The sequence below is a fragment of the Lampetra fluviatilis genome, chromosome 6, assembly GCF_964198595.1.
Source record: "Lampetra fluviatilis chromosome 6, kcLamFluv1.1, whole genome shotgun sequence".
In the NCBI taxonomy this organism is placed as follows: Eukaryota; Metazoa; Chordata; class Hyperoartia; order Petromyzontiformes; family Petromyzontidae; genus Lampetra; species Lampetra fluviatilis.
The window spans coordinates 8,505,129-8,577,217 of NC_136280.1; the positions used below are offsets into that span (position 1 = coordinate 8,505,129).

Below are 72,089 nucleotides of genomic sequence, written 5' to 3' on the forward strand. Positions count from 1 at the left end.
GGCAACCTTCATTTATAATCCACATAATCAGACGCGTCGTGGATTTTTTTTAATTTTCAATCGAACAAGGACCCATGTCTTTTTTTTTTTAAAGAGAGAGTCCTTGCCGAAAAACATCGGGCAGTTCACTATATAGCAGTGATTGCATTGAAAATCCAATGGAGAGTTTTGCTTGTATTGAACCAATGCTGCCGAAATCATGCACTCCCAGAAGGCCTTGCGTGTGATTGACGGGAATTGTAAAACTGGCATAGATTTTTTTTGTTTGTTAATTTTTATTTTTGTTTTGAGACAAATATGTGGAGGAGATGAGTTACTGTCTGCTTATTGTACTTTATTTAGAACCAGGTAAGAGCCCATCCTGAAACACAAACTCTGCTGGTGAGATGCAGAAGATCGAAACCGGCCCTGATGTTGCTTGATTAAATACATTCTGCTTGACAAGATGGGTCTGGAGACTCAGTAGACCGATGGACTAACAAAGACAAAGATCCCCCGTATAGCTTTAACAAACTATTGGGGCAAGTGCTGTTAGCGAGCACCTATGAAGGCCGGCACGGCACACGAGAGGGTGGATGGCCAGCACCACGCCCGTCCGCCTTTGTCTCTCCCCAGTAGCGATGTTTACTACACAGCGCACCAGGTACTCATTTGAGGCTGAGTCGGCCTCGGGGATGCCCAGGACCGGTTCAGATAATCGTCACTGGGTGTTGGCCGTGAGCGGGAATCGAACTCGGGTCGCCGGGTTTGTAGCGCAGCGTAGCGCTAACCACTACACCACCGCTCCCACGCAAGCACACACACACACACAGACACACGCGCGTGTGTTATTCATGTACAGAGACGGAGTCCTGTTTGTATTTGCCATTACCCAATAAGACAAAAGGTTTCTGTTTGTCAAGGTAGACCCGGGATTAAAGAGGGACGGCAAGACAAGATAATGTGCACACAGGGCAAGGCGAGATCACCAGCTGTAGACCACGTGACAATGGTAAATGAACATTAGTGAACAGTCGCACCGCGTCTCCGATGCGCCACGGTGGCTAGGAGATGTTAACTACCTCGCTTGGTGTACAGGAGGTCGTGGGTTTTCATCCCGACCCTGACGCCTGCTGTATATTTGGAGTTTGCGTGTCTCTCGCTCTCATCATCACGGTGGCTAGGAGATGTTAACTACCTCGCCTGGTATACAGCAGGTCGTGAGTTCGATCCCGACCCTGACGCCTGCTGCTGTATATTTGGAGTCTGCGTGTCTCTCTATCATCATCATCACGGTGGCTATGAGATGTTAACTACCTCGCCTGGTACACAGCAGGTGTCGTGAGTTCGATCCCGACCCTGACGCCTGCTGCTGTATATTTGGCGTATGCGTGGTCTCTCTCTCTCTCATCGTGGTGGCGTTGATTTTTCTCCGGGTCATCCGGTTTTCCCCTCCACGTTTCGAATCAACATTCGTTTCGAGAGCATTTGGTGGCCATGCATTTATACGCGATAAGCCACTTCGTTGAACTATCATTTGTGGCCAAGTCGCTTCTGAAAAGGAGCTATATGAATTTTGACTTAAAGCTTTCGTGACTGCAGGAATTCATATTCTTCGGGTCTTTCGGTAAAGTCACGTAGATAGTAGGTTCAAAGAAAATAACAAAAAACGGCGACGTTTCCATCACAACACAGGCGGTGGTCCTGATGATGGAAAGCATGACGACCGCTTGTGTTGCCATCAAAACGTCGTAGTTTTTTGTTATTTTATTTGAACCTATCTACGAGACTTTACCGAAAGACCCAAATAATAGCAGCTACATAGCTCAATGCTCCTTACCTGGTTAAAGAAATCGTTTATAGTCTCCTCGAAGAAACAAAATAGTTGTGGGTTTTTTTTGTCGTCCATATCATCCCATGTATTAACAATCGTGATTTCTGTGTGGCGACAATGGAATGAAATGTAGATTTGCTCAATTTAAAGCTTTCGTGACTGCAGGGATTCATCTTCTTGGTTCTTTCGGTAAAGTCACGTAGAAGGGAAGTGATAAAATAATAAAAAAATAAAACATAATAAAATCAAATAATTCTCACGACGTTTCGGCTACAACGCAAGCAGCCGGCTGCTTGCGTTGTAGCCGAAACGTCGTGAGAATTATTTGATTTTATTATGTTTTATTTTTATTATTTTATCACTTCCCTTCTACGTGACTTTACCGAAAGAACCAAGAGGATAGATTTGCTCACTCGATACAGTACAGTACTGTACATGAATTACTCAGAGGGATGCAACCGCGCAATGAACCCAGTACACGCGTAACAAAGAGTACTGATTTAAATGACACCCGTATCTATGTATGTTGAACTTCTCTCGCACCGTACGTAGTCAACCGTGATAAAAGGAGGCCGGCGATAGGGAACATACCTCTCGACTATATTCTTGTTTTTTTCGGTAAAGTCACGTAGAAGGGAAATAATAAAATAATATTAATATAAACCAATTAAAAAATATTTGAATCCCTGCAGTCACGAAAGCTTTAAATCAAAATGTATACCTCTCGACTCTTCACGTCTTCACGGCGCATTTGTGGGTTTTTTGTTCGTTATCTTTCGGGCGGAAATTTATTGTTGTTCTTTTGGGAATCCATAAGAGGCCGTCGGTGTAGTTAACATGCTAACGACACGTGTGAGTAACATGCTAACGACACGAGGGGATTGCACGACGCCTTGGAGAGACGAGAGATCGCGTGAGCCCAGCAGCAACCGCGAACTTGAAACCGTTCAATGGCAACACCTGAACGGATAACGGGCCCAGTTAGTTATTCATTGCCGTGAAGAAGACGAAGAAGACGACGAAAGGCCGTTGCCTAAAACGTCGCCTATTATCGAGATCAAGGCTCCGTTCCTGGGGGTGATCTGGCATTTGTCAGTGCACCTCAAAGACTATGGAACGCGTTTCCGCTGATGGCAAGACAATCAGAATCCCTTTAGAGCTGTTGAAATCTTCCCTGAAAACTCACCGCCATAGTTTTGGTTGTTCACGCTGCTGGCTCTGTTTTATTTTCCTGCTTTCCCATACGCGGTGGCGCTTTGGGATCCTCACAAATTGAAATAATGATTTAGCTTTCCCCATTTTATGGCAGTGTTTTTTTGGGCGAATGTACTGTTGAGTGTTTTGTTATTTGTGCACCGCTGCCAGTCCAGTTGCAGTGTGTGATCTTCACACGATACAGATACCGAACAAAGAATCCCGACTCTTTGTCTGACTTTGCGCGCAGGCAAGCAAGTGCCAATACGGTGCATCAAAGTACATCGGGTGACTTTACCGAAAGAACCAAGAACCAAGAAGATGAATCCCTGCAGTCACGAAAGCTTTAAATCGAAATTTACATCGGATTGTTGGAGCGATGACGCGATGTGTTAACATCGCCTTTGGGGAGACAAAGGCGGCCGCGCAATTTGTTCTGCCCCCCCTCCCACCGTGTGCCGTGCCGGCCTTAGTAAGTGTCGCTACTCGCTAATAGCACTTGCCCCAAAAGTCTGTTCAGGCTATACGGGAGATCTTTGTCTCCGACTTGTTGATGATGTTGCCCAAGTGAAAGGAACGCGTTGAAACGGGTCGAGCGACGCAGGTAATTCACCTGCCGGTTTCATCGGGCGGGGCGACTTTAATCAACATGAACGTTATGCAGTCTCTATGAACGGTGTGTGGTAGGGATCGCGTCTTGTAGCCGAGACATGCAGTGTTCATGTGCGCGCCATCCGCACACAGCATGCATTGGTGTTTATTGCGTAAAAATCGAAATGGAATTCTCTACCCCGTGTCCGTCGTGGGAGTAGCGTTTGACCATACTTGACCACAGCGGGCAGTACCGGCTGGTGATGTGCGTGGCGGGCAGGCTCTGGTTTACAGCAGTCACTCGCCACAGGTGTTAGCCGTGGCTGGATGTGGAACTCAGGTTGCCGGGTTCCATAGAGCGTGGTGCTGCACACCGTTTTTATTTCGTGAGTGCGCGTCTTCAAAAAAACTAATTCGTGTTCATTATGATTACGTCTGCACGTGTACCCCCGCACCTCCACATAGCACGGTTGGCTACGTACGGTGCGAAAAAAGTTCAACGTACATACTTTAAACTATTCATTACTTGCAGTTTAAGAAGAACGCTAAAGTTGTGCTTAAACAAATTACGATCATTCGCAGTAATTGCTGTAGATCATACAGGCCATGCGTTTACAGATACCACGCTGATATGAGTGAGAAAATAACATCATAAATTCAGAGCTTCCCACACGCGGGCCAATATCTCATTCCATATATCACAAATCACATTGTCTTTCTTACGCTGTTTTTGTATGACGTGTTGCAGAATTCAGATGATATTCAACCACGTGTTGAGAAGACATTAGAAATCGGCGCGCATGGTTAAATATTAATTATCAGCACACGTCTATATATGGTACAAAGACAAAGATCCCCCGTATAACCTAATTATACATTTGGGGCAAGTTCTGTTAGGCAGTAGCAGCACCTATGAAGGTCGGCACGACATACGAGGGGGTAGATAGCCAGCACCGCGCTCGGCCGCCTTTATCTGCCTCGTGACGATGTTTACACGTCCAACCAGGTACTCATTTGAGGCTGTGTCGACCTAGGGGAGGCCCAGGACCGGTTCAGATCATTGGTATTGGCCGTGAGTAGGAATCGAACTCAGGTCGCCGGGCTCGTAGCGCAGCGCCATAACCGTTGCACTACCGCTCCCCGCACATCCACACGTGGTCATCAGGTAACCGAGGTTATTATAATTATAATAATAACTGAGGTTAAAAAGTAAGCCCACAATTAGGCGCATTATTTTAGTTATTACCTACTTTTTTGCACCCATATATACGCGTCCCGCATTAACCAGCGTGTTGAAGTATAACTTTAAAAAACCCCACCAACGATCAGCACGCGACGCTTGGGAAGGCACTCATCCAGCAGTGGATTGACACTCAAATTGCTGCACTGCACGTGGACACAAGTGGTGCATTGTGAGCCTTTACATGCAGGACCCCCTAATCCTGGGTACATCCAACAACCAAAGGTGAGAGTCACTTGGTCCCTAACGCACAACAGGGGCATATCCTCAAGCATCGCCCCAGGTAACCCTTGAAATCAGATCACTCATATCATGCAGGCTCGTTTTGTTGTTACTAGCAGAAAAGTGTTCGCGTGCAAGCGCGAAAACACAAGACGGCCAATTTGTAATCAATATTTGGATCGAAACTGAAGCAGATGAATCCATGTTCTTTGGTAAAGTCACGTAGCGACCGGTTGTGTTGCGATCGAAACGTAGTGATATTTTAATTCACTTTATTGTTTTTTTATCTGCGCGACTTTACCGAAAGAACCAAAGAATATGAATTCCTGCAGTCACGAAAGTTTTAAGTCAGACGAATCCATCATTGGTGTGGCCGAAAAAAGTGCGCCCGCTCGCCTCCGCTTCCCTCGTGGTGATGTTGACTACGCACAGCGCAAGAGGTAAAGCTGCGCTGATATCGGGGAGGTCCACAGACATTTCGCTGATGTCGCGACACGCCACCGATATTAACCCTGGCCGAGAATCGAACTCGTGTATCAACCTTGCCGCCGCCGCTCTCCACTTCGCACACACACACTCACCAGTCCGCTTACATGGGACGCAATACACACACACACATATATACACACACACGCGTCTAATACCAGCAGCCAATACACACAACCCACACATTGTTCTTCCCTCCGCAACCTCCGATTAGCACGCTTGCCTACGTACGATGTGAAATAAGTTCAACATACGCACACACGCGCACGCACATACCCTGCCATCCATCCCAGACTTTACTCGGGGGGCCAGCTCCCACAACACTCAAGAGACGGGTCTTCTTCGTACCCGGCTCAACGCACGCACGCCCCCCTGTCTGTACATCAAACACAGACAGACAAATACACACACGCGCACGCGCGCGTGCGCACAAAGATCCGAGACGCCACAGCTATTGGCCACCCCCAGATCAAGGTGTCTGCCGGGTTAATATAAAGGCCCCGAGTTGTCGCGCCGAGCCACGAGAGCCCCTCTCGCCCCATCTCATCTCGCATCCTTCTCTCTCTCTCTGCGTCTGCCTCTCCGCGCGTCAATTGCCAATGCGGGCGGGGCGGTTGTGGCGTTCAAAGTCCGCAGGTTTCCGAGGGGGGTCGGGTGTGTAGCGAATAAATAAAAGGGAAGAGGGAGAGAGGGGGGGGCGCTGCACTATCAGTGAGCCTGAGTTGGGGGTTGTGTGAAGGGGGGAGGAGAAGAGAGCGAACGAGAGAGCGAGAGAGAGAGGGAGGGCAAATTTACTCGTTTCAAATGTAAACAGGCGCTGGCAGGGGGCAGCGAGGTAGAACTCGCGCACACACACGCGGCGTGCAGTCGTCGGTGAAGCTGCCGTGCCGGGCTCGCAAGCACGGGAGGGGGGCAGCGACATGGCAGGGCTGAGCGGCGAGATTTGAGTGAACTCTTCGTTTCCCCGTCTATCTTCTTCTCGAGTCGGAGGGGGAGGAGGAGGGGGGAGTGTGTGTCAACCTGCGGCCGAGGTGGACATCGCGTCTCATCCACAACCATCATCGTTGCCGTCGTCTCGTTCGCTCGCTCCGCTGTTGCCCGCTGCCAGTGGGAGATCTCGACCCTTATGGACGAGGCGAAGTGAATTTTTACAGCGGCGGCGAGGTGCGTGGCCGTGCGACAAGCGCTTTGCTTAGAGGGATCGAGGAACCTGTGCTTAGACCGTAGCACGTACGAGAGACAGCAGCGCTACATCGAGGAGGAGGGGGCGGTGGTGGTGGTGGTCGTGGTGGTGAACGCGTACAGGTGGTCGCGCGCGCACCGCGCGCAAAGGGGAGGTCGGACGCACGAGAACGCGACAATGGTTTCCAAGTTGACGGACATCCAGAGGGGATTGCTCAACGATCTGCTGTGCTCCGGGGTGAGCAAGACGGCTCTGATGGAGGCGCTCACCGAACTCGAGCCAGCGCTGGGCGCCTACGACGACCTTCACGTCGGTGGCGGTGGGCACGGCCAGCAAGACCTCCCCCCGGCTCCAAACAACGCCACGAGGGTTCTGCAGCACGGCGACGGCGGTGGTGGTGGTGGTAGCAACCACGACCATCAAAGCCATCACCACCTCGCAATGGGCGGCGGCGACGGCCCGGCGGAGTACATTAACCTCAGCAACGGGCAGCACCACCAACAGCATCATCAGCAGCATCAGCATCATCATCAGCAGCAGCAGGTCGCGCGGCGGAATCACCTGTCGGGCGACGAAACATCGGAGGATGGAGACGACATGGAGCCGCCTCCAATCTTGAAGGAGCTGGAGAGCTTGAGTCCCGAAGAAGCGGCTGAGCAGCGAGGGGAAGTGGATCGACTCTTACGGTAAGACGCGGTGTGGACTCTGTGTGTAAGACGCTGTGTTGTGCTCTGTGTGTAAGACGCGGTGTGAGTTCTGTGTGTAAGACGCGGCGTGGCTCTGTGTGTAAGACACGGTGTGGGTTATGTGTGTAAGACGCGGTGTGTGCTCTGTGTGTAAGACGCGGTGTGGCTCTGTGTGTAAGACGCGGCGTGAGTTCTGTGTGTAAGACGCGGTGTGGGTCTGTGTGTAAGACGCGGCGTGAGTCATGTGTGTAAGACGCGGTGTGTGCTCTGTGTGTAAGACGCGGTGTGGCTCTGTGTGTAAGACGCGGCGTGAGTTCTGTGTGTAAGACGCGGTGTGTGCTCTGTGTGTAAGACGCGGCGTGGGTTCTGTGTGTAAATAATGTTGCATCTCAAGATTAATGTGTAGCCTATCGATGTAGGCAAAGCGGTAGTCTGTCTCCGTCCGCCCAAAACAGCGTTACATATGTATAGCTGCCCCCGTATGCAGAGGTTTGATTACGGTAGATTGTTCATAATATTACACTTTTGTTATTCGTTATGGACTGCATAATTGTGGATTCGTGAATAGACGGTATGTGTTGAATCTAGTGTCATTTCATTACGATTTTATAATTCCCTTTTGCGTGAATGTAGTGATATTTATAAATATTTAGACGTGTTGGGCATATGATATACGTTCTATATTTATAACCATATTTAAAACGTACGGGTAGGCGTGCGAGTAATTATTGTTCCAACAGTCTGTTAACGCGACACGGGTGATAGTTGTTTTTTTATTTGGAAATTAGTGCATTTAGATTTCCCTCGCTCTACGCGGTAGTAGATGCGTTCCTAAAAAAAGCGTGCAAAGCGAAACTGTACGAGATACAGCTTTTTGTTTAAATATCGCGCACACCACGCACACTATTGCTGTTCCACGCCCGACAACACGGCTCCGTCTGAGTGAATTTAAACCGCATGTCGCAAAGTATGTGCAGAAATAGGGTACCCGCGGTGTATACGCGAAATCGCGAAAACACCGAACACGCATAAAGCTCGGCAAACCTATGTATCGCTGCAATGCGCTTGCGATGTTACGCAGCACACGCACAACGTGTTGCACAAATAATTTACGAGAAGAGTGTGTTGCTTAGAGCTGTATATATGCGCGTTGCGATTGAGTAGTCTGTATATGTGCGTATTCCGAATTTGGAACTATGTTTCCGATCGCGTGTTTTTTTTACTTGAATACAAAACAAAAACACTTTAATTGTAATTTAAAAAACTGGGCTATATTTTGAATTTTAAATAAGGCTGTTAATAACGGTTATAGCAATGCTAAAGACCATCCGAGTTCGATTCGGCTAACATCGGTTCTGAGCGCGTGTATAAATCAGCCTAATAATAATTAACTTTATAAAAACAAATCTATAATTTGCAAAGGTAGAACATCTTAGGAAGTTGGTTAAACTTTACAATTGCCGCTTTGCCTATTTACCGGAATAGTGTAAAATTATTAAGAATGCTCAGTGACAGATGTACAAAGTCTGGCATGGACTGCTGGAACATTTGCTCGAGATATTCCTCGAACAAAAAACGTGTTAGCGCGACGCCTGAGCATTCAAACAGCTGCCTTTCTGCTTGTCCAGCATCAAGTCCGCATGAATATTTTATTTGTCCCTAAACTGCCCAAATCGTGTCTATATATTCGAACAATCTGCGTGTGTGTGTATATTTAACACGTAGGGTTTCGAGACCAGTATTATCCATAATAGAGATGTTTGGGTGAGATCGCGTAAACATGAAAGTGTCGTGAAACCCGCCACCACCTGACACAGCCAATTAGTAAGGTTCGTCAGGTCAACGTGCCCGTTTCGTGTCTAGTTCAGCACACCGGTGTGTTGGAGAGCAAACTCACAACATCTACAATTCCAGTACGACGTTTCGCCGGTAATTAGAACTAGCCTCATCAGGCATTACTAATTGGCTGTGGCGGGTTTAACGACACATTTATGTTTACGCGATCTTACCCAAAAGCTTCTATTATGGACATGTGTGTGTATATATTCTTGGTTCATTCGGTAAAGTCACGTAGAAGGGAAATAATAAAATAAAAAAAATAAAAATTTCCTTCTACGTGACTTTACCGAAAGAACCAAGAATATGAATCCCTGCAGTCACGAAAGCTGTAAATCATGTGTGTGTATACGTTTCATATTGTGTACACACACATATATATATACATAGCCACTCGTGCAACTTAATTTGCGAACAACTTTCCCCGGCAATGATTTGTACGACACGGTACTAGCCCCGTCTCTGGACGGCAGGGATGCACGTGCGCACTCCGTACACGTACAGAGCCCATAGCTCTCGTGCTTATTATATTTAGTCGGCGTCGGGGGGGTATAAGAGCGGCCAAACTCTTGGCTCTACACCTCGACACGCACGCGTGGTGTTTGACCAAAGGCGGCGGACGACGTGGGACCGCTCAAAGGGCCCGCGGCACGTACGTGGCTGAGCGAGAAGGGCACACAGTGGCAGTACCGGATTCCCATTATTGAAAGTGTCGCACGCTGCGCACACAAAACAAGTCGTCGCGCTTCGCTCGATGCCGAGTAAATTGATTGGTGGCGAGACGCCGATGTCGGCGCGCCGGGAGCCGCGATAATGACCGAAATTTGGCGTCTTTATTCACAATAATATCACTACTACGCCGCAGATTACCATCTCGACAATGTCATATCACTCCGGCTTTACGTTTGTTTAAATATGTATTTAAACAAAAATAGGCGACGTTTTAGGAAATGTCCTTCTTCACAGCGTGATATCTGGACTATCTATGTGCTGTGAATAAGGGTTATTGCCCGAAACGTCGCGTAATTAGCTTTTTTTTACGGCCACGGATTTGTTAACGAATGTGTGTTGTTTTTTTACCGAGTACAATTCCCAACATCCCCCCGCGCCCCTTCCTCTTAAATTAGACATGATGCCTGTTTAAACTTTTAACAATAGAACATATTTACACGCGAGTGAGCGAATATAAACAGCGCTTAAACTTGTAACAATATGTACACAAGCGAGTTAATTATAAATAGCGTAACAATAAGGTAGAGCTTAAGACGCGTTGAAATAAAAGGTGATACTACACGTGACGTAATGATGTGGAGCGGTGGCGCAGTGGTTAGCGATTCGGTGATCTCGCGAGTTCGATCGATCGCCGGTATGAACCGGTTCTACGCTGAACCAGAGTGGTGAAGTATGGTCAAACAACTGCCGTTGAACGACGCGCAGTACGTAGGCTTTCATCCAGCGGTGAATTCACACAGGGTTTGTCAGTCGTTACGTTGTTGTTATTATTATTATTATCATTGTAACGTAGTATTAAAAAAACCTTAGAATGCAACGCTTCAGTCCAATAATGAAGACACAATACCAAGCAAATTCCCAGCAGCAGCAGCAGCAGTGACTCTGGTTGATTCTCTCTCTCGCTGCGGCAATAGACTGCATTGCGTATTGGTTACTAATTATCCAAATAAAGGTTATTATTGCTCTCATCTGGGCAAAACATAAACCCGAGGCGAGCGATGGCAAGGGTTCTAGATCTCTGATGATTAACTTCTAAATGTTTATGCTTGAGCGGGGTGGGTGGGTGTCGTAGCGCTGAATACGGAGCAGGCAGAGAGGGCCGCGCGCCACGCACAGCGGGACCCGTTCGGAGCTTCTGCGCGTCAAGTTGGGGGAACACGCCGCGCGCTCGAGAGCCTGATTGTTGTGTACGCTCTGCCGATGAAGGTTTGAAAACGTGAATTGTATTGTGCGTGTGTGTCTCTCTCTCTCTGTCTCTGTCTCTCTCGGTGCTGTGCAGCGGCTCTCTGTGCGTTAACGTGCGGGTCACGATAACGCCGCCGCCTGGATAGGTCCAACACGGATGAAACGTGCGCGTGCGTGTGTGTGTGTGATCTGTATTGTGGGGAGCGGTAGTGTAGTGGTTAGCGCGCTGCGCTACGAACCTGGCAACCCGAGTTTGATTCCCGCTCACGGACAACACCAGTGACGATTATTTGAACCGGTACCGGGCCTCCCCTAGGTCAAGTCAGCCTCAAATGAGTACCTAGTGCGATGTGTAAACATCGCCAATAGGGACACAAAGGCGGCCGGGCGTGGTGTTGGCCACCCACCCCCTCGTGTTGTTGTGCCGGCCTTCATGGGTGCTCGCTAACAGCACTTACCCCTACAGTCTGTTGAGGCTATACGGGGGGATCTTTGTCTTATGGGGTGACAGATTCTGAGCTACGATGGGGGGAAAGCGTTGGACTTGTTAACGCTTTCCCAGCGTGAACGGGTGAATGTCCCGTCTGTCTCGTAAGGATGATTCGGCACGACCGACACTTCTGTATACGCGCAGTTGTGTGAATGTTATTTTTAAGAGGAGAGGATGAATGATACACTTTGCAGAAACAAAACAAAAAAAAACACGACTGCGTTATTTGCGGATATCCAGACGCGTTTTGCCCTCGGCATCTGTACGAGTTACAGACGTGCTAGTTGGGAGAGCGGCACGTAACCCATGCGTGTGTTTTTCTTCCTTGAAAAGTTCAGTCGTTGATTTGTTTTCGTTCTTAAGAAAGCCACCGCACAGTTCCATCCGTAGCGCAATTGGTTGGTTAGTGCGCACCGCTTTGAACCTGGCAACCCGAGTTCGATTCCCCCGGCGACGGTTAACGTTAGTGGCGAGTGATATATGAACCGGCCTTGCGGTTCCATCTATCATTCCTCCACCAACCCGCAATATCCAGCTTGGTGAAGTATGGTCAAACAACCCCTAAGACCGCCGCAGCATGTGTCGAGAGGCCTTCATCCAGCAGCAGATGAACAGAGAGCTGTAAACGATCATGTAAAGTAATAGACATGTACGATAGGTCGTGAAATCTCACCCACGCCCGTTGCCAATTTAATGCCGCCGTGCTGCGTACGGTCAGGTACGAAGTATGGTCGAACCGCACTGCGTGGGGAGGCCATCATCCGGCAGAGCTGTACGTGCTCACGTGCACACAGCCAGTAACAGCGCCCGCAGACTTCAACAAAATCGTCAACAACACGGTGACGTGAAAAGGAAACATGTGCGACGTTTCGGGCAATGACCCTTCCGCAGTGCTGAGGAAGTTTGCATGTGCTATGAGGGAGGGCTATTGGCCGAAACGTCGCCTATTGTATATGTTTCTTTTTAAGGCCGCAGTGTGTATTGACCAGAGTGTTTAGTTGGTGTCGATTGTGCTTGTGCACCATTTGCCAACGCGGCAGCAGCATCACTAATGTCAACTAGCAGTCTGCACGTCCTCTAGATGTGATCGACTGTCCGTTCCTTCCTCCCTTCTGGCGTGACGTCCTGCCTGCCTGCTTGTCGCGCCAGCCAGCAAAACTTATCTCTATAATGTAGTCCGTGCGAGTGTGATGAGGCTCTGGTGCTGATTGCGCACGATGTCGCAGGAGGAGATAGCGAGTTGCGACGGGTTTGAGTAGGGCGACACCCCCAATTACAATAATCAAAGTATTCGAAATTATTGTAGATTTGAAGCTTTCGTGACTGCAAGGATTCATATTCTTAGGTTTTTTCGGTAAAGTCACGTAGGTAAAAAATTAAAATTAATAAAAGTAAAATAAAATAAAAATCACGACGTTTCGGTGGCAACATAAGCTTCCGTCTTCAGGTGGAACCGTCACTTGATACAGCTATATACTTGATACAGCTATCGTGCTGTGACGGTTCCACCTGAAGACGGAGGCTTGTGTTGCCTCCGAAACGTCGTGATTTTTATTTTATTTTACTTTTATTAATTTTCATTTTGTACCTACGTGACTTTACCGAAAAAACCTAAGAATATATTCGAAATAACTCGGTTTATTCAAATAAACATTACGTGCTGAGAAGTTGACTCACTTACCCGCCGTGTTCTAGCACGCGACGAGGAGATTCGGCCAATGTTCTAATTCACCGCTGGATGAATCGGATAGCACATGGCGAAGTCGTCTGCCTCTCATGGTCCGTCTCACTCCTCCTCTGGCTGCCATTCCGTGACAGGTCTCGTTCGCCGGCCATCACACAGCTTCGGGCGAGTTGTCCGTCACAAGCCTGCTTATCTTTTCGTGATATGGTGATATCTGTTTTACTGCTTTAAAGTTATGAATATATAATACCCAATATTTACAATTCGGGCAATGGCCGTTCTTGGTGCTATGAAGAAGAGCTGTTGTCCGAAACGTCGCCTATTATATACATTTCCTTTTAAGGCCAGCGTTATTGACGAATGTGTTGAGTTATATATATACATTGTTTGTACTTGGGAACCACTTCCAACGCAGCAGCATCACCAAATAGTGTTCATGATATCTGTTTTGGGCATCACCGCCTTCTGAAAAGGCTGCATTCGTTGTAAAACACACGAGGATGTATAATTTTGCGTCCTGTTCGCGAGTATGATTGTTTGTGTATATCACGTTGTCGTTATTCGACACAATGTCCGACGTTTAGGGGGTGGGGACATAATTTCGAACAACACATGTCTGGGGTTTTTAGCGCTTCGGCACAACCACGAAAGCTAAGCAGTCGTACCATTACCATGGGATCATCCTGATCACATTACGTGCTTGGCCGTAGTGCATGCCGGGCAACGTTTTACGGTGTGATACTGCACTGGCGTTAGCCGACAGTATTATTGCTGAGCTGTGAACCCGGCGACCTGAGCACGATTCCAAGTCACGACGAGTGAACTGTTGAAGCGACGTTGAGCGCTCATTGGTAAAAAAAAAACATAAATAAAACAACCAAAACCTGTACTGTTTGGTTCTTTCGGTAAAGTCACGTAGGTAGAAAAATAATCGATCACGACGTTTCGATCGCAACACAAGGACTCGTCATCAGGTGGGAAAAGTCACGTAGGTAGAAAAATAATCGATCACGACGTTTCGATCGCAACACAAGCACTCGTCATCGGGTGGGACAACCACAGCCTGGTGAAGATGTTACCGTCGATCGGGGAAAGCGGCCAAGACCGACTCGGCATGGGCCAGCGCCTTCATTTAGCAATAGATTGACAGAGCGGCTGTTTAAAGTACCCTTCGCTCAACTCGGCACGCCGCTATGTTTGTCGTCCGCGGTGTACGTTGTGTAATGTGCTGTACGCGAAGCCTTAAACCCGCGTGGCTCGTTTACGAGTCGAATCATTGATTTCACGGCAATTTATGGGGTTTTTGTTTTACTGCGACCAAGCGATTTCGTGCGTTCGGAAAATGTGGAGGCCACGTGGCGCAAATGTACAGTTGGCATGGCACGAAAATTGTGAATTACCGTTCAGAATTCGCTCGCTCTTAGTCCGTTTCTGTCAATGTTTGTTTGTAAATGCACGTGTACAAGTGTGGGGGGGGTGTCCCCACGCCTTGCAGGTGGTGGGGGATTAATTGACCATACTTCACCACGCTGGTCAGTGCGCGTTTGTAGAAGGCGTAGTATGTGTGTACGTATGTTGAACTTTTTTCGCACCGCACGTGGTCAACCGTGGTGACCGGAGGTTCAGGGTGCAGCGTAGGCGAGGCGAGTGACACCTGAACAGGTTCTAAGCGCGTCAACGAATCAGTGCTGAGCAGCGTGGCGGCGAAGTACGGACAAATCACCCCACGACCGTGTAAAGGGAGGTTGCGAAGTTGGTCTATAAGCCATCCATGGGGTAGAGAACACACGTGGGTAGAGTTAACTAACGCGACTGGGGCTTGCTTGCTTACTCGGGCGCGTCTCTCTCTCTCTCTGCATCTTCTGCACGCGACAAAGGCGACGTGTGAGTAGACCCGTTTCGTAGACTTCATTTCACGCAAGCTCGAACCCATTGAGACCCCCGAGTCTCAATGTCAATATCGTAAAGCGAGGGTCCCTTGCCTGCAAGATGTCCAGTTCACCGCCGGCATTTCGTTTGATTCACGCGAGCCTGATTCTGTTGATGACGCACCCTCAGTACGTCAAACCGATCCAGAGTTGACTCGTCTTGAAACAACGCTGCCGACTGTCTACAATCCCCGAAGTTCGTGCGGCTGATGGGTTGTGGAGAGACGGACGAATGGATGAAGGAAATCAAACGGCAAGCCGACGTTCCTGACGTACAAGGGAAGGGGAGGGTGGGGGGGGTTTATTTTCTCTCTCCGACTTTCGTCAAAAAGCAAGCTAACGTGAACACAGAAACGAAAGCGACGGTACTTGTAGGCAATCGACCACGGCTCTCGTTCAATAATCATCGTTAGCAGCAGCAGAAGCAGCAGCGTCGTCGTCGTCGTCATTAGCGGCGGCGCCATCATCCACAGCAGCAGCACGTGCTCGCGCACGCGGCTGGCAAATGTTTATAAATACGCCGCCGTCGCCGCCACGAGGGTGAATTCTAAAACATTAATTCGGGTGGATGAATGATCAACCAGACGAGACACGCACACTGCAATTGTCGATAGCGCAGCGCAAATGGCGGGCAACTGTAACGGCAGCGGTGGCCGGGGGGCTGCCGTGTTGGGTTTATTCATTAGCGAGGCGAGTCATAAACGTGCGCACTTGGACTAACTTATCAAAGCCGGGGAGGGGGGGCATTTGTTTAGGTCAAGAAACGCATAGACGATGGATGAGGTGGGGGGGACAATGATAATTACAAAAAAATATTTAAATTAGTTGTTTGGTAAAGTCAAATATATAGAAAAAATAAATATAAAATAAAATAACATTTATTTTATTTTTCTACCTACGTGACTTTACCGAAAGAACCAAAGAGTATGGATTCCTGCAGTCACGAAAGCTTCAAATCAAGCTGAGTTGTTTGGTCCACCATTATACATCATTGTCATCGGAGATGTGCGGGGGCTGAACTCCGGAAAAGTCTGCAGATATGTTCACGATGCAAGTCAATGCGTGGACATATTTTGAAATATTTTCCCGAGATCAGCTGAAATTAAGACATGATCATCATTATCATCATAATCTTTCAGCAACTCTCGCGTTCCAGACGTTCAACCCACGTATAGTAGCGTCAGTCTATCCACCGTGCGCAGTTGGTAGGGCAAAGAAAGGGTTATTTTGTTCGCTTGTTCCACTCAGTTTATGCTCTGAACTTTGCTCGACATCTTCCCCGCTTTACTGCTGCTGCGCGGATCGTGTTTGCTCTGCCGCAGTCAATAAACGCAGACCTTGAACATTCGTTCGGGCAGAGAGTTTTATTTTAGCGAAGAGGGGAGGGGAAAAAAAAACCAAAGGGTGGGTGGTGGTGGAGAGAGAAAGAGAGAGAAAGAGAGGAGAGGTGGTGCCCATAAAAAAAAACAGAACAACAAGTCGCGGATTCTGTCCGCAAGGCCCCGCCGTGCGGACCGTGGTTTGTGACAAAGCCACGCAAGGAGCCACACGCCGTGCGTGGGACCCACGTGGAGTTGACGCCACATTGCAGACGCGACGCGACATCACAACGCATTGTGCGCTGTTATGAATTCGGCATTACTCTGACTCACGCTAATAGTTCAGCGTTACGATTAATACCATTAATAATTTACAGCGCTTTTGTCCATCCGCTGTTGAATTCATTACTTACTCCCCCGCGCCGTTGTAGGTCCATGATGACGGTTGTTTGACGACACTTCGCTACGTTGGTCAGTGCGGGTTGGTAACGTTGGGGAAAACCCCAGAACCTTTTGAGGTATCACTGAGGCCAGCGGGCTCGTGGTGTAGTGTGCCAAACGTTGCACCACCGCTCCACGCCTACGTACGTACCGATGAATTTTTACGATTTAAACTAAACTATTTTTATTTTACCAAGTAAGGCCCATTGAGCTATATAGCCCTTTTTCGGCAACGACCTGGCCACAAATGATAGCTCAACGAAGTGGCTTGTGTCGCAATTCATAGCTGCCAAATACTCTAAACACCGGAGGAAATCCACGCGACCACGGGGAGAGAGACGCAAACTCTAAAATATCCAGGCGTCAGGAGGGTCAGGATCGAACGCCAAACTCCTGTATACCAGGCGAGGTAGCTAACATCTAGCCACGGTGGCGCTCAATGTCACAATACAAGTTTCAACGCGAAGCCAAACGCTCGTGGGACTGGCCAAATATTACACATTTAGCAGGAACCTCCTAAAAAACAAGAATAAATAACCAATGTAGAGCGTGACGCAGTGGAGTTCGTGTACTGCGCCATGAATCAGCCCCCCCCCCCTCCCGCCCTGAGTTCGACACCGGACCGTGGCTAACATCAGCAGCGAGTGATATCTGAACTTGTCTAAACACCTAGGGGGTTATTCAGGGTAGAGGAGTGGGGGACCCTCACTGTTAAAAACAACAACTCGTATGACCGACACGACGTGTCGCGCGCCCCCTCCTCCACTCATCCAGCAGCGAATTCACAAACGGATGCAAATTGTGTTTTTTTTTATTTGCACATCCTGTTGCCTTAGGCCTCGTCTGTGTGTAACCCGTTTCGTTACGTGACTAAATAAAAGCTCTCGAGAGCGGCGACGACGCCGGTGTACATTGGTTTGCGAGTCTGAGGCTTCCAGACTTTGCAGACTCCCAAGACAATGACGCGTAATCGCGTGTGTACTCAGACGCGCGCGTAATGCCCGGCGTGCCTTTGTGAGCGGCGGGCAACTCGTTCATTGTCTGCTAATGGGAAACGTTGGACGTGGTAATGCCAAAGCCGCTAATTGGACAACTTTTGTTGTTTAGTCTGGGCCCCCCCAGTTAATTTTTTTTCCCAGCGTGCCGCGATGTAAAGTTAAAGCGCGGCGCGGGGGGGGGGGGGTCATCCGTCGTTCTCCGCCCTCTTCCGCGACGGTGAAAACGTCGGACAATTCGAGGAATCAAATTTCTGTCCCCCCCCCCCCCCCCATTGCACTGCAGCGTTAATGACGAACGTAGCTGTGCGCACGCAAGTCGCTTAGTGGCGCACAGGCACAATTGAGAAACTAAATCAGAACCGCGACACGTTCGTCGACATAAGACACGGCCCAATAATAAATATATAATAGGCGACGTTTCGGGCAACGGTCCTTTCTTCAGAACAGATACGGGCTTTGAAGAAGGGCAATTGCCCGAAACGTCACCTGTTGTGTATATTTTTTCTTTCACAGTGCAATTGCCGAATGTGTTGAGTTTTAGTTTTTTATTAATGTAGGTCTATATACCAACAGGATTACATATCACCACAGGACACACAACGGAGGTGAGATGAGGAAGCCCTCTCACCTCGCAGTAGGTTCACGAAAGGGTTGCACATGAACGAGACAACAACAACAACAACAACAAAAATCTCAGTCATCTTAGTCATGAACGAGACGCACACTCTCTCACACACACACATCTACACATATATATGCTCCTCGTATTGATTGAACTGCCTTTATTTATGACCAGGCAAGAGCCCATTGAGACCAGATGTCTCTATTCAAAGGAGACCTGAATCAAAATAAACACGGATCAACGCGCGGGCCACATTGGTGCCCTGAGCCAGGACCGTGGAATATTAACTGCTCATGGAAGCTATCCTGAGACACACCAAGCCTCGTATTTCATCAAGTTGTGACCTTTGGACCACGGGCAGCGAGATCACGGAATATTCTCCTGCGATTTGTCAATGCCGTACACCAGAGGTCGCAACCGGGTACCCGATACCCGTACCCTACCCGATACCCGGCTACCCGTACCCGGCCGGGTACGGGTACCCGGTTGCGACCCTGGTGCGGCCGGATACGGGTACGGGTAGGCCGTGAGTCACTGGTGAGTCACCGTTTGTCACTCATTTCGGGTAGGGTACGGGTTGGGAACGAGTACCCGTACCCAGCCGGGTACGGGTACGGGTACCCATTTGCGACCCTGGTGCGGCCAGGTACGGGTAAGGAATCAAAACCCGTTTGCGACCTATGCCGTACACTGCTGGACGAATGCCTCCGTAAACGAGGTGGCTTGACCATACTTCACCACACCGGCCAGTGATGGTTGGTGAAGGTAGAGGGAGTCACCACGTGCCGCTCACCATGGATCGGCAATACCTTGCGCTCTAGTGCTAGTGCCTTACGTGGATAATGCCGACTACAAGCAAGCCTAGCAGCGTTCCAGAAAATATCGAGTGAGATGTAAAGGCGTGCCTGCAAACGAGTGTTTATGCTATAGAAGCGTCACTGTGCGCACAGCGTGCACATACGCATTCACATCATCATCATCGTCGTCAGTATACTGGACACATCATCATCACTACATGCGTAATGGAACATCGTTCAACACAGCGCATGTTAAATGCGCTGTGCCATCGGTTATGCAAGCGAGATTGGCACCCTTCATCACAAACACGGTCCTATCACGAACGCTGGCGTATTGTAGGCCAGAGATTGACTGCTGCCTTGCGAACAGAGTGGGAAAGTTGACGATGATGCACGACCAGTAACTCCACATGAACAGATTGCGTAGCAAAGCGGCACTTATTAAGTGATGTATATTTTATATATATATGTGTGTGTGTACAACTTCATATGGCCAATCAGCGTGCAACATTTTAGTGTGTGTGCACCATTATGTCAAATGTGAGCTCCGACTGTCAGTCACTGCCCACTTTGTTTATGCTCTGAAGAAGAGCCATCGTTTGAATCGTCAGCCTATTCTATATGTTCTTGGTAATGTCCTCGTTCGATGCAGTACTTCAATACTGTACATAATATATTCGTGACATCGTTTAGATTGAACTCTATGCATCATGTACATTCTCGGCAAAACGTGTACACGCTGAACTTAACTATTGTCATTCACCTCGTTGCGTTCCGCAACATATCGTGCACTCTTAATTATGTACGACTTTGTAATTCGCTACACCGTTTGTATACTGCATCAACTCCGCACCCTTACTTATTTCAGCGCGGTAATGAATTAGGATGATTATTCGTATGGCCAATTTTAAAACTTTGTCATCATAAATCCGTTCAAAATCTAATTCTCATCAGCCTCAGTAGATACCGTGTCCAGTCTTCTCGAGTTTATTATTATCCACTCGATCTCTCTGCCCTCTCTCTTTATGTCCCGTACTATGAAGAAGGACCATTGTCTGAAACGTCGCCGATTTTCTTTCTTTTACGGACGCGGTGTTTTTTTTCTCACGAATGTGTTGAGCCTTTTGTTCTCTGTATATATTTTATACTACACTATACGCGCTTAAAACTCCACCATAAACTCATTCGTAGAAGCGTAGTAAGTACATATGCGTGCGATCCATGGTAGAGAATCCTTTTCTAGATCCCGCTCGCTAAAGCAGTCGGCATATCAACGCGTTGACTGGGGTATGGCGAACGGATTTATTTAATTTGATTTTTTTTCTGTGATGATCATTTTCTTGTTATGTGCATTCTTTCGTTATTCACGTATTCATCTTTTAGTTATTGATTTGCTAAGTAGTTGGGTTTGTTGTTTTGGTAACATCTGTGTTAAGGGACTGGCTAATTGATGTGCAGCGTGGTGGGATGCAATTACATGAATGACAACTCTATAAAGTGAAGCTATTATTATTTATGACGATGTAACTACACATTCCTTAATTCTTTGATGCATCGCGTATAATAATCCAAGACACAATTGACATACTGCATACACTGTGCACCCATACGTATTTAATGAAACGCAATCAATGACACCACATAAAAATGTATATGTATACACACACACACGCATAATTCGCAATACCTTTACACACTCGTCGATAACACCGCGGCCTTGAAAGGCAATGCATGTACTAGGCGACGTTTCGGGCAATGACCCTTCCTCATAGCACGTGGGCATGGCCAACGCCTATTATATATTCTCCCTTAAAAGACCACGGTGTTTCGATTTAAAGCTTTCGTGACTGCAGGGATTCATCTTCTTGGTTCTTTCGGTAAAGTCACGTAGAAGGGAAATAATAAAATAATATATATAAAACATAATAAAATAACTTAAAATAATAAAATAATACATCTTCAACATAATTAAATAATTTTAAAATAATTGTATTATGTTTAATTTTTATTATTTTATTATTTCCCTTCTACATGACTTTACCGAAAGAACCAAGAAGATGACCACGGTGTTATTGACGAACGCGTCATGTCTATTATTGTTATTAATACCCCTATTATTTGTGATTGTACAACACGTTGCGCTTGTGCTGGGCTGCCAACGCAGTAGCCGCAGTAGCCGCAGTAGCCACATGAGCTACCCCATCCTCGCTGTTCGACTTTCGTAAAGCTGCACGGCACCACGCACCGGCATCGCAGCGCAACACACCAACAACCAGCCGGTCGGATTTCATCGTCTCGAACACACGCAACCCCCCACCGCTACCCCAACTTCTCTGCGTGGCCTCCCCCCTCCCCCCCAAGTGTTTATGTTGATTGATTGAGCATCGCGGCCGCTGTAGTTTTTTTTGGGGGGGTGGGTGGTTGGGTGGGGTGTGCGGTTGATCGTTCCTATTCAAGGGCTCGTTTATTGAGCGGCGATGAAGCGTGCGGGCAACATGCAAGCGGGCCGAGCGGCGTAGTCCTCATCAATTACACGGGGCAGCAGCAGCAGCCGCAGCAGCCGCCACCAAAGCGACGTGTTAGATTTGCATCTCAACGCCGCTTTGGAAATGTTAACAAACACAACCGCTGCGTGTCGCGTGTGCGTTGTTGGCACTAGGCACACGAGCGTCGATGATGATGATAACAATAACAGCGACAACGACGAACTCAGACGTCATTCGTTAAGAATAATAATAATCATATAATAACAATGCCCTGATTTAAAAAAAAAAGATGTTTAATCTTGCTGCGTATGAAGAAGGAGGAGGGTCATTACCCGAAACGTCGCGAACTGCGTATCTTTTTTTGCTTTTACATTTAAGAGCGGCGTAGTCGACGAGCGCGTTAAGTTGTCGCGCAGAGATACAAATCGAAAAGTTTATCCGTTTTTAGTCTCCCGCAATGTACTCCACTCGAGTGCGTCGAGAAGAGCATCATGCCCAGGACATTCCCCGGGTGTCCATCGTTTCGAAGAGGGGTGCCTCTTGCCAACGGCGTCTTGTGAACAAGGCAGTCAGTCATTGATTCTAGATTTGAAGCTTTCGTGACTGCAAGGATTCATATTCTTAGGTTTTTTTCGGTAAAGTCACGTAGGTAAAAAAACTTAATTAAAATTAATAAAAGTAAAATAAAAATGAAATAAAAATCACAACGTTTCGGAGGCAACACAAGCGTCCACCTGAAGACGGAAGCTTGTGTTGCCTCCGAAACGTCGTGATTTTTATTTTATTTTTATTTTACTTTTATTAATTTTAATTTTTTACCTACGTGACTTTACCGAAAAAAAACCTAAGAATAAAGTCAGTCATTTGTTGAACAAGACCAGACGTGCCGATGAGACCCAGAAGGTTTCAGACGCGGTCCTCGGGTTTTGCTCGCTTGCCTTTGCTCTGCTTTGAAACAAATGCAGGCGCAAGGATGAAAGGCCGCCACCACCGCCACCACCGCCACACATCGACGCATCGACGCACATTGCATTCATCTAGCGGAGATCCACAAAGAAGCTGCGTCCGTCTCGTTCGCACGAGAACGGAAAGCGCGTTTCAGACAGCCGCGCGCTCATCACGAGTATATTGGCCTCAAGCTTAGTTCTGTTGGTCGTGTTACACCAGCTGTAACGGGAATTATTGTAAGTTAGCTCAGCGGTAAGTTACTGATGTTTATTGTCGAATTACGTGTTTCAGGAGTGACTCCCATACCGTACAATACTGCACCCCCCCCCCCCCCCCACCGTGCGATTAGATCGATTGTCGAGATTGGGGACCGTGATTCCATTCAATAATTGTTGTCTACATTTGTGTTTAAACATTGCGCTGAATTGTAGGCCCTGTATCGCGGCTCCTGGAGTCACCTTGGTCTCATGACATGGGGGACTTGCAACAACACTCGCTTAAAATAAACAAACATAATAGTCGACGTTTCGGGAAACGGCCCTTCTCCATAGCAACGGGCCCTTCATTTATGTACTCTATTAAAAATGTTCATTGTCCATTATATCTTCTTTCTTTTAAGAATATTGACGAATGTGTTGCATTGTTGTTGTTGTTGTTAATTGTGCTTTTGTACCACTGCCAACGTAGCAGCAGCACCACCACCAAATAATTTAATTCTAAGGAACGCACGCGAATCTAAAACAATCGATTATCGCAAGCACGTGTCGTGAGCGTGACATGGATTGCGCTCATGATTAAGAGTGGATTATTTTAGTTTTTTGGAGTTTTTTAATAACGCGGACTCGACAAAAGCCGCGCCAGACTTCGGCTGCCTCGCTCTTGACGAATATCATCACGACATCCTTTAAGCAGGGAGCGGTGGCGTAGTGGTTAGCGCATTTGTGCTTTGAACTTGGCCACCTTAATTCGATTCCCTGCTGCACTGCGTACAAAGGGGGTAGTGTGGTCAGAACCACCCACGCCCGCCTTTATCTCCCCAATTGCCGATGGTTACACACTACACCACGAAGGCACTATTTTAAGGCTGAGTCTACCTACGGGAGGCATCACTTTCCTCTAATGTTAGTCAATTCGGGAAATCAGAATTTGAATTTATACCGGCGGAATCCGATGAGCTACAAAGCTCTTTTTCACAGATGTCCAATCGGGGCGGGTCAGAACAACAAACAGTACGAACACACGGAGAGGTAAACAAATCACTAAAAAATATACAAATAGAACTAAGCAATGTTTTATTTTACCATTTAATCCCACTCAGCTTTTAGCTTACGTTTTGGGAGCAGAGTGGGCTCAACAAAGTGGCTTATCATGTGGAAATGTATAGCAGCAAAGTAATCTAAATCATCTCAATCAAACTCGGGTGACCAACTTTACACTGGATTGTGTTTATCACTCAGCCACCACTCCGCCCCCCCGGATATTAGAAACCCCCGAATATCACTGTCCTGTATTCACCCACGTGTCCGTGTCATCATTTCCAAATTAGCTAAACTACAACATTTCCAGATGTTATCCAATCAAAACAAAAACAGCACCGCCAGCTTTCTTGAATAGACGATGCCTTGATTTGGAAAGCGTTGTAGGTGGGTTTTTTTATTTTAGCAGAGAGCTGCTTGTATAAATGGTTATCAACAGGGGGCTTGCAATCCAGACATTGCCGTTTCGACCTCTGCCTCTGCCTCTGACCACCCAGGCTGTGTATGGTGGGGTGAAGTGTGGGGTACTCCCACCGTACAAAACCTCCAGCCTGCGTGGAAGAGTAGGCCAAATATTTCTAGATTTGAAGCTTTCGTGACTGCAAGGATTCATACCCTTAGTTTTTTCGGTAAAGTCACGTAGGTAAAAAAATGAAATTAAAATTAATAAAAATAAAATTATAGTATCAAGTGAGGCCTCACTTGATGCAGCAAATCTGGCTGTGACGGTCCCACCTGATGACGGAGACTTGTGTTGCCTCCGAAACGTCGTGATTTTTTTTTTATTAATTTTAATTTCATTTTTTTTACCTATGTGACTTTACCGTAAAAACTAAGAGTATAGACCAAATATGCCAAAAGCGGCATGAGAAAGCATTCGGAGGGCTGCTCCTTCACGGCGCCTGTGTGTTTGCTCTCGAGCTCCATTCGCCAGTCATTTCCGTTCGAATACGCATGGAGCCTGCACACGTTTCACGAACCTGATGGTTGCTAAACACGCCGCGCATAACGTAGAGAGCTCCGAATTGAGTTTTAATTGGCGAGTTCGGCTTATCAGAAGCCGCTGTAATTGGCCGCCGCCTGGAACATTGCACTGGTGACGCCGGGTTCACAGCGCAGTTGCGCTAACCGTTGCGCCACCGCTCCGTCCTCTGAAGACGTTGGCTGCACAGATACATCCTCGCCCCGTGTCGCGAGTATAAAAGCGACTTTTATGATGTAACGGCTCACGCGTTTTAACGCTCCAGTCAATGCGACCATCACTCGCGCCGCGTTAACTGCCTAATTCTATTCGTGCCTTATGCATACCTACACTCACTCAGTCAACAGATCCATTTTTTCAACAACCGAAAAACGAAATAGCTCGCATATTGTAAGAAGCCCTTGGAGAAGTAGAACTTTCCAACAGAGTACTAGGTACCACGCCGAAGAGCGGTGGCGCAGTGTTTTTTGCAGTGCGCTTTTTGTTTTTGACATCGGCCTCTCGAGTTTGGCTCTCGGAGTTCGATTCCCGGTCACGGCTGACATCAGTGGTGAGTGATGTCTGACGCGGTCCTGGTCGGCCTCTATCATTCTCTTTCACCAACCCACACGTGGTTCGAGTATGATCAATCCCACCCATTGAAACAACACGGAATGTCAACCAGTAGTGGATTATTTTATTATTTCCCTTCTACGTGACTTTACCGAAAGAACCAAGAAGATGAATCCCTGCGGTCACGAAAGCTTTAAATCGAAACAGTAGTGGATTGATAAAGGATGATTATTAAGTACGAAATCATATTAATTCGTTTTGCAGTATTCAATTTGGGGGAGGTGAGGTATCTTTCGCAAATGCCCTGGTGGGTGTGTAGTTCTATCACACAATGACAAGTTGTTGTCTTCTATCCCCGGGCCGTGATCGCATGAGTGCGCGATCGCTCTGACCAATGCCGCCGGCCAGGTGAAATACGCCTCGACCCGGCCGAACAGTCTTGCAAACCAATCTGCACGTCCTTCAGTGTAGCCGTGTGCCCCCCTTGTGCTTGTGCCTCACCGTGTCGACCCATCTATCGACAATTGAACGCGCCCGCTTGCGCGGATTACTTCGATGTTAATTGGTACGAGCGTCGAACGTACACCAACGTGTCCATCCACCGCCCCATTAACGCCTCGTCACGCCTTGTCAATCACAGGCGGTGGGGGAGGGGGGGGGCAAGACCATGGTCATGCCAATATCATTCGCCACTAATGTTTTCCATCGGTTGCGATGGATCTGGGGTGCCGCTGTGGTGAGATGTTATCCCCTTGCCTGGTATGAAGGAGGTCGTGGGTTCGATCCCAATCCTCGACCCTGCCGCCTGCTGTGTATTTGGAGTTTGCGTGTCTCTCTTTCTCTCTCTCCCCGTGGTCGCGTGGATTTTTTTTCTCCGGATCCTCGTGGTGTTTCCCTACGCATTTACAAACTTGCGTTTCGAGTATTTGTCTGCTATACATTACCACGCGATCAGCCACCGCGTTGGGCTGTCGTTTGTAGCCAGGGTCGCGTCTCAAAAAGAGCTGCCGTGTCACTCAGTGGGCCTTACCACGCGGTTCGCCGTTGTGTGTCCGCTCCGTGCAAGTGATGTGTGTACTGTGTAGCGTGAAGTGTCCGGTCTTTCACAGATCAGCTGGTGTTGCTATAGTGATGATTTCTGTGCTTCTGATCTAATTTGTGGTTTATTGATAGTCTATTGGTAATCGTAATGCGATGATAGCTTGGTTAATATATAATGGTTATAATTATGAGCATACGTGAAGGCATGGTGATGGATGTTGACGATGGTGATTTGTAAAGTAATTATATTTATGATGGAATGTAAAGATACGTGTGATGATGATGCTGATAATATGTAAATGAATGTTGATGATGATGTGTAAATGTATGCGTTTAATGATGATGTAGGTAGTTGTATGTGAGGGTATAGTGGTGATGATGATGTTGATAACTGACATTTAAACGTATGGTGGTGATGATGATGATGTTGTTGGAACATCAATGAATAGTGCGCTAAAGTGAGTGGACAGAAACCCCGCATGGGGGAGGGGAAGTGGGTGATGGTCAAGGTGGTAGAGCGGTCAGCCAGCTGCACTACCAACCCGGCCACCCGAGTTCGATTCCCGCTCAGGGCCAACACAAGTGACGATTATCTGAACCGGTGCTAGGCCTCGCCTAGGTTGACTCAGCCTCAAATGAGTACCTTGGTGCGTTGTGTAAAAAACATCGCCACTGGGGAGACAAAGGCGGTTGGGCGTGGTGTTGGCCACCCACCCCCTCGTGTACCGTTCTGGCCTCCATAGGGGGCTCGCTGACAGTACTTGCCCCTACAGTCTGTTAAGGCTACACGGGAGATCTTTGTCTTTGATGGTCAAGATAACGATTGGAGGGCGGCGAGCAGGGAAATTGGAGAGAGTGTCATTTGGGAAGCGAGTCATCAGCAGCGGAATCGAGAAGGAAAGACTTAAGTCGAGGGATGGTGATCGATGATGATGACAACTGTCAAGAACTACTATTTGTGTTTAGTTTCGCACGGTTGGCTACGTATGGCGCGAAAGAAGTTAAACGCACATACTACATACGTACTCCTTCGTAAGGGTTTTAAAAAAAAAACGTGGCAGCTGTTAATCTGAACGAAAAATCTGATGAAGATGAGGAATCACCAAGATGGAGATGATACTTATTAGGCCAGTAATTACGCGCCCCGCTCAATCGTCGGATGAATTGCGATTCGATTAAACAATGCATTATATATTTGTGTTAATTAACATTCTGGTTATTGTGTCACAATCTTTAGTGGCGACAGGGGTCACACATAACTACCGTTCATAGAACAGTATACGTGCAGAATTATAATACATATTCTGATAGTCAAACAGGAACTCGGGCATGGTTCGCAAGACAACACGCAAGGCATGCTGGGATTCCTGTTATGTATTGCGGTGAAGACTTGCTTACACATTGTTTCTTTCTGACCTCCGATTAGCACGGTTTGGGTACGTACGGTGCGGAAGAAGTTCAACATACATATAATGATCTTCTAGCGCCTAAGTTGCCTCTTGATCTCGAGAGAGTGCTGGAATTTGGAACATTAAATATTCTATTCTCAAGCACACAATTCAATAGATGCATTGCAAGCACAAGAACATATTTTATTCGACTAAGCGACGCATCGATACAACCCTATTACCCAGGCCCATTGGGAAATGTTGGGCCCCCGGTATATGTTGGCTGGAGCTCCCATCTCGTTCTCATCCCCCATAGCCATTGCCAAAGGGAGCAGCTTTGCCTGGGCTTAGAGGTTGTAGCCAATGTTGGTAATGTTTGCTAAGTGCATGCTTTTAGATATTTTTTGTTTTCTATTCGGGACAGGGATTAGATCAACACATTTTTCGCAAATGACATGTGGCTGACATTTTAACCACAAAACTACATCGCCAGGTAGCCTACATTCATTATTATCATCGGTCTGATGTCTATGCCATGTATTGCTTATATTGTCAACTATTATTCCTAATTATACAATTACTACTAATTGTATAACGTGTACTTTATTCATCATTATTATCAGCTATGAACAATTCCCCGCCGGCTGAAGGCCTCCCAAAGCGGTCGCCGCCTCTCACGATGCTGCGATGTAAGCGTGGGGGAAAAATAACTGAATTCGAATGAAACTTCATATCTGCTTGTTATTTTCGGGGGAGCCACTGCACTTGGTAACCTTGTGCCACCTTCCACCCCCCTCTCATCAGGCCTGCTAACACCCGTGTTTGGCTCTTCCCTTGTGTGCGTGCGCCTGTGTGTGCGTGCGTGCACATGGATGTGTGTCCGTGGTGCGTCCGTGTGTGCACGCGCATGTCTGTGCGTGCGTCCGTGTGTGCACGTGGTGCGTCCGTGTGTGCACGTGGTGCGTCCGTGTGTGCACGCGCATGTCTGTGCGTGCGTCCGTGTGTGCACGTGGTGCGTCCGTGTGTGTCCGTGGTGCGTCCGTGTGTGCACGCGCATGTCTGTGCGTGCGTCCGTGTGTGCACGTGGTGCGTCCGTGTGTGCACGCGCATGTCTGTGCGTGCGTTTGTGTGTGCGTGGCCCAGCAGGGAAGACCCATGGCGTGTCTCCAAGCTCGTCAAGAGCTACATGCAGCAGCACAACATCCCGCAGCGCGAGGTGGTGGATGCCACGGGCCTCAACCAGTCACACCTGTCGCAGCACCTCAACAAGGGCACGCCAATGAAGAACCAGAAGCGAGCCGCGCTGTACGCCTGGTACATCCGCAAGCAGCGTGAGATCCAGAGACGTGAGTCCTGTCTCTTCTTCTCGTGCCGTATTCCTCGGATAATGAGGTGCACTTATTCCGCCCTGTGCGTCGTGTGCACGTGTGTGTTTGTGTGTGTTTGTGCTTCGAAACCGGCGACTCGAGCTCGATTCCCGCTCACGTTCAACACCGGTGGCGGTTATCTGAACCGGTCATGAGCCGGTCCCGACTCAGCCTCAAATGAGTACCTAGTGTGGTGTGTAAACATCGCCGCTGGGGGAGACAAAGGCGGCCGGGCGTGGTGTTGGCCACCCACCCCCTGGTGTGCCGTGCCGGCCTTCATAGGTGCTCGCAAGCAGCACTTGCCCCAACAGGCTGTTAAGGCTACACGGGGGATCTTTGTCTATGTGCGTGTGACCAGATTTGTAGAATCTTGTTGGCACTGGGCACAAGTTTGTTGGTGTCACTTCTGGAGCGTATTGATAATCTGGAGAATGCCGCCACACTCGTAAAAGTGGGCTGGATCGCGAGTGATGGTGATGTCTTTTCGGGGGGGGGGGGGAATCGGGGGTACGGGGGTGGGGGGCCTTCATCCAGCAGCAGACCGATGGTGGCTGATGCTAAATGACGACGATCGCGGCCGTTGTTAAACAACAGCGTGCGCTCGCCCCGCAGAGTTCAGCCACGGCGTGGTGAGCGGCGCTCCCCAGGGCATGGTGGACGACGGCCTCGCCGGCACCACCGGCGCCGGGCCCGGCGAAGAGCCCCCCAACAAACGCTCGCGCCGCAACCGCTTCAAGTGGGGGCCCGCGTCGCAGCAGATCCTGCGGCAGGCGTACGAGCGGCAGAAGAACCCCAGCAAGGAGGAGCGGGAGGCCCTGGTGGAGGAGTGCAACAGGTGAGATTCCTGGCAGCGATTTCAGCCGCACCACCTCTACATAATAATAGGCTCAGTCAACCATTCTACACAACAAAGACTCATTTCCTGGCAGCGATTTCAGCCGCATCACCTCTACATAACAAAAAGGCTCAGTCCCTTTTACACGCACCTTTACATAATCCGCACCTAGTTTACACAACAAAGGCTCATTCCTAACAGCGTGCTTCAGCCGCACCGAACCTCACAAAAATAATATTCAGGGCCTACTTTGGCACCTCCCACCCTCAACCAGTTTATATACAAATACTGTTTTCGTGGAATTCTCTCACTTGATACAGCTATCGTGCTGTGACGGTTCCACCTGAAGACGGAAGCTTGTGTTGCCTCCGAAACGTCGTGATTTTTATTTTATTTTTATTTTACTTTTATTAATTTTAATTTTTTACCTACGTAACTTTACCGAAAAAACCTAAGAATATGAATCCTTGCAGTCACGAAAGCTTCAAATCTAGAATGAGATTTTTGTGTTCGATTATTTTAGCATGCCAGGGCCTGAGCCGTCCCCAGGTACAGCCGGGATGGTCTGGAACCGCCGTTGCGCGAGACGGACGTGGCATCCGTCACGCGTACGCAGGCGCGCGTCGGATGCGCGCGGGAACATCCGCCTCGTGCGCACGGCGCGCAAATGCCACTGACCGTGGCGCGTCGTCGGCGTGGTTTGCGCGCGCAGGGCGGAGTGCATCCAGCGCGGCGTCTCGCCGTCCCAGGCCCACGGGCTGGGCTCGAACCTGGTGACCGAGGTGCGGGTCTACAACTGGTTCGCCAACCGGCGGAAGGAGGAGGCGTTCCGGCACAAGGTGGCCCAGGACGCGTACGAGACGGGCGGCGAGGCTCAGCACGGCGGCATGCACGGCTCGCCGTCCCCGGGCCGCTCCATGGGTACGTGCGGTGCGCATACGTGGAATATTTTGAGTCGATATCTTTGTGTGCTCGGCGAGTAATCTCTGCCCGGCATCTGCACAACTGCTGACCGTACCACTGCGGATGTGACGGTGCGTGCGTGTGTGTGTGTGCGCTCTTGGCACGGGGGTGATGGGGGGCGAGGGCTTCATGATGCCGCGCGGTTCCCGGCTCGCGTGTGAGATCACTGCGGCTCGTTGTGACCGAGGCTGAAGGGGTTTTCTTTTTTTACTTTTTGCATGTTCACTTTTCCTTATTCGCCATCAGCCGCGATCAATCCACTGCTGGATGAAGGCCGTCCCCTCAGCTGTCACCATCTCTCACGAGTTTGTTTTCGCGACTCCGTCTCCGTGGCGGATGTCCTTGCCGGTGGGGACCCTGCCATCAGCGGCTGCTCCGACGCTACAGTTTTGTCCTAAATTCTATCTTCGAGTACGAGACATCTGCGCTCGACTTCCATACAGTGGACACTGTTTACTGGGCACAGAGATACGTTCGCTATCTAGTCGATAAGATGCCTGCCTGTGTAAGGCAATCGAGAAGAGGTTCTGTGACGTCTTCGCTAGGGAGGTTCCTCTTCGCTGATGCGAGGCGGTGCGCCGTTCACCCCGAGCGTGTCAACAGGAAGCGTTCGCCACCCCGTGACGACGTAATGCTAATTGGCACAGTCCTTTGTAAAATTAGTGCAGCAAGTATTGTGGGTATGTTTTTTTAAGGTACGCACCTATACCGGCGGCATCGTCTGTCTGGAGGATATTGTGTGTCTGGCTGTTTTTGCCGTGAAAAAAACAAGTGTCGTTCAGTTGGGGGCAGACAGAAGCCATCTGCGCCGTGCTCCAATGGCTTCACGAATGGACGGGCTTGTCGGCTTGTAACGATTCACCCCCCAGAGAGAGTCGATGAACTGTCACGATTGAGGCTCGAGTCCATCTCGTAGGTCCCGTCACGTTCGTGACTATTTCTCGTTCGGCGCCGACTTGCTTGCGCAGGTTTTCGTCTGCTCCGCGAGTCTTATTTTCGCAATGCGCGCAAGTCGCGATGAAAATTCATCCTGCGATACACGCATCGCGGGCCCAAGATTTCCTTGCGTCGTTCCGTACCCTCGGTTGCTCGCGTCCGAACGCCCCGTCCCCCTCTGCGTCTGAAACCAAACAACCAACGCTCTCTGCGGTGATGATGAAACGCTCAGCGCAAAAAGCGGCACCCCATCTCTGCAGCTGAGAGTCTCTTTAAAATGAGGCGTGTGCTCGAGTTCGGGTTCGACGGCGTTTACAAAGCCGCCGACGTGCCTGGCGTACGCGCCGCAGGACAACATCATCCCTCCGCAAAGCGCACCGCTTGGCAGGGCCCGTCACTCTGCAGCTATGCCACAACATAAACTCGGCGGCCGGCACCACGCCCAGCCACCTTTGGCCTCACAGTGACGTCGTGCACACACAAAGACAAAGATTCCCCCCCCCTCCCCCCGTATAGCCTTAACAGACTTTTGGGGCAAGTGCTGTTAGCGAGCACCTATGAAGTAGACGAGGGGGTGGGTGGCCAGCACCACGCCCGGCCGCCTTTGTCTCCCCAGCGGTGACGGTTACACACTGCACCAGGTACTCATTTGAGACTGAGTCGAACCAGGGGAAGCTCAGGACCGGTTCAGATAATCGTCACCGGTGTTGGCCATGAGCGGGAATTGATCTTTGTTCGCTGGGTTCGTAGCACACATATTCTTAGGTTTTTTTCTGTAAAGTCACGTAGGTAAAAAATAAAAATTAATAAAAGTTTTAAAAAAAAATTACCTACGTGACTTACCGAAAAAACCTAAGAATATGAATCCTTGCAGTCACGAAAGCTTCAAATCTATAATCGTAGCACACACACACACACACAGGCCTGGCAAAACCGTTCATTTGTTTTGATCTCTTTTCGTTTAACTTGTCAATGACACACTGCATCTCGAATGGCGGCGGTAGCAAATGAATCATGTGACAGTGAGCCTCATGTGTGCGAAGTTGTAGGAAGCTCAGTTGTAGGAGTTCTGAAGTTATAGGAGTTCCAAGTGCTGCACTGAGTACAGGACACTGTGGTGGCAGATGAACTCGTGACAGGGGGTCGGTCCTTAATGCACTTTACACCAATGATTGTGACCTTACATGGTTCTATAAACCCACATAGCCTGATATCACAGATCCTGGAAGCTAAGCGGAGTGGAAATTGGTTCGGACTTGGATGGGAGACTACCCTGGGATATCGAGCAGTGCAGATTTTTGGCCTGTGAAGTGGCCAGGAGATAGGGGTGCAACAGTGGATTCTTGAATATACAAGTGAGGAGTTCTGAGTGGTTGGGTTTCAATGTGTCCTCCAGTATGCACAAGTCAAACACATTCCTTCATGGAATTTCCCAACGTAGGAGCCTCCTGAAAAAAGTATTGAGACTCAAACGAAGCTTTCCTGGATAAATGTATAAAACTCAAGTCTCGATTGCCGTCCAATATAAGGGCATATACCAACATACTACGTACACAATACATAATGTAACGACTAATAACTTCTAGGCCTTCATCAATCCTATGCTCGCATCCCGACTGCATTTCTGGTGCCATGTGCAACCTTTCAGCAACGGGGAGATGGACGTAGCCGGGAATGGTGCCGTCTAACCATCGAACAAAGACGGTCACTGCATCGCGCCCTTTCAGATGCACTTCTGCGGCCGTCTGGTACGCTCTTCCTTTCGATATTAGGAAGCCACTCGAGCTATGTACTTTTAAATCTAGATTGCAAACCCATTTCTTTCTCACTTATTTTTGTGTTTAGTTTGTAGTCCTTCCCCCACACATCTCCCATTGGCACGGTTGGTTGTGTACGGTGTGAAAGAGGTTCAACATACATACATAGGCACTCCGCAATCATTATTTTTCCCAACAACATTAGTATACACATTATATATCCATACAACACAGGCCCGTACGCAGCCGACTGAGACGAGCCCTTCTGCCTCCATCGTGCAATTAAACGTAGCAATAGGCGCAAAGGGAGAGAGCGCGCAAAAACAATCCGAACAGGGGCAAAGCGGTCATGGCACGCGGTTTCCACAAGCGCAGAAAAATAACGCCATCAAACGAGCGAGCGAGTCGGGTGGGTGTCACCAGAATAAGGGCGGGGGGGGGAGGGTGAAAGTTCATCACCTTGTTCGCTTGTGTCGTACCGGGCACGCCTTTTGTGCTTGCTCGGAGTGATGGGGGTGATGAGAGCCTCCCGCGCTTGTTACCAGGACCCCCGGCTTTGTGCGCGCCAGCCGGGGGGTCATTTACGGCGATCGCCCCCCCCCCCGCCCCCCCCGCCCCCCTGCCCGCCTGCCCGCCTGCCCCCCACTTGCAATCTATCTCGGCCCGAGCTGTTGAATGTGTCACCGCCTCCTTGTTCGGCATGGCAGGGCCCGGGCGGTTTATGATGGGGAGGTTTTTGTTTTTGTCTCTCTAGCCTCGTTCTCCGTGTCTGGCTGGAGGTCTTTTTGCGCATGGTCGAGCGGTCAAAAAAAACGTGGTGGTGGTGGTGATGTTCACAGCGACGGCGACGAGAGGCGCGGACAGGCCTCTCCTCTGCGGCTCAAACGGGCTCTCTCATCTGCCTCGCGCGGTGGTGATGAGATAAAGTATCAGGGTTCGAGGCGGTGATTCAACCGTAGGTTTGTGTTGTTCTTGTGGTCTTTCGCATTTCTTTTCTGTCGCATTTGTACAGTTTCATTTGACACCGAAAATGACGCCGTTAGTGTCGCGCGCTGTTACAGTTTGCATCAGGCGCAACAGATTCCAAGGTGCATTAGTTTCAACGAGTGTTGGTTGTTGTGAGGGTAAGAATATATTTGTAAGCGATCTATCGGCTACGATGTGAATAGAGGGAAATTGTAAGATACGGTACTTCCAAATAGGTCAGTTTTATCACAACATTTATCGTTAAAATCATTAGTCTCCACCATCAGTAGCAGCAGCAGCATTCAATCAGCTATGCAGTCATTTATGGCAGCAAAAAAATAAACAACGTGACAACCGCAGTCTCAAAACATCGGCGCGCAATTTCCGTTGAAGGCATCGCGCAAGGCAGTCCTCTGAATCGCCGGCTCGGCCAAACTGCCCACCGTCGCCGCTCACCGCCAACCGCACACGCCGATTACACCTCAACCTCGTGTCCCTTCAGCCTCAAAAGGCACGGGGCAGCAGGACGGATGAGACGTCGGTGACCCCAAGGTCAGCCGGCCATCGGCTCCCCCTCCTCCTGACCCCACGCGTTCAAAGGGGTGCACACTTTCTCTCCTGGGGTCACGCAGAAGGCGTGGTTCTTGCTGGGCATCAGAAGAGAGGGCTGCCCCGACCGTCCGATCCCCGCTCGTGCAGACGCGTGCGTCCGTGTTGTCTCGAGCCGACCGCCCCCCCCCCCCCACCACCGCCAAACTCCTTCATGTGCTAATAACGGGTACACAAGAGGGCATGTCAGTGTCGCATTAACCGGGGAGGTGGATGGGGAGGGTGGGGTAGCTGAGGGATAGCGCGTGTCATTTGAACGGATTTATAGGAAACGTTCAAAAAATTAGCCGCGCAGTCGGTGACATTTTAAAACCGTGTCGTCGGCGAAAATGTTTTGAAAAGTTGCGAGGTTAAATTAATGTAGGGAGGTTATCGCATCTCGGGAGAAAATCGCCGTCAATGTTATTGTAAAATGTTTTTTTTTAATCAATATCGTTATTGCAAGTTATCTCGCGCATGTGTGTAAATCTCAAAAGCAAATCTGAAAAGCCCCGTGATAGTGCTGAACAGTGAAAACAACACACAGAAGCGCAAACAATCCTTACACTTGCGGCAATTAATAATTATGGCTGTCTCCAGAAACCCAAACGGGGCCCTCCCGTGTCTGTGTTTGAGGCCGTGTTTGAGGCGAGGCTTTAAGAGAGCCAAAAGCCGTCTCAAAGTGCTTGCCAGCCCAACAATTCAATCTTGATAGCCGAGGAGGGATGATATCGGTGCCAGAGAATGGAGAGAAAGGCAGTCGCATGCATCAGAGGCGTCCCACCACCCCTCCTCAACCTATTGTCCCGCCGTGGTGAAGTGATAACAATGACAAAGGGGTTCTCTCCGCACTTTGAAGAGGGTGGCCGCTTTTGTTTTCTTGAAGGGGGGGGGGGCCCGGCGAGATAAAGCAGCGCTGTGCCCGCGCGCGTTCCATCCCCATCGCCCCCCCTCTCTCTCCCCATCGCCCCCCCTCCCCCCCCCATCTGTCTGCCCAGCGGTGCTTCGTCTTGGCTTGGTTGGGGCCTTTTGGATGCATAAAAGCGTCATTGTGCCACTCGAAGGGATTACACCGAGGTTAAATAGGGATTACCCCAGCGTGGACACGAGCCGTTTGCTTTGGTGTCTTGTGCCCCCGTGCACAGAGGTTAAAAGGGCAACACCGTCCACACACACGCACACGTATCGACGAATGGCAACTACTGCTGGAGCAACAACCCCATTGACACACCCCCTCCACCCCCCCACCCCGTTCAACAACCTCGGCTCCACTCTTAATTGATGCGGCATCACCACATGCAGGCATCGGTTTCGAGGTTGCTTCTAATTGATCTTAACGTATTCCGTAACTAATACAAAAAAATCACAGCCCTTTGTCAATCTACTGCTGGATGAGAGGTGTTCCATGTGCCGTGTCAGTCGTGCGGATTCGTTTGACCATACTTCACCATGCTGGTCAGTGCAGGTTGGTGAAGGGGGGGGGATGGGCCCGGGACTTGTTTCGACATCGCTCGCCACTGATTTTAGCCACGGCCGATATAATCAGACTTAGGATAGGCGGGATCATAGCGCAGTGCGCTAGCCATTGCGCCAACACTCATGCTGACTGCGTAATGTTTACACAAGGCATTAGGCACGTAATGATTCAGCCTTCAGAGATTCAATACAGTTTCACTATCCAAGGGGTTTTTGTGTCTGATTTGTTTTCATCTCTTATGTATTGTTTGTAAAAAAAAAATACTCACGATACCCAGCAGCATTCCTTCCTTACGTCAACCTGTCTTTGTACTTGTCCTAGATAATCCTAACTTCTGGAACATTCCTCGTCCTCAGCGCCCACCGCGACAGTTCTATTGACACCCCCATCGTATGCCTTCTCTAAAATCAATATAGATCATGGACAACTCTCGCCATGTTCCCCCGTATTTCTCTTCCAACATTTTAACTGCAAATCTGCTGTTCGTTTCCCAGGCACGACGCCAAACCGATTTCCGTTGATGTTCAGCTCCTCCCGTCTGAGACTCCTTGATAAACAAGCAGTGTCTAGATCAGGGGTCGGCAACCTACGGCTCCGGAGCCGCATGCGGCTCTTTACGGGCTGCTTCTTGACGATATGTACGTATGTACATAGATGCATTGCGGCTCTTGAAATACTGAATTTTGTACCGAATTGGAAAGAAATGGCTCTTCTTGTTGTTTTGGTTGCCGACCCCTGGTCTAGATGAATCGCACCGCTTCCATACTCCTCTATATCTTCCCAATAAACTGCATCTCTTGAAGTTTACCTGCTTTATTTTCGCTACATCCTGAACCTCCTTGGACCACCAACAGGTTTCTTTTGTCATCGTGTCTCACCACTGTTTGTGTTTCCACACTCACCTTCGCCAGCTTCCTTCATCGATGTAAGAATAATTTCCCGGCTATTATCAGTGTTACAATTTCTTGCGCGTGAAAGTATTCTTTGGAAAACACCTTCTTTAAACTTGCGTCATTCGTTGTGTTCTGCGAGCTTCCACAGTTGCATTATGGGGGACCCCCACTAAATGCCTTTGAGTACGTAGGTAGGAATGGCCCTTGCAACGAAATCCACCACAAAATCGTTGTTGTTCTTCCGCATCTTCACCTGCTATTACTTCAGTATTTCACCGTGTGGTCTACCTGTGATGCGTAGCCTCCACTGTTATGTGATAAAAATGCTCTTCCTTTCTTTAATAGAACAGTTTGTACGTTTCCTGCTCATTCCATTTACAATGTATCCTCTCTTACTTTGTCCATGTATAACGATCAATTTCAATGGACGAATCGATACCACGTTGCATGCCTACGAGGGATGACGATATACCACTGACATGTATACAAGCTCTGCTTGTATTTCGATTTAAAGCTTTCGTGACTGCAGGGATTCATCTTCTTGGTTCTTTCGGTAAAGTCACGTAGAAGGGAAATAATAAAATAATAAAAATAAAACATAATAAAATAATTCTCACGACGTTTCGGCCACAACGCAAGCAGCCGTCCTCGGGTGAAGAACAGGTCTGTCAAGAAGACAGCTCTGCTTGTGTTTTCACCTTCGTGTTCTCTCCCTTAGCAGAGACCGTCTGATGGGAATGTGATGAGGTAGTCAGAGGCGACTGCTGCACCTCTGATCAAACATTCGGCCCCGTTGAGTTTGTCTTGGCATCAAGATTGTGGCAACGTCACGCTTTTCACTGCTGTGTGGAAAGGCTTTGGCCTAGTGCAGTAAAAACACATCACACCCAACCCTCCCAGTACTGTGTGGAGGAAAGTACCCGTCAAGAGAGAAATGTTCAGTTAAATTATCTAGGAAATAAAAACGAGCTTTACAAGAGCAGTATAGTTTTTAAAGAAGAGGAAAAGAGAAACAACTCAAAATTGAAATTATCTGTGACTGTTACGTGGCTAAATTGCTTACTTAGCCATGGTAATGGCTTACACGGTTTCGGTAAACTTTCTGAATTTTTCAGACGAGGCATTTGGAAAGTCAGCCCTGGTGCACGACTGTGCTCATGTATGTGCCTCATTTGCAGTCAGCGTGATCCTGCGACGGCAGAATTAACTTGAGACCCACGTGACTCAATCAAACCGCTCCCCGGGCAGCGTTCATTAATTTAATGGCTCTGCGGGAGGATGAAAAATTGTCGGCGCTAAACACGGTCGACGTGCCCTGACATGTAGTGTTGTCTTAACACTTTGTCTTTGAACGTAACCATTATCGACCATTTGACAACTGATGGAAATCAGTGCAGAGAAGCCCAACAAAACGTTTTAGAGTAATTAAACAAACATTACGTTCTTTGTTTTCCAGTAGGCATGTTGATTCTTATGCTCTTGGTACATGCATTGAATCGTGCATATCATCATCACGATCCATGGGCAAATAACCTGGTAGGTGTCCACTGCACATTTCGTCATTTGTTTCCAATGTCCTCTGTCTTGTGCCAATATGCTCAAGTAGTGGCACATCTTTCTGGCACCAATCTCTTCTTATGTCGTCAAGGGATTCTCTGTTGGGTCTTCCTCTCTTTTCTGCTTTCTTCCATTTTTCCAAACAACACACATTTAATTTTCCTTTTGTTGTCCATCCTACATATGTGCGTAAGTAGTGGCAGTTTCCTTCTCGTGCGTGTACAAATGTTTTACGTACGATTTATACAAATTGTCCACAAATGTTATGCTATTGGTACATTTAGGCTCTCGTGCATACGGCTGGATAAACAGCAACTTGTAAGACTGCCCAGATGAGTAATGCATGATATTTCTTTGGTTGAGTTGCGGTGGACTGCTTCAATGCCCCTGTTGAATTTTTCACAATTTAGTGTGGGGTCGATGGTTTGCTTGGGATTTTCGCAATCGCATGCCGGGCTTGACTAGAAAACTTCCACTGCTGAAGGGAGTGAGGAAGGATCTGCCATGACACGTGAGGATTTCACTTTAATATGGACGATCTTTTTTTTAATCCAGAGATTTAGGCGAATGGAGTGAACAAAAAACTGTACAGACGAGACAAAAAAAAACCCAGAAAGCAATGCAAACCCTGCAAAAGAACAATACATACCTCGTAACCCCGAAAAGTGACAAACTCATCGGATCACTGTCATGGCCAATGAATGGTTATATACCCACTTTCTGGCAACAAAAACCCCAGGCGTATCACGGTGTGCGCACGAGGTGCGCGGTCAACGCACGGCACACGCAAGGACACTCGGCAAGGAGCAGAGTCCAGCGTTTGATTCTTCAGACGGAGCTCTCGGCCGCGTCTGCGCCGCATGACCTTCCCAGCCATTAGCGTCCACCACCCTGGGACCTTCGCCAACTGCCGGGAGAGCGTTAGGTGTGCCGCGACACTGGAAGGTGGCAGAGAGACGTTTACTACTGGGTTTGCAAACAAGCCCTTAAGTGGCGTCCTACAGTCCACGTGGGGGGTTGCGAGACAGGAGGGAGCGAGGGAGGGGAGAGTGGGGCTTTCATTTGGTGAGGAGCGGCTGAGCCGAGCTCTGCGATTGTGCAGGGCGAGGGGGCTGTTGGTTGGTTGGGGTGGGTGGGTGGTTGCAAAGGTGCTCAGAAATATAAAGCCGGGGTTTTATAGCCAGGAGTCCACAGCCACCTTTACGGCAGAGCTGTAAAACAGATACGGTATGGACACGGCTCCTCTTTCAAGTTTCAAGTGAGGGCTGTCAGCATGGGGTCAGAGGTCAATACCTGAAGCAAGAAATTGCATTGACAATTCTCGTCTTGAGTTGTTCTCGTTGCGTTTTGCATGAAAAATAATAGTGAATGCTAAAAACACACATTCAGCTTTGTTAAGGGGGTTCTCTTCATAACGGTAATTATTAATGACTTGCTTTAGATATCTGGCTGTATCAATAAATATCCGTGTCATGAGTGGTGTGGTGGCAGGCACTGTTGAGGGGAGCATTCTCAAGTTTTCTGGCCTTCGAATTTAAAACTTCCGATCCCAGAGTGCCCAATATCGACGAGATTCAGGGTTCTCGAACTCCAGTCGTTGCAAACCACCAGGGTCCACCTTTCCATGCTTATCAAACTTTTCCATTAAAATACAAATGAAGCTGCTACACGCTGATGCCTGATGATTGGCAATGACCGGGAAAAAAAAACATTAGTGGCTTTATTTTGAATCTGTGTTCTCTGCGCGATGTGGAATATGTTATTAATCACCAGGCACGTAAAGCTTGTGAATTAAGTTAGTTTATATATGAATGTGGAAAGTTGCACCTTGGTAGGTCGTGAGGCCAGGCAGTTTGGAAAACCCTGGTCGAGATAACAGTGTGAGCCAAGTGGTAAACAACCCGTCTCTTTACCAACCTCCTACACCATGGACAACTAAAACTTCTGTGTCTGATTCAGACTGTCTAAAGCGTAATCAGGTAGAGACATCACCAGACTGCGTAAGTCAGTTTGGCAGACTCGTTGAGGCTTTTCTTGGTCTAGACGTAAAACTATATGGTATATGCATAACATACATATACACGCAACAATTAGAATGTATGCCAAACCTGTAATAGAAATGAACGCTCATTCATTGCAGCATAGTAAAGAATGATTTTTAAAAATAGATTTTTGTAAATTGTTATCTTTTCTTGCTGGGTCACAACAGTTCAAGTTGGAATGACGCAAGTCACCTGCTCTGAAAAAAAAACCCCAATCAAGCCTCTTTCTGTGAAAACTGCTATGGCTTCCACGCGCTAATCCACTGCTCTCCCACCATCAAAGACAAAGATCGCCCATTCAGCCTTTACCAGAATGTCGGGGCAAGTGCTGTTAGCGAGCACCTATGGAGGCCGGTATGGTACACGAGGGTGTGGTGTGGCCAACACCACGCCCGGTGGCCTTCGTCTCCAGAGTGGCAATGTTTGCCCATCGCGCCAGGTACTCATTTTAGGCCGAGTCGACCTAGAAGAGGCCCAGGCCTGGTGCAAATATTTGCCAGTGTTATTTGGTCGCGTGCGGCAATTGAACTCGGGTAGTCGAGTTTCGTAGCACAGGGCGCTGACCGCCGTGCCACCGCTCACCACACTTTCTCCCATCAAAACAAAACAAAGATCCCCCGTATAGCCTTAACAGACTGTAGGGGCAAGTGCTGTTAGCGAGCACCACCACCACCACCTCATCTCCCACCTGCACCCCCAGCCCCGTTCCCCCCCCCTCGCCACCCGCCCCAGCCGCCCACTGAGCCGGCTGAGACAAGCTCGCACCGACACGAAAAACATTAAAAGCAAAAAAAAAATCCCCCACCCCCCACCCCACCCACCACCGTAATTCCTTCCTAGTTTATTTGCGTGTGGTTTAAAAAAAAATCTACCTGTTGAGGTGTAACCGTTGTTTTTTTTATATATACAGATTGCCTAACAGTTATTACAACCGTATCGGAAAGAATCCATTGAGCTCGGTGGCTAGAAAGTGTTGAGGTCACAAACGTGTGCCAGCATAAGGAGCTGGTGGTGCCCCGGGGGAGTGTGGGGGTTGGTGGGAGGGCGAGGGAGGGAGATGGGGAGCAGGGCAAGGTGCTTAAATTGCGAAGCAAATGATGCAATCGACCTCCTGCTGTTCAACATTTTTTGTTTCTATATTCACGTCTCTATGCATAAGTTGTCCGTCGAATGATCTAACCACCAAGCGAGCATAGTGTGTGCTACAAACTGCACAGATGTAACAACACGCTTTACAACATAGTGTGCGCATGCTTATTGGGCATTGTTGTTTGAGCATTACGGGTTTGGAAGCCACTGGAGCTATGCACTTTTACGTTTAGATTGAAAACTCATTTCTTTCGAACTGCTTTTTTGTGTTTTTTGTGTGTTGTCCTTCCCACACACCTCCGATTAGCATGGTTGGCTATGTACGATGCAAAAGAAGTTCAACATGTCACCATCTCTCCACTTTAAACGTTTTTATTTATTCACGATACGTGAGTTCTATGTGTTCGTTTAGCATACTCTCCTACTAAATAACATAAAGTGTTGTTTAGTAGTCTTTTTGTGCATCTAAGATTGCGTGAGTGCTGTGTTCAACCATGCTTCCTCATTCCGTTGGCGCTTCGGGCCTTGTTTCATACTTGTACGGGGCGCTGTATCAAGTCATCAATAATGACGATGATGCATTACTTCAGCCATGTGCGCAGATAAAGTTCAACAAACGATGAAATGTACACCAAAAAGGTGGTTATCAAGCACAGATTTTTAACCGTTAAAAAGAAAAACACTCTCCAAAGTTGTTACACGTTTGTCGTTCTTGGTGTTCCACTACCTGATGGTCAAAACACGTTTTTTTTTGTGTTGTTCCTCTCGCCAATCAGGATGCTCGTTGCTGGCAAGTGGCCGGTATGGCCAGCCAGGCTCAGGTGATGTGGTGTCGCCCTCGGGTCACCATGGCAACATCTCCATGGCGACGGGACAGGTGGTACTGCAGCAAGTGTCTCCCACAATGGAGGTGAGGCCTTAGTCACAGACTCGCACACAGCTCCTTTTGATGGCCATCTCTAGTCTTCATTTATAAAAGGCCGATTATAAAGGCATTCTCCTACATTCGTTGGAACAACGTTTCATCATCACCGTCGTCATCGCGATCCATGTGCTGATAGCCCGTAGGTGTCGACTGCACATATCGTCATTTGTTTCCACTTTACTCTGTGTTGTGTCAACATGCTCAAGTAGTGCCACATCTTTCTGGCACCGATCTCTTCTTGTGTCGTCGTCAAGCCATTCTCTGTTAGGTCTTCCTCTCTTTCCTGTTCCTTCCGACGTTCACGCGCAATGATTATTCTCAGGAACATACGGTTTCCTTAAAGATAATATGCTATATTTTTCAACCTTGAGAAATATGAAAAAAATGCAACACTTTTACTGATTTATTTACGAAGAAAAGACATGTATTCTTACAGGTGACTTTTTTTCCACATTACTGTAGAACATCCATTAAATGTAAGTGGGAATGAACAGCAGGCGTTCTTACAAGTGCCGGACCGGGCATTAAAAGATGACTTTTCCGCTTGTAGCACATGTTTATCTCAGATTAGATGGATAGAGTGCCCTTAAAACAAGGTATGGTTTAATGAGTTGAATCATGAGACTGTGGGGTATGGCGACAGCTAGGGGAGGCCTTCATCCAGCAGTAGATTGATCATGGCTGATGAGAATAACGATGGGTTAATTGATGCCAGCAGTCTATTGTATTGTTCAATTACAGGAAGGCTGGTATTGAAATAAATACACCACACAGGAAAAATAAACTTAATCTAAAAACGTACATTTTCCCTTGACAACCCAGGCACCATAACCTTCACACCCATTGGCCCTCCTCGTCTCAGAAAGTAACCCTTCGTCGTACTCACTGCGGACCGTTCACATGGCTCACAATTGGCCTTAATCTACCCTGCGCGCATGCGTCCTCCCCCGGGTCCACTCAGACTGAACTAAGCGCCTGTGCCGGTCCCGCTCTGGGAAGCGGAGGCGGTTGGCTTGCGGTGTCAGCCGCTCACTTAATTTTGTGCCGTGGAGCATGCAAGTGGCATCGTAGCTAAGGCCGACAGCCCTAGGGACAGCAGACGCCTGGACCCCCCTTCCCTTCCCATGGTCCCCGCTTGCCCTCTCCCACCTGCGTCTGGGAGGGGAGACGTTTTGGGCCCCCGGCTCGGCGATTAATTCTCGCAGCAATCTACAGTTGTAGGGAGCAGACTAAGTGTCACATCGCGCAGGATATATATATTTACGGGGTTTCTTTTTTACACCTTGAAGTCCGTATTGGTTACGATCAGAAACCCCCCCCCTCTCCACCGCCCCCCCCCCCCCAATATTATGATCATTTGGCAATTAAACTTTGATGCAAACCATGTGGGTAGAGTGCTGACGTAGTGGTTAGCACACGACACAATGAATCCAGTGATGTAAATCCAGCCATGGTTCACACACGTGGCGAGATATATCACGTGGTCCTGCCCCCCCTACCTTCACCAACCCACACTGACACATGGTAAAGTATAGTCCAGGGGTCGGCAACCAAAATAACAAGAAGAGCCATTTCTTTCCAATTCGGTACAAAATTCAGTATTTCAAGAGCCGCAATGCATCTGAGTAGATACTGTACATACGTACATATTGTCAAGAAGCAGCCTGTAAAGAGCCGCATGCGGCTCCGGAGCCGTAGGTTGCCGACCCCTGGTATAGTCAAACAACTGCCGCGATGACTGAGACGGCACAGAAAACCTTCACCCAGCAGTGGATTGACAAAGGGCTGGGAATGTTTTTGAAAATATTTTTTTTCACATTAATCAGGAACATCTTGCGTACCTGTCTGTGTTCCACACATTTTATGTGCTCACAACACTCTCTCTCTCGTTGTCGTCCTTTGCGTGACCGCTGTGGTGCCAGATCCAGACTTCTGGGGGAACCCTGCCGCCTGTGAGCACCCTGACGCACATCCACAACCTGCACTCTCCGCACCACATGTCCCAGCAGCCTCACCAGAACCTCATCATGACCCAGCTACCCGGAGTCATGGCCATCGCGCAGAGTGAGTATTTCTAAGCTTCGCCACATCAACGCCCAGGACATTTCACATTTGGTACATTTCTTAGACATGGCTCATGAAAGTATACTTTAATATGCCTATATACGTTCGTTGTTGAAATTTGGTTTGAATGGCTCCATGTTAGGTGTTCGACGATGCGTCGATTTATAGAATTGAAATCGACTGTCGCGCTCACAATCCACGCATGAAATCGTGCAAGTGAGAATTCATTATTTAGGTTGAAGGAGCCAACGTGAGTATATACACAGAGAAAACAATAACAGTACAAACGAGGTGGTAAAAGGTAAAATTTCACCCCTGCAATTACTTGCTCATGCCAATGCTGGCGAAAAGACCCCCACTAGACGGAGCTCTAGAGAACCCCTCGAGAGGCTAAAAATAATCCCATAAAGAACAAATTCTTGAATGAAGTCATTATGAGAACTCATTAACTCGCTTGGAGGGTGATTCACGGTGTGGCCCCACTCGACGCGATTATCCGTCTTTTTTCCATTACTCGTGGACACCAACTCACTCTGACCCCCCCCCCCCGCCCCCCCCCCAAACTGCAGGTCTGAGCGGCGGCCAGGCGCAGTCCATCCCCGTCATCAACAGCGTGGGCGGCAGCCTCACAACCCTCCAGCCCATGCAGCTCCAGTCGCAGCAGCTGCACGGGCTGCAGCAGCCGCTGATGCAGCACGCGCAGAGCCACATGGGGCAGTCGCAATTCATGGCCACCGTAGCGCAGCTGCAGAGCCCTCACCGTGAGTTTCTTCCTCTGCTTGCACAAACACAATGAGCCACCAGTATAACCTTAACAAACTATTGAGGTGAGGACTCGTCTTCTTGCTTCTTTCGGTAAAGTCACGTAGAAGGGAAATAATAAAATAATAACAATGAAACATAATAAAATTATTCTCACGACGTTTCGGCCACAACGCAAGCAGCCGTCCTCAGGTGAAGAACAGGTCTGTCGGGAAGACAGCGTCTGAATGAAACACCACCAGGCTTGGAGCGTATATTTAAGCTGGGTTGGAAGGGGGGAAGAGCGCCCATACAAAATAATTTGCATATCAAGAAGAATTTAGCATATTTATGGGAAATGAAGATATGGGATTAGTACTACTTGTGAAATGCGTAGGAGGTGGGCGGGGGGTTTTGAAAATCATATTATGCCCGTGCATTATGCAGTATGCAGGATTAGACTGTTCGCGAGCGCAGTTATGAAGGCCAGAACAGCACACGAAGGGGGGTGGGTGGCCAGCATCACGTCCAGGCCGCCTATTTCTCCCGAGCGGCAATGTTTTTTACACATCGCACTAGGTACTCAATTGAGGCTGAGTCGACCTAGGGAAGGCCCAGCACCGGTTGAGATAAACCGTCACTGGTGTTGGCCGCGAGTGGGAATCATCGAACTCGGTTCGCTGGATTCGTAGCGCAGCGCGCGAACCGCGAGGCTGCCGCTACCTTCTGCTCGCACTCACACGCGCGCGCTCACACGCTCACGCACTCACACGCACGCTCCGCTGCTCGGCGCTCTGGGAAAGAAGTGGGGCGACGCTTCAGCAGCTGAGCGGCGCTTTAGAGTCGAGCCGCCCCCGCGGTCGCCTCCCACGCACTTTACACCTGCCTGCCTCGTAGCACCGACTCTGGCCCGAGCTACCCGTCGCCGCTTTAGCTGCTCCTGGGCGCTGGCTCTGGGCGGCCGGCAGGGACGTTTGTTGCGATCGCTTTCATTTCACGCGGTCGCTGGGGCACGTTACCGAGGTGTGTGGAGGTTGTGGAAAAAAACTGTCGCCAGGGAGACTGAGCGCGGCGAAGAAATGTTGCAATGTGGAATTACAAGTATAGAAAATGTAAGTGGTGTTCAGCTCGGTTGAGTGTGGAACGATGCTCATCAACTGTCCACAGCCCTCTGCCAGCGCTGGCTGGATATTCCTCATTCCTACGGCGGGGGGAGTCTTTCCATAGGACAGCCACGATGAAGTGGTATCTATTTTAACGACCCTAGAGCGTTTGATGGGTTGAGTCCCCCCCACCACCACACCTGGCCGGGATTTGAACTCGCAACGTTTAATTTGTGAGCCACACACACTACCACTGTACCGCTTGGCCAGTTTCTTAATTAGTTTAGAATATTACACCGTGTAAAATGAACAGTGATTAACTTTCTACTTATTACTGACATTACAGGTGGAATGATGACAAGCAGTTTTTTTTTTTAAATGCTTGCTACTCTTTAGTCAGCAAGCATACAGGCCATGGAATTACGAAATGCATATGTCACGTCTAAAAATCACCTCTCCTGCAAATGTTAATTACCTTGTGTTTCCGCTTGTGACAAGAGTAAACAAAGTGTTTATCTAACATCCTAACAACTTCGAATCTCTCATGGGAAACAACATGGTCACATGGTCACAGCTGAAGTGGTCAATTTCCTTGCGTGCCCCTCTTTCCTGTGTCTTTGTACCATCACTGACCCCTCATTACCATAGGTCACCAGGTCATGACCCCAATTAGATGATCAGGCTGATTATGCAGAGAGTGCACCGGCATCAAAGTAACTTCAAAACAAGCAGCAGCTGTAATCAGCCACGCTGACATTGGTGGACAAATTGTTAGTGACTTAAAGAATTATCCAAATTGACCAAATATAGTACAAAACTAATTTTGGTGAATATTCTTTTTCAAGGGTATCTCAAATCACTTTGGCCAAACGTTCGTGGTAGATTGTGAAGCCGGTCTACGATCCTCACAGGAAGCACTTCAGTTGTAAAACAAATCATTTTCGTTCCATTCATTTGTAGACGATGCCAAAACCCAAACGACACTGTATGTAATACAGGTTTTTTTGGGTGATATCGCGTAAATATATCAATGTGTCGTTAAACCCGCCACCACCCGACACAGCCAATTAGTAAGGTAAAACACCGTCGTGTACAAATCCCTTAGTGATGGTCACATGTAAATAATATCAGAACAAATTTTGATTGAAAGCTTTCGTGACTGCAGGGATTCATATTCTTGGTTCTTTCGGTAAAGTCACGTAGAAGGGAAACAATAAAATAATTGTATTGTTTTATATTTTTATTATTTTATTGTCTCCCTTCTTCGTGACTTTACCGAAAGAACCAAGAATATAATATCAGAACATTTATTTCATTTGCAACCTTTACTGTTGTTTTCCCTTATTTAACGCCGCTTGTGTTATCAACGTAATGAGTGGCGCTTGACCCTGCGCCAGGGAACGAGCGCCCGCAAGATGAAGCCAAGCACTACTTCTCCAGTGCCTTGAATCGGCTTCCTTATTCACACAACGGGCATGCCTTTTATACGTCCCATGAAAGGCGTTCGTCGCAAGTCAATGAAACATTTAGAGCGAGAATTTATCCAAATGAAGTCAGAAGCCAAATTTAGCGTGATGCGTTTTTTTCTTTCTTCTTCCTGTCTAATCATTGGTGACCGGGGTGAGACCTTCAAATCACTCCACTTGCGAATTTGGTTTTAATCACAAGCAGCCGAAACCCGGAATTGAACTCAAAATCAGTTCTCTGACCTCCCTGAGCCACCTACAAAATAAACCTCGAAGGCTTCAGGCTTCTGTTGAAAATGACCTTGTGTTAAACAAAACAACAACACGTGACAACATTGTTTTTTGTGTGTTTGTCTTCGTTTGCAGCGTTTTACAGCCACAAAGCAGAGCCACCGCAGTACCCTCACAACGGACGCTTTTCTCAAACCATGGTCATCACAGAAACCGGAAACCTCCACAGCTCCAACAAGCAGGTACCGCTGCCGCTTACCCCGAGAGGGCACTGCAAAGCCGCACCTCCGATTAGCACGGTTGGTTACGTACGGTGCGAAAGAAGTTCAACGTACAATAAAACCTTGGATTGCGAGCATAATTCGTTCCGGAAACGTCTTTGTAATCCAAAGCACTCGTATATCAAAGCACTCGTACATCAGTTGTGATCACGTGATGCTCGGCAGACAAAGCGTATACCTACTACTCGTATTGCAAGACCTCGCTCGTTTATCAAATTTATATTTATTTAAAAATTTAGCTCGTCTTGCAAAACACTCGCAGACCAAGTTACTTACAATCCAAGGTTTTACTGTACGTACATACAAGCCCAGTGGCATCCACCAGTGTTTCTCAACTCCAATCCTCAGATCCCAGCCACCACCCAGCCCACTACTAGGGTTGCAACCTGTCCTGGTTTTCCCAGGACGTCTTCTTCTCGAGGTAGCTGTCATGGAACAATCTGTAGGTCTTCCCGAGACGATAAAAGTCCTGGTTATTGTGAGTTGCGTAATAATACACCACTAAAGATGTGCAGCGTGCATGTCTCAGTTCGTGAGGATTGGAGTTGAGAAACACCGATCTAAACCAACCAAACATTGCCCATAAATGTATCGTTGGAATGATGTGATTAACAGATACTCTTTTAGGGAAATTAAGTTGGTATGTGCTTTTGCACTGTGTTCGTTTTTGCAACCGTTGAGGAAATATCTTAACTTCGTTTGAACCTACGCATGACTTTCTAAGACATGTATGTTGTTTGATTAACATGACTGCAATGCCACTGACACACATTAAGTCAACTTCTGATCGTATTATTATCATCTTCATCGCACCTTTACCAGATGCCTTGCCGATTACTCATTGTGCACCTCCCTTGTGCAACTCATTCCTTCACTAATCTCGAGTGCTAAAACCACAAACGCTTACCAAATGTTAATCAAATATTAACATTTTATACTCCGTGCTGTGTGTATCTTGTCTTGTGTTAATTTCCCCATTTAAATAATGCTCTCCAAAATGGAATTAAAGTAAAAAAAAATACTAAAACTAGTAACCAATAAAAGCGATTTAGATTCATACAACGTCTAAATATAACTACAACTGAACATACTTGACAGAGCAGTGGGATATGTCGTCACAGGGAAAGAATTAAGCATTCATATAATTTAGTTTTATAACTTTCTCCCCTTTTAATTACCACTCAGCTCAACTTAGTGTGATTTTGGACACAAGGCAAAAACATCATTACGTTAAAGAGGCGATGGAGGGATATTTGTGTTACATTCACTAATGCATCTGTGGGCAACATACGGCCAAATTTCCATACGTGGCCCTCAGCTTCATTCCATATGACCCACAGCCACTTGAGTCCTACCACTTTTAAATTACCTACAAAAACAATCTTTATTTATCACTGCAAGCATCTCATCGGGTACTAGAGAGGAACGTTTATCGACCTGGCAAAAACTGCGTTTATAATTTCAGCACGCGTAGTCCCTTCCGTCACTGTGAGAGGCAGAATGGAGTGAGACGCGTGTGTGTGTGTGTGCTAATATTACTTGAAAGTATAATTTTATACCCCGGTAAGAAGAAGTTTCCCCACCCCTGTGTACCAACGTAACAAACAACGCTACCGGTGTTACTTGAGCACGGCTACGCACATCCACGTGGATGCGACTAACTCCGCACCCCCACCCTGCACCCCCCACCCTGCACCCCCCCCACCCCTGCACCCCCCGACCCTGCACCCCCCCACCCTGCACCCCCCCCACCCCCCCACCCTGCACCCCCCCACCCTGCACCCCCCCACCCTGCACCCCCCCACCCTGCACCCCCCCCACCCTGCACCCCCCTTTTATACCTCCTCTCCCTCCACCAATTCTGCCCCTACCTTCCCCGCTGCACAGGTACTTTTTTTCGCCTGACACTGACAGCCAATCAGAGCACTCAATTCTAACGTCTGTCCCGCAGAGCCCCGCCTCGATGCACCTGCACGCTCAGGAGAGCTCCATTCAGCACATCCAGGGAGCCCACAGTGTGCCCTCCAGCCCAGGCCTGCCTTCAGGTCCGCAGGATTATTTTGGCAAGAAACATTTTATTCTCTAGGTGCAGACCATTTTATTTACACATATATATATTTACGCGGTCGTGCCATTGTACCTGTAATATTTTGTTTTAAATGCTTTGTATGTGTTTACGTATATGTGGTAAGCGGTGCAAAGATGGACCTGACGATGTGAATTTGGATCGGGTAGATGTACACAATGTTGGTTAGGCCAACTGCGCTATTAACCGGGCTGCCCGGCTTGGAATCCTCGCCACGGCTGGCATCAGTGGCGAGCGATATCCGAGCCGGTCCCGAGACGCTGCCCCCCCCTCCCCCCTTCCTGCGTCGTCACCAAACCCGCGCTGACCAGTGTGGTGAAGTATGACCGACATTGCGCGGGAGAGCATCAATCCAGCAGTGCATTGACAAAGGGGCTGTCAACGACTGTGACGTTGTACGAAACTAGGCAGTCGGACAACGTATCCTGCATTGTCTATTTTGTTAGTTATACTCTGCACAACGACGCTATTGATTATTTTGTGTTGTGCATGATATAATTTTGCGTCGAAATGGGACCAAATCTAACAGAGGATCCATCTTCTTGGTTCTTTCGGTAAAGTCACGTAGAATGGAAATAATAAAATAATACAAATAAAACATAATAAAATAATTCTCACGACTTTTCGGCCACAACACAAGCAGCCGTCCTCAAGTGTAGAACAGGTCTGTCGAGAAGACAGACACACACAGACACACAGACCTGTTCTACACCTGAGGACGGCTGCTTGCGTTGTGGCCGGAACGTCGTGAGAATTATTTTATTATGTTTTATTTTTATAATTGTATTATTTCCCTTCTACGTGACTTTACCGAAAGAGCCAAGAAGATGAATCCCTGCAGTCACGAAAGCTTTAAATCGAAATCTAACAGAGGATCGTTGCCTTGAAACATCTGGCAGTTCACCAGCATTTATTCAGGCGAGCCTGACTTCGCTCATGAGACAATCTATGCCAAAACCGTTTCAGCGTTTTCTTGTATTGAATCGGTGCCGCTGAAATTTTGCACTCCCAAGACGGCCGTTGGGCCGGTGTTGTCTACCTTGTCTAATTTGTTATTTTCCTTTTCGACAACGACGCTAATTATTATTTTGCATTACATATGCTGTGCTGTAAAGCATCATGTTGCTTATCAAAGCCTGCTGAGATTGACCATGCAAACTGTGTGGTCGGGTAAGAGTGGTGATGATGATAATGATGAAGATACATGTACATGATGTATGTGCGCAAACACAGTACATGTATACACGGAACACATATGCAGGATGTTTACAATTATTTTGAATGTAATGTCTTACACAGCACAAGTTCCACAGTACTGTACTGTTGAGTCCTTGTCGTACTTCCCAAAGCCACATTTACTACATCATCATCATCAGCTATGATCGATCCACTGCTGGGTGAAGGCCTAAGGTTAGAAAGCAAACATTTACTCCGTGGTGTAACCTCCCCTCTGTCCCCACCCCAACTCACCCGGCAATTAAATGAATTGTCACAATTCGGGGTCGCGAATTGATTAAATAATCCATTCTTCTTTTATATATAAAATTGCGGTGAATGCATCGGTCACTAGTGGCTGCGAGGGTTACACGATCCCATTACATGCAACATAATACAAATATTCTTACATGTGCACGCACACACGATGTATCGTGAGGTTAATAATTCAATGTTAATCCGTGTGTCAGTGCGTCACCTCTAAGAGACCGTTATTTTAGTCACGTTTGATGAGCTGAAGAACATATTCTTAGGTTTTTTCGGTAAAGTCACGTAAGTAAAAAATTTAAATTAATAAAAGTAAAATTAAAATAAAATTAAAATCACGACGTTTCCGAGGCAACACAAGCTGCCGTCTTCAGGTGGAACCGTCACAGCACGATTGCTGTATTACTTGATACAACGTCGTGATTTTTATTTTATTTTTATTTTACTTTTATTAATTTGAATTTTTTACCTACGTGACTTTACCGAAAAAAACATACGAATATGAATCCTTGCAGTCACGAAAGCTTCAAATCTAGAGCTGAAGAACGTCTGTGAGAGCAAATCTCAGCAATCTCTCGAATGGAGTGGGGGTCCCGCTGTGGTTAGTGAAGGAAGTTTAACGTCACCAGTGACAGGTGGTGTGCTCCTCAACACACTGTGATGCTCACTTCTGACTTTACTCTGAACATTTTTCCCAACACCAACTTCTCTCTCTCTCTCCATCATGTAAATCCGCTGTTCTTTTATGTCGATCAACTGCTGAATGAATGCCTCCCCATGCCGAGCGGGCCGTGCGCGTTATTTGAACACACTTCACCGCGCTGGCCAGTGCGGGTTAGTGAGATTGGGGTGCGTATATCGTGGGAGCGTAGAAGAACGCTGCAACAATTAACTTTCCTGCCCTGCCTTCTCTTGCCACACCACATTGCCCCAGCCCTCTGTACACGGTGGTTACTCATCCATGCATTAGCCGGGCTCAAACCTGCTTAGCTTCTTTGATGATCTGGTGCATTCCGAGAAAATTGGTCATACGCTCTCTAGACGTTGCCGCCTATATTCTGTCACCATGACACAATTTTTGTTACAGCCCCACAATTCACAGCCAGCCCATTTTGGCACTCCTCTCTTTCTCCTTGTTTCCTCCCACTGTTCGACTTTGAATGAACTAAAACTAAACTATAAACTATTTTCATTTCACCAGGAAAGGCCCACTGACCAACACAGCTATTTTCTTGGTTCTTTCGGTAAAGTCACGTAGAAGGGAAGTAATAAAAAAATTAAAAAATTAAACATAATAAAATAATTCTCACGACGTTTCGGCCACAACGCAAGCAGCCGTCCTCAGGTGAGGACGGCTGCTTGCGTTGTGGCCGAAACGTTTTATTATGTTTTATTTTTTATTATTTTATTACTTCCCTTCTACGTGACTTTACCGAAAGAACCAAGAAGATGAATCCCTGCAGTCACGACAGCTTTAAATCGAAAACTACACAGCTATTGTTCAGAAGCGAGCAACCTGGCCACAAACAATAGCTCAACAAAGTGGCTTATTGTGTGGACATTTATAGCAGCCAAATATTCCAAATGCATGTTTCAAAATGTGGAGGGAAAACCGGACTACGGAGAGAACATGCAAACTCCAAAAAATATTTATAAAACACCCCCCGTCGCTTTTCTTAAGTTTGTATTACCTTGCTCATTTCAGTAAATATATTGACTCTTATCAATGGCATCTTCTAGTGCACTGTTTGTTGCTGGCTCATTGGCGTTTTGAGCAAAAGGCACGATTGTGACCACAGGCTTATTCCTGCCTTGAATGTCACACGTGAACGTACAATCACCATACCGCACGAAGCAGACAGTACACCCTCTCCTCGAAATGTACTCGCATCCCTTCGATTGATCTCCCTGCTCCTTCCCACCACCCCTTGATACCCAATCACGCAACCCTCCCAACTACTACACGCCACCCCCACCTTCTCTCCACTCGGCTCCCATCCCCAACTGCCCACAACTCCTCGCTCCTCCTCCCCTCCCACTGACATTCTCCCCCACAACGCAACACCCCAAATCTCTCTCTCCCCTCCCGATGCCAAGAGCGTGACCAATCCATCACACGTTCATCTCGGCGGGCGCACTTTGTGGGAAAATCCAGTGAGGCCGATAATTGGGTGGAAATGGAGGTTTTCTCAGACAGGAAACGCAGCGCTGCCCAACCGCGACACGACACGGGGGCACCGCTCGTGCTGCCCCCGTGTCCTTCCGTGGTGGTGGCATATGGCTCTTCTCGAATGCACGTCAGAGCCGCGCGTTGTCCTCGCATCCTTTGATTTTTAATTTAAACCTCGCTCTGCTTAAATTTTTTTTAGGTATCTACACGCCAAATTAAATTCGCTGGGGGTATTTTTTTTTTGTAGCTCCCAACTTATTTTCCATGACTCTTGGCCGCCATCGCCTATGCGCGCGCAGGTGTGCAAGTACGGCCAGGGGTTCTTTTTTGTGTCAATCCGCTGCTGGATGTCCGTCTGTGGGTTTTTGATCGTGCTTCATCGCGCGTGGTCAGTGTGGGTTGGTGAAGTCGGGGGAGCAAACACGTAGGCGCAGCATAGTGTGGGACAACGATGGATTTTGCTGCGCTGACTTCTGCTACTCACCGCGTAGCCCCGCAGTGGCTTGTGACACCTGTTTGATGCATGGTGGTGGTGGTGGTGGCTAAACGAAGCGCTATCAAGGCTAAACCCCCGTTTAGCTTCTGAGATTGTGCACATTCTGGGGGATTAGCTCATCGGCCTCGATGCACTGTATATACACATGTGCCAATTTTTCATGTACATGTTCCTACATACAAACTCAATGCATGCAGATACAAACAACAACATTCTTAAGCACTAATATACCCGCATGTATGAGCACTGTTTAATCACACTCACACGGGCAAAGTATGGAGGCAGCAAAAGCGAATCGAATTAAACACACGAGATATTATCACATCCTATAGTCGATTCTGCCCCCAAGCATTGACTTGTGATGTATTAACTGCTGATAACACGGTTACACACTAAAATCCGCAACAACGGACCACACAACCCATGGCACTGCATTGCGGCGTGACCCGATTACCGTTGAGTGAATACGCACTTGACGACACGTCCTTGTTGCCCAAATTGCGTGCGATGAGATGCTGCTGCGTCGTTCACGTTGTTTTGTTTCTGTTCCTTGTAGGTAGTAACTAACCCTTTCATCCCCACCCTCTCGTTCCCCTCTCACCACAGCATCCTCGGCAAGCCTGGTGATGTTTCAGACAAACCATGGCCCAGACGGGCATGGACATTTGCTCTCTCAGAATCATGCCAATATGGACAACTTCCTGAGCCAACAGATGGTCTCCACGGCCCAGTAGCTGGCACGTGTGAGATCCCAGCCTCCGCGGTGCCTTGAGGGCTTTCGTTCCCTACCAACCTGACCGCACATGACTTCCACTGATGGATGGGTCTTATATTTATCTTCAAGAGGTCTCAGCACTGGAACGCTGCGATGGAATGGAAAGGAATTCAAGATTTGTTCGAGTCGCTGCAGATACCTATGAACATGTGCCCACTAGGCATGTATGAGAAGCCGGATGGTTTGAGCGGTGCCTTTGTGTACGAGGAAAACAAAACTTCCTTGAAAATTGTGCCTTCCGTGACGTGCAGCAGAAAATAAAAACGTATCGAGTGGGTGGAAGTGCTTTTCTGCCACATTTCAAAGAGCAATGAATTAGAAGTTCGTCACATTTCCAAAATAACATCAACTATGCCACAGAGCTTGGGAGACTGATGAGTTGCCAATGTGATAAAAGAGTGTGACATTAACTGCATTTGTAAGTCCTTTACAGAGTTCGTAATCAACATTGGCAATAACTATAAACCTGTCTGAGATTTCATTGCAACAGCAAAAAACCTTGCTAAAACGGTCACTTAAACATTACGTGTATTGCATTGCCACTCAGGTAACTGTTCTGGGAGATTTCTCCTACGCAGGGATTCTGCTACATCACGTGATCTTTCAGCTAGGCCAGACTGGTGATCTGGACTCGAATCCCCTTGCCTGATCTCAGCAAAGATGGAAATGATGACAACTTGTAACATGACTTGATAAAGATCTTTTTTTTTTTACAAAAATTACATGTATACCAAAAATTCCAATTTATCAAATCAGGCCTGATAAACATTGTACAGGTATGCTGTGAAGAGAGCAATACGAAATAACACCTTTTTATATATTGGACATTGTAAATTTGAAGCTAGGATTGCCTTTACTTGATTGCTACCAAAAAAAATTGTTGGTTACCCTGTTTGTATTTTATGTACATTGCTTTTATTTTTTTTATGAACACAATATAGCGTACACTTTGTAAATGTTTTCAAATGTGTCTCAAATGTAAACATTTGGAGTTTTACGCATGTAAAATCATCCTTGAGAAATGTCTCCCAATCAATAATGTGCCTTTGTACGGTCTGCACTAAAACGTACTTCACGGTGAGTTTGAAAACTAATAACGCTTGCTGTTGGTGGATTAAAACTGTGAAATTTGAAAATCGGACGTCAAATCAGGACATGATAGTTGGTTTCGTTTCATTAATATTTGTGCACGATGGGAGCGAGGAACTTTATAAACACCTTTCTTTTACAAGTTGCGTATATCGATTGTTTCCACAGGTACAAACGTTTGGTTGTAATATAGCATAGCGTTTCATATTAATAAAAATATGTTTTGGAAAAACAAAAAATAGATATACAATACTGTAATTGTATATGGATGGGTGTAGGTCGCTATTTTGTATATTTATGAAGGAGGTAAGAAAATGTTTGAAAAAAATACCCTTATAATTACTTGATTATCGTTGTCCCTATCAATTCAGGATTGTACAATCGTGTAACATGTATGTGTAAATTGCAATCGTAATTACCTTAAGCACAAGCAGTGTTATTTTTGTAAACGAAATGTGTTCGTTTAATTTTTGTTTTTTGCTAATTTAAGATTAACAATCACGAGTAGGTTTGTAATTATCGAAGGCCTTTCTGTAAATGGACCTGTTCATTGTGAGCAGTATTACTGTAAACACTTCACGCACACACTCACACAATCACAGCACGCTATCAAGTACACGCATTTTTTAAGTATTCACTTGCCCAATTTCTGTTCGTATTTTGTACAAATATCTACACCGTAAATTGTGGAATTAAATGCACACTCGTGCCAAGCAGAATTTAAAAAAAAAATTGCAAACGCCAAAGGAACTATTCCATCTCGCGGTTAAGATCACAGACTGATGTGTGAGCAACTGCTGCATGAAGCTGTTCTGAAATAAAGCCACTGGATTTTGAAGCCGCAGTGATATACTGTATATTCGATAAACTTGCTTCCAAAGCAGCACAAGGGCAGATCCTGGCAACGCATTTCATTTCAAGTCCTTAAATTCTGCCTCATTCCAGCCTTGTGCAGCTGCCAATCCTTCTCCCCCCATTCTAAGGACGAACCTTTCTTGAATGGCTACGTGAGTCAGTTCGTGGTGTAGCATCGAGCGTGCAGACGGAGCAACTGCACCGACCCACGTGTGTCAGAGGAGCCGAGGTCCCGGGCTATGAAGAGAGGACATTGAACTGGGGGGCCGGGGGGGGGGACATTTCATTCTCTGCACCAGGTCCCATACAAACCACACTACTACACCATTGGAGCCAGATATTATATTTGTATATATATTGTCTGTGAGCTGGTAAACATGAGAACATCTGAACTGCCAGAGAGGGGTTTGTGACTTGTTGAGGTCTAGAGTTGAATTGTTTTATTGCCATGTCTTGAGAATTCCACAAAACACACATCCCATTCGTAACAGCCCCAAATCCAGCTTTTAACAATTGCATTAATATAAAAAAACATTACAAAGTAAGTTATTGCCGCTACTGTACCGCCATACTGCCAAAGGGCTTTTGCTTCATGATGATTCGTTTAATCATTAAATGAATATACCAAAACGAGATTGTGTACATGCCTTCATTGTGTGTGGGGCAACATGGTGATTGTTTTTTTTTTTAAATCAGCTTCGCAAATTAACCAAAGTTGCAAAGCCTACACAGATTGCAAAATGCGCAACAATCTACAACGTACTTTTGAGACGCTTAACTTTCTCCCGGCTTTCGTGTGACACTAAGCTTGGCTCTCCGCCTCATAGTTACGGGCCATTCATGCCCGTGAAACACTGCGCGCGTTACAAATTGCATTATTATTATAATTAATGTGAGTGGGGAATTTGCATCTGTGCCGTGAACATTTTTGTTACAGAGTGATTTATTAACAGCTACACCCCCACTAAATAATATGGACACATTATAAATAAAGCGACGTGTTTAATTGAGTCATTTATATCCGTCCCGAGATGCTGGCGTGGTGTAATGGTCAGCACCACTTGGCTTGCGATCCAGACGTGACCGGTTCGATCTCAGTTGAAACAATGGGGCAACTTTCTTTATTTAAAAAAATAAATCCCTCGTCTCACCGAAGCAGTATAAATGGGGGCTACGCAACGGTCCATCTGCAGGTTGAAAGTGGTGAGTTACCACGACCTCTTCCACGGCGTCTGGACAGCCTGGAAGAGTTGGGCAAAAATAGCCTCGAGACGGGATTCTAGATTTGAAGCTTTCGTGACTGCAAGGATTCATATTCTTAGGTTTTTTTCGGTAAAGACACGTAGGTAAAAAATTAAAATTAATAAAAGTAAAATAAAATAAAAATCACGACGTTTCGGAGGCAACACAAGCTTCCGTCTTCAGGTGGAACAGTCACAGCACGATAGCTGTATCAAGTGAGAGAAATTCCAAGAAACCTGTATTTTTATATATATACTGGTTGAGGGTGGGAGGAGCTTGCTGTTGAGTTTGCTCTAGACGGGATTCCAGAGAAGCATCGAGAGCGACTCTCTAGCGGAGGCTCGCCAGCAGTGACGGGAACAAGAAATTGCAGGACCGCGCCTGCCTTATCTTTTATCAAGTTTCCCCAGTGCCCGATTATCCGAGCAGCAAAAGTAGCTACATATGTAGTAGCTACATATGTAGTAGCTACGGGCCCCGCACTTTCAAGGGCCCCGCGCTAAATGCCTTCAAGCTATATCAATTCCGGTTCAGTGACTCTGCACTTGCTCTATTACTATAGTACTATACTGCATTCTACTTATATGAACGACTGGGTGTTTAAGGTTAGCGGTTTGTCGTATTATCTGGCTCTATTGGAAATGAAAAAATACAACATTTGTGTTTTAATATTTAAGTGTGTTTTTTACATTTAGGGCCCCTTTATAACATATGCTACAGGCCCCGCACCAGTTTAATCCGGAACTGAGTCTCCCACCCTATCCGCATACACTTATTACATTCTTTAACATTCTGCTTCATAGACTTTGTCCAACTCTGGTCACTCTTTGCGCCGTTCAATCACCCTGTTGAAAATAAAGCCGGGGTCATTATAATTCGATTGGGATATCCGTAAATGGATCGCACTGTAAGGCAGAGAACAACAGACCTTAACGGGACACTGATACCAGCTGGGCTGCGCGTGGCTATGCATCTCAAGTGCACTGATGTTGTCTATAGCAGGGCCGCCGGCGTGCTGCTGAGTTTACTCGCGTAGAAGTTTGTTCATTCTCTGCGTTTGCTACTTGCGCACGAACGTTGTTTACAAGGTATTATAATGTCTTCACCCACCACCAAGGCAAGCTGAACCTTCCCCACAAAAACGCTGTTACGTCAAATCTACAAAATCCAGAAGAGCCTACGTAAGGGAACTTCCAATGTTCAGGTACATCTAGAAAGAATGTCTAATCACGTCAAAAAAACATACGTGTTGAACATTGAAGACAATTCGCTTGAGATTATGAACACATGATGCTATGGATTCTGTGTCATGAGGAATGGAATCATTATTTCTGAAACTTCATGTTTTTCCAATGCCGAATGTGCAGACGGTGAAGGAAAGTGAAGTTAATTGTTCGCACTGCTAAGGTTACACAAAGCAGTAACAACATATCAAATGTTGTCACGCAGCATAAATCCAATGTCACGTTTTGTTTTTCAGTGTGTATACAATTCACGTGCGTACTGTATTAATGAACATTTTTTTGTTTAAAAAATTCCGTAAGTATAAATGAACAATGGTTCAATGATTCCAAAACACACTGAGAAGCATAAGTAAGGAACCGTGGTGATTAGTTTCTGTATAATGAGAATAATGTTTGGCGAAAAAACTACGAAACAAACCAAAAAGCCAACAACATTTTGCCTTTTTGTACTTAAACTGCCAGAACACATTACTTTGAATATCCAAATGTGAGTCTTGTGAATACACAGAGGGATTGTAAATGCAACTTGTCGTCTTTGGGTTATGTTTTTTTTTATACAGATGGAGTTAACTTTCTCTGCCTTATGATCCACACAAAACATCAAGACTCCTCAAACTTTGCACCACTCATCAAAACAGATAATTTCTACAAAAAAATTCAATAAAGATTACAGAGAATCATGATATTCTCAGAACATTAGCATCGTTATTAAAGTCGACTTCTGTTAGACTTCTGTTAATTTTTCTAAATAAAAAAGTGCATATTTTATCCATCAGCCCAAAGGCTTTCGCGACTAATTATTTTATCTTTTACGTGAAGAATACATACATCTATTTAACTGACGACTCATAATTGTCCACAGCAGTGTGCTACGGGTCTGGATACAATTGTATCAGTGTTTACCAACTTGAAGTGCTCCACACACAACGTTAATGTTCAAGCTACAGTATTGCCTATGCTAAACATGTTTACGAATCAAATTAGCACGGCTGCTATAAATAAATTGCCGCTACCTTGCGGGAGATAACGACCAAAGGAAGCAAAATAATAAAAACAAAAGTCTTGCCATGTGCCATTACTGTAATGGGTTTACTCTTACTTGATGCCAATCTGTGTTTGTCTTCAATGGGCCTCCAAAGTCAGAGATTAGCTGTGGTTGGCCTCTGACTGGAGCCAGTGAGTCACCGCCACTGAGAGGAGCACAGCAACATGCTGGCTGGATTCAGTGAATGCCTGGCGGGCAAAATGTACACACGCAGCCTTACGGACTTACCTGTGGCCCACTGTGTGTGTGTGTGTGTGCATACGTCACTCTGCCGTGATACTATGAATAACAAACACGGAGGAGGGGGGGGGCACTCAGAAATCTCGGTGACTCTGAGCGGTTTGAATCGGCTGCTTTGTGTTACAGGAAATGTTTCCCCCGGCCATCCGTGCTGTCATCTCACTGCCCCCATTTGTTCAAGTCCAGAATCAAGACCTTCCCCGTCTTCTCCGCCTATAGCTGACCACTTCGTTCCTTCTATAATGAGTAAAGTACTAGCAGACGCTTGTATGAAAATTGTATGAATGAAACAACAAATATGACATGATGCCGATAGGTGAGTGATCACAACGAGTGAATGTTTTGCCTTTTGTTGAAGAACTTTCAGCGAAAATGACAACTGACTACAACACCTTGAAATGCGGTCGCATTTTTTGACCCAGTAGATTTTCAAATTTTGTATCGAATTTTACAGAGTGATACACTTATGGATAACCCCACCAAAATAATCGTGAGACTTTGTAGAGAAAACAACATTTTATTTCAGAGCTCTCTACACACCAGTCTCAATATACGTATTAAATCAATCGTCACTTTGACAAAATGTAATCACCTGTTGAGGAGAAAATAAGAGGATAATGATTATTAAACAAATCAGCTGCGTATCTTTACGGAATCGCCCTGTGTCCCCAACATGTGCGCGAGCATCTGCACGTTAATAGCGTGTGCTTATTAAATCCTTTATATTAAGTTCACTTGCTTGCGCGCTTACGACCGTGCAAATCTTTCGGTCGTTTTTTTAACCCACTTCCCGTGATCCAATCGAGCTGACATTTTGCACACAGACTCGTTGTGCGTGACAATATATTTTCGTGAAAATTTTTTTCCATAACTTTACACTTTTTAGGATTTTTTTTTTTAATTACCAATTGCTTAATGGTGGCAGGCAAGCATCTGACCCATAGGTGGCAGCCATCTCAAGCCAGAGGACGAGAGGACTCTAGCCGCCACGCATATAAATAATTTATAGTGAAAAACTTTGTTTTTACGGGTTAATCTATTTTCTTGCTCACGCAATGCACACTTGTACATTTGCGCACACAGACAAAGATCCATCCCCTGTGTAGCCTTAACCGACTTTTGAGGCAAGTGCTGTTAGCGAGCACCTATAAAGGGCCGGCACGGCACACGAGGGGGTGGGTGGCCAGCACCACGCCCGGCCGCCTTTGTCTCCCGAGTGGCGATGTTTACACACCGCACCAGGTACTCATTTGAGGCTGAGTAGACCTAGGGGAGGGCCCAGGACCGGTTCAAATAGCCGTCACTGGTGTTGTCCGTGAGCGAGAATCGAACTCGGGTGGTCAGGTTCGTAGCGCAGCGCCCTAGCCGCTACACCACCGCTCCCCACATTTGTGCACACAAAGATCCCCCGTGTAGCCTTAACAGACTGTAGGGGCAAGTGCTGTTAGCGAGCACCTATGAAGGCCGGAACGGTACACGAGGGGGTGGGTGGCCAGCACCACGCCCGACCGCCTTTGTCTCCACAGTGGGCGATGTTTACACACCGCACCAGGTACTCATTTAAGGCTGAGTCGACCTAGGGGAGGCCCAGGACCGGTTCAGATAATCGTCACTGGTGTTAGCCGTAGAGCGGGAATCGAACCCGGGTCGCCAGGTTCATAGCGCAGCGCACTAACCGCTACACTACCGCTCCCCACATTTGTGCACACGCACACATGCGCACATGTGTGTGTCCGTGAGAGTGTTTGGCGGTCGGGCGTGGTGCTGGCCACCCACCTCCTCGTGTACGGTTCTGGCCTTCAAAGCTGCTCGCTAACAGCACTTGCCCCTACAGCCTGTTAATGCTATACGGGGGATCTTTGTCTTTGTGTGGGGAGCGAGAGTTTGGTGGTTAGTACACTGCGCTACAAACTCGGTGAGCCGAGTTCGATTCCCGCTCGCTGCCAACATTGGTGACAAATATCTCAACGGGTTTTGGACCTCCCTAAGGTCAGTACAGCCTTAAATGAGCACCTGGTGTGATGTGCGCACATCAGCACTGGGGAGACAAAGGCAGCAGGGCATATTGCTGGCCACCCATCCCCTAGTTTGCTGTGCCTGCCTGAATAAGTGCTTGCTAACAGGAATTGCCCCAACAGTATGGCCATGTCTACATGGAGGATCTTTATCTTTGTTTATGCCAAAAGGGTCACCTTTAGCAACCCAGAGCCAAACCCACGCTCATTGGGCCCAACGCAGATTCCACGCTCTGTCACTTTGTGACAAATACAAAGGCAAACATTTTAAGGTCACTTTGCTGTGGAATGGATCACGGCCACTAACAAAGTGCAGTGGCCATACCCTAGGTGTTACTTTGCAAAACCCATTAAGTGGCCAGTTTTTAATGTCCACGGGTGAATTTGCATAAGCGACTTGCATTCATTTTAGAAGGGGGGGGGGTGGGGAAAATTCTAAAGTCTTAATTTTCTCATTTACAACCTGCGATGGCGACTGACATTATTTAGTGGCAGAAACAAAAGTGCATAAAATGGTCGACCAAAACATTCAACCACTTTGGCACGGACTGAAGGAATGCAGTCAAATCCGTCAGGCATTGATTATGGCATTCCAGACGGGCCCCTGGCGTTCTTACACTGTTAAATATTAAGCACGAGGTGAAAGGGCAATACACTGTACACGTTACCTGTCATGCCAGTCCTGTGAATGCTCCTCTAAGTTCCCACACTCCCGCCACAGGCTTGCGCCACGGCTCTATGGCCGGTGTTGCTACCCACAAGAGACAAAAGGCTGGGACGTGTCACGGAAATTCAAACGAAATATCTCACAGTAACTGGAAGAGGGGGCAACTTCATATGATTGCATTGTCTCGAGCGGCGTGCCATTAAATACCGGGACTTTCAATGTCCCAGGAAGACTGACGGCTTTCCGCGGACATCCTCTTCAACAAGAGGATGATCCTGGGACAACCGGAACAGGTGACAACCATTGTCGATGGTGACCTGCATGACCATAGCTCTACACCGTGGATGGGGAATTCTTCCCTTGCTGAGGGCCGAATAGGACTTTCAAATACCTTTGATGGACCGAACATTATCACACACTTTTCCATTAGCCACTAATACAAAGACAAAGGTGCAGCCCTGCAATTGCTTGCCCATGCCACTGCTGGCAAAAAGGGGCATTTTTGCCCACTTTTCTCTGCTGGCCAGCTCTCTTAAAAGGGCTGTGCGGAGCCACACTTCACCACATTTACACACGACCTGCCGATCGGCTGCGGTGCACAAAGTTATATTGCTGCGTAGACAGAGGCAGGGGGTGGGGGGTTTAAGAAACGTGTCCATTGTTTTAACTGCTGGTGCACCGGGAGGTCGAACCGGCGGCCTCAGGTTTGGCAAATCCAGCGCGCTACCCATTGCCAGAGGTCGCAAACGGGGTTTGATTCCTTACCCGTACCCGTACCCGGCCGCACCAGGGTCGCAAACGGGTACCCGTACCCGTACCCGGCCGTACCCGTACCCTACCCGTATCCGGCCGGGTACGGGTAGGGTACGGGTATCGGGTACCTGATTGCGACCTCTGAGATGAAGCCATGTTGCAGGCACGGGTGGGTTGATTCTAGGAACTTGAATTGTGAGAAGAGACAAGACGTTGGGAAATGAGTGACAAACGGTTACTCCCACCAGTGACTCATGGTCTACCCGTACCCGTACCCGGCCGCACCAGGATCGCAAACGGCTACCCGTAGCCGGGTATCGGGTAGGGTACTGGTATCGGGTACCCGGTTGCGACCTCTGCCCATTGCACCACAGGAGCGTCCCATCCAACAACAGAGCGACAAATAACGATGGCTCACCTTTACCGAGCACGCTAAAATTAGAAATGCAGCGTCGCCGGTCGAAAGCCACTTCCATTTAGTACCCGAGCAGTGCCGCCAAGATGCTGGCAGCGAAGGACAAACGTCGTGCTTTAGGCCTCACGTGGCAATGGGGCCGATGGAATCCCCACGGGGTGTCCTACACGGACATTCGTGGCAACCGCTCGCATCGCCTGCAGGCCGACTTGAGACGTGCGCAACACTCACACGCCGCGGCCTCCATCTCTCTCCATGGTCGGTGCCAAAGGGGCGTCGTGGCTGGCAGTGGGATTTGTCTGCGAGATGTACGCGCGATGTTACGCAGTGGCAACTGAGCGGCCAAATAGACTTGCTCGCCGAAGAGCGTCTCGTCCACCGAGTTTGGGGCACAGATTTCCCGTCAACTCCAGTTTCTCGTAGCTCCGTGGGCCGAGGTTAACTTTAGTCACACACACTTCTGAAATGTTTGCAGAGGCGGCTGTCATTCGTAACAGATATCACGGTCGTACTTACGTGCGCAAAGTGCTCGGCGGAATCAAACAATCTCACGAGAGCCACTGGAAATTCCTTCACAATCGTTGTTAACACAGCAATATAAGAGCAAAAATATAGCGCCCTGTGCGATGAACCCAGCGAATTGAGTTTGATTCCCATCCATGGCTAACATCAATAACACTAGACAGAATGTCAGCCCCGTGTGGTGAAGTATGGTCAAAAGAGCCACACAACCACCACCATTGACAGCAGTGACCAAATCACCTGGAATGCGTCGCAATCTAATCACACGTATCGAAAGCCATGCAGGACTTAGTCTGGATGAGTGCGTGCTTGGGTGACCGCCATGAACAGCAGTTTGTTATAGGTGGCGTAACGGGCAGCAGAGGGCAATGCAGCAAAACCCATCTACGTTACTCGACTTAAATTTCGATTTAAAGCTTTCGTGACTGCAGGGATTCATCTTCTTGTTATTTCGGTAAAGTCACGTAGAAGGGAAATATTAAAATAATAAAAATTAAACATAATAAAATACAAAATAAAATACAATTCTCACGACGTTTTGGCCACAACGCAAACAGACCTGTTCTTCACCTGAGGACGGCTGCTTGCGTTGTGGCCGAAACGTCGTGAGAATTGTTTTATTATGTTTTATTATTTTATTATTTCCCTTCTACGTGACTTTACCGAAAGAACCAAGAAGGTTACTCGACTTGTATGCTCCCATGCATCCGAATATTGCCCGAAGCGTGAGCTTGTTATTCGCATAATAATGATGCAAATGATGATACAGAACGTACAGCCCTTCTTCACTCCACTGCTGGATTGAGGCATCAAGATGTCATGCCATTGAAGTGGTGGTTCATACCTCTTTCTATTCGAGGATGGGTTTGTTTTGCCGGTTTGCACGGTTGGTACTGTGAGACGTTATGGTGTGGCGTGCCATCTCGACCACTTCTCCCATGTCAAACCTCTCTCCCCTCTTCCCCAACCTGCATTGACTAATGTGGTGAATTCGTAATACAAGTTTTTGGTTTATATCGAAATAAATATAAATGTGTCGTTAACCGACCTCCACCCAACCCAGCCAAGTATGTTAGGGTTGCCACGCGAACTAACGTGTCAATTAGCTATTACATCAGCACGTCAGTGCGACGGCGAGTAAAAACCCACAACATTGACAACTGAGTACGACCTTTCCCTGGCGAAATTGAGCACGTATTTAATTAACGTATGCCCGAGCAACCTCCACTCGCCTGACACGCCACGGTGAGGCTTTCATACAAATGGCTACTGTTCATTCTGTACCACAATTCCCCATTATAACACTGATACATCTTCTTGGTTCTTTCGGTAAAGTCACGTAGAATGGAAATGATAAAATAATAAAAATAAAACATAATAAAATAATTATCACGACGTTTCGGCCACAACGCAAGCAGCCGTCTTCAGGTGAAGAACAGGTCTGTCAGAAAGACATTCAGACGCTGTCTTTCTGACAGACCTGTTCTTCACCTGAGGACGGCTGCTTGCGTTGTGGCCGAAACGTCGTGAGAATTATTTTATTATGTTTTATTTTTATTATTTCATCATTTCCATTCTACGTGACTTTACCGAAAGAACCAAGAAGATGAATCCCTGCAGTCACGAAAGCTTTAAATCGAAACACTGAAACAGGCTAACGCTTTCGGGGGGAAATGGACCCCGTCTCTCAGAGCTGAAATACAAGCTGCAGTAAAAAAAGTGGGGGGGGGGTGGGGTGAAAAGAGGTCACCGAAGGGTCACGCAGGTGACTTCGCAAAGGTCAGCCTTCGGTCAGTTTATATGCGGCTCAACACAGAGGCCCGGGCCTTGCATGCCACAATTTACAGTGCAAAGGGCCACTTGAGGCCACAATAGCGCGCCATGTTTGGGCAACGATTGGTATCTTCTGAGGGAGAGGAGCCCTGCAAGGTTGAGTGAATGATGGCCACACCTGATCATGTCCCTCAAGTGTCCAAACAGAGTCTGTAAACACAGATGAAACTCGAACAAATACACAAAAACACACACGAAAACAAAAAAAAAGGGAGCGTGGGCAGGAGAAGAGAAAGGACTAGTATGCGGTGAGACCAGCAAAGAGAAGATAAGATTTTTTTTTTCTTTAAGGTCTTTACACAGAATAACCAGACTTAATTGGACACCGTTGGGCCGACTCGTTTATTTAAAGCCACTGTTGCCAGCCTGACGACTACAGACAGAATAAGCGAATGCAAGACCAGCGGACCTGTGAATAATAATCTCGCTTCACCTGAGGAATGGACTCACACATAAGCTTAGGAGCCTAACACAGTGAGCGGATCATGCGTCATATGGTAATTGTCTTTGTTTTGTTGATCGCTTGCACAATTACCCAAGTTATTGTGCCAACAAAGGGGCTCTATTTCAATACCAGCCACAACCGACTACAGCATTTGAGTCATTTGCTTCCGAGGCAACGCTGTGCTTACGCGAGCCCACTCTCACCTATCTCAGAGTGAAGCTAGACCGTAACTAACTCCTGACCTTCCATGACTACCTGAAAAAGGTAAGTCGCCAAGATAAAAACAAGGGCCAACTTGTTCCAGAACCTGGCAAGCACAAGCTGGGGAGCATCAGCACCAATGCTACAGACATCAACCATGGCCTTTGTGTACTCTATAGCCGAGTTCTGTGCACCAGTATGAACTAGATGTGGTCACACTCGACTTTAATTCTAGATTTGAAGCTTTCGTGACTGCAAGGAATCATCTTCTTAGGTTTTTTTCGGTAAAGTCACGTAGAAAGTAAAATAAAATAAATGACTTTACCGAAAAAACCTAAGAAGAACACACTCGACTTGTTTGCATTATGGCCGCAGGTATTGTGGTCTATGTAAAGATGACTCCTTGTAAAAAGGTGTCAGTTTTGTTGCCAGATTGAAGGGTAAAAAAACAATTATCACACTCGACTTGTTGATGTCCAACTGAACACTGCAAGTGCGGTGTATCACTGGAACACTCAAGTCGAGCCCAACACCCTGGCTACCCATGCTGTAACAAATCTCTCCCCCACCCACCCGCCGTGATGCTGTAGCCCTCCGGGAAGTTTTGCGAATAGAGGAGAACAGACGCATTTCAAATCATTAGGACCTCAACGACGCCCCTCGTCATCGCTTGAAGTCACTCGAGCCCTTTTGGACCCATACATTTAGCCTGAAACAATGAAAATTCAACCCCCCCCTCCCCGCCGATGAAGCTTGGAAAGCTGAATGGAGTTAAAAAAAACTCACAAACAAACATCTTGTGAAAGACCCAACGCAGATGAATCCCTGGTTTTGATCTTACACGAAGCTCATGGTAGACCCTAAACCGCATCCGCACAAACCATGGCAAATGCGGATACCTGATGCACAAATGGAAAATTAAAAACTCTCCAGTAGTGATGCGACTGTGGCCATACAGGACAAACCATGCAGCATATAACGATGCAATGCCCGACCCACAGATACGAAGGTGACATCGCAGCGATGTGCTATTCCTGACGCGGTTATCTGGCTTGACCACCTGAATGTGAAATTGTAGTTGTTGATCTGCGTCTATATCAGCGACACGAAATGAGAAGAAGTATTTGCTCACGTGAGCTCATACATTCATCAGAGGATCCATAGATTCTTACTATCAGGTAAGATATCAGTGCTTTGTACAAAGTTATAATCATCATCATCAGCCATAGACTGCTGCACGAAAGCCTCCATCTCCAAGCCACTGCCATCCGTGGCGGTCTCGTGATGCAACAATCCGGAGAGATCCTGCACACGAGTTGATTTCATTGCTCCGTCTCCGCGGTGGTGACCCCTTCTTGAGCTTGCTCCGTCCTTTGATACATTAATGTGCATGCCCAGCAAAGTGACTCTGTGCCGCGTTGCAGACCATGTTCAGAGGCAAACCCGGTTTGTGATGCCGTGCATCACTGCACACGTGGCAGAACACGCACGCCACCTGCAGGGACATCGCTGGGCTTTTATTCCGAAGTACAAGAAGTAACGCCTACTTAATATAAAAGATCAAATCTGTAAGTGATGAGAAAACCGCATCATAACAGGATAAAAGTTAATGCTGGAAAACTATTATTATAATTAAGAATAAGTGACATTTATAAAGCACCTTTCTACAATGCACTCAAAATGCTGGGCCATAAAAACACACGTTTCAACAATCACAAAACAGTGTAAATAACTCACGGCCTTTTAAGAAATTTTATTTCATTCTTAGTTTTCAAAGTATAGATGTTGTTTCTCTGTGATTCTTAAAACTGTCACGTTCACATTATGTCAGAAACACTGCGTCTGTGCTGCTTTCCAGTTGTCTGGGTGACAAGTGGGATATGTTTCGCCTAATCTTGGCCAGCTGGCCGATAAAACGTAATAAGTAAATAAACAAACGAATGCAAAAAAATATATCAGCAGACATGAACGAAGTGCATTGTGGTCCATTAAAATTAATTTGAGCAAATGTGACCGAGAGCAGCAGAAATAGTGATTTCGAGATGGACAATTGTGGACCAGTTTCATATGACAACACAACCGTTGATATCCCTGCACTGCCCTCTACTGCTCACCACATAGACCTGCAAGGCAGCCTCCGACGCCTGTTGTTTAATAAATAATAAAAGTACAATGGATGGAGTCGCATTGTCGAATTGTTTATTGTGTTGGTTATATTGTCGACAACGACGCTCGTGATTGTTTCGCGTTGTCTGGTTGTACAGTGAGCTGAGACCCATGGCTGACACGTGCCAGTTCAACGCTTGCTTGTGGGCAAGCCTGGCTCTGCTGATGAGACAATTAATGTTAAAGCAAGCCCAGAGTTGGCTTTGTGTTAAACCATTGCTGCTGCAAAGATGCGTTCCCCCGGGGACGGCGTAGCCACTGGGATGTGTAAATCACAAATGTGTGATGGAGGCATATCGCCTGCTGATTTATTTGATGGATGGTGGTCACCCATATACAAGCACAATGCAGGTGTTAATCCAGCTTAGCTTCAGAGGTCTGAAGCATTTTTGGGTTATTTGGTCGAAGGCGATAATGATCATAATAATGACAGTGAGAAATATTAAATACTAAGCTAATTGCACTGCCTTACAGTGGAGTAAAAGTTATAGTTTTGCCATATATTAGGTTTCAAACAACACACAACAATGTGTCAAAAGCACGCAGCCTCGGTGCATTATGCATGAACCATCAACATGTCCCGAATCAGTGCATTCTGGTGCTCTTGCCTGAGGTCACCATCAACATGAATATGAGCCAATGTGGCCGACTGGCAGAGCAGAGGACCACGAAGCTCTTCTTCAGGACATGCCGATGGTTTATGCACAATGCACCAAAGGGTGAGTCTTTCCTCGAGACGTTTCTTTGCATATTTGTTTGTTTAAACGTGTGGTTTTCTGGCCCGCACTATTGTTCTGTTTTGATGGGGGGGAGGGGGGTTTCCTCGTCATTTTACAGATTTGACCAACACGAGGCGTTCCATTAACCTTTTCCCCCCTTTTGGGTATTTATACGCGGGCCGATGCTTCTCACGGTGTGATGCTGAGCACAATGGACGTGCCATCCGGAGGTCGCCGCTTCCATTTGA

General features: G+C 47.4%; 1 protein-coding gene across 2 annotated transcripts; it reads left to right on the top strand.

Annotated features, from left to right (window-relative positions):
- The first annotated feature begins 6,291 nt into the window (after positions 1–6,291).
- Positions 6,292–58,884, top strand: LOC144933115 (hepatocyte nuclear factor 1-beta-like). Of its 2 annotated transcripts, none has more exons than XM_078857672.1 (10): positions 6,292–7,415; positions 29,244–29,446; positions 30,080–30,302; positions 31,015–31,223; positions 43,347–43,480; positions 45,418–45,559; positions 46,129–46,320; positions 49,236–49,342; positions 51,333–51,426; positions 56,222–58,884. In XM_078857672.1, the coding sequence occupies exons 1-10, from the start codon at positions 6,907–6,909 to the stop codon at positions 56,347–56,349; spliced, it is 1,941 nt and encodes a 646-aa protein (XP_078713798.1). In that variant the 5' UTR covers positions 6,292–6,906; the 3' UTR covers positions 56,350–58,884. The 2 variants fall into 2 exon arrangements, with proteins under 2 accessions (XP_078713798.1, XP_078713799.1); XM_078857673.1 differs by having other exon boundaries at positions 29,247–29,446.
- Positions 58,885–72,089: the final 13,205 nt, after the last annotated feature.

What these genes read in the sequence shown, in the direction of transcription:
- LOC144933115 (XM_078857672.1), top strand. Translation starts at nt 6,907, where the DNA reads ATGGTTTCCAAGTTGACGGACATCCAGAGGGGATTGCTCAACGATCTG. An exon ending in GCAGCGTGAGATCCAGAGAC is followed by an intron (nt 29,447 to 30,079) that starts GTGAGTCCTGTC and finishes CTCGCCCCGCAG; the next exon opens with AGTTCAGCCACGGCGTGGTG. An exon ending in AGTCATGGCCATCGCGCAGA is followed by an intron (nt 45,560 to 46,128) that starts GTGAGTATTTCT and finishes CCCAAACTGCAG; the next exon opens with GTCTGAGCGGCGGCCAGGCG.